The following is a 60,948-nucleotide window of genomic DNA, read 5'->3' as shown; positions in this document are numbered from 1 at the left end:
CAGAGACGAGTAACACAAACTGAGATACAACTCTGGGACCACAGTTTAAGTGTAAAACTGTTTCCTGCATGTTACCTGAAATCGAGGCTACATTCATCCTCTCATTTTCTGATGGGTGTAAAGCAGGGATTATACTTTCCATGTCCGTCAGTCCGCTGGCCTCTGCTTGGGTCCCAGTGATGTTAATCTTTGTTATCAGACCTTTAGCCCGAGGATCTGTGCAGACACCAGCGTGCCTTCCAGTTTATTTGTTTTACCATGAGGAATCGTCTCCATAGAAAGCAGCAGACACACGTGGTTGATTGATGACCTGATGCTGCAGAGGTGAGAAGGAGCACCTCCCGATCTAAGACCTTTGTTCTCAGTAGGAAAAAGATGGAGTCCTAACTCCAGATTAAGAATGTGGAAGAGTTTAAGTATCTTCTTATTCGAGAGGGAGGGAAGGAGGGAGACTGACAGACTGCATTAGTGAGAGTGCTCGGGAAGGGAAGGTGAAGCAGTCAACCTGCATTTCACTGCTCACCTTTGAACATCACTTTGAGTGACTAAAAGAACGTGGCACAAATCAGCTTCCACTAAAGGACTTCCTGTTAGAGATAGGGTGAGGAGCTCGGTCATTAAGGGGCTCAGACCAGAGTCAGACCAGAACCAGGATGCGCAGATTACACCTCTTAGATGACTTGGAAGAGCTGGAGGAGGTGGCTGGGAGAGGGCGGTCTGGAGGTCTTTACTCCAGCAGAAATGGAGGATGGATGGATGGATGGATGGATGGATGGATGGATGGATGGATGGATGGATGGATGGACCAACATCAGAGTCTAGGCCCTCTTCCAGTTTGGCCCTGAGGGCAGTCAGACCTGATCCAGGCTCAACTCCAACGGGTGCTTCTTTGAAAGTTTTTCAGCTTTGAAATCTGTCGATTACTTTACAGTCATGTCGGGCTGAAAAGACTTATTCACAACCAGCGCCGTCCCATCCAGCCTCTTTGTGTCTCTTTCTTCTTCATCCTTGCTAGAAGCAGAGTTCAGCGCTCAGCTCCGTGGAAAGCTGGGGGCGCGTTTGATTCATTAGAAGGAGTAAAGACGGGCGGATCTCTCTGAGGTCTCTGCAGAAGAAAAAAAATCCTGCAGAGCTGAGTTAAATCAAGCACGCCTGAAGAGAGATCACATTATTCAGAGAAAGACTTCTGTACCGCCTCAGGTGTCGAGCAGCACAGCAGGACGGAGGCTGTGTGTGTGTGTGTGTGTGTGTGTGTGTGTGTGTGTGTGTGTGTGTGTGTGTGTGTGCTGTGGGCTATGCAGCACTGTGAAGGTCGGACAGTTGTCTAATGACTGTCTAGCGAGTGTGTGTGTGTCAGACAAAGAGAGGAGAGCCAAAAGTCTCTCGAGGGTTATTTTAAATTATATATATTACATTTAAGGCGGAAACAGGTGTAAGGTGGCAGTGGAGAGACAGAGAGAAAGGGCGAGCCACACTAAGAAAGACTGGGGTGCTGTGTGAGAGAGAGAGATGGAAGCTGAATGACAGATAAGTCGGTGAAAACATAAAAGAGGAAAACAGAGACGTTACATAATGGTTTTTACCAGCCGTCTGTCTGCGCCGCCGTCTGCACCGCCGCCTGCTGGTCACAACGGTGAACTGCAGCGTCTGTGAACAATCACTCAGAGTCGTCATTATGTAAGTACGCTGAAAAATTACAGAGGGAGAGAGAGAGACGCTCTGTTGGTGCAACATCCATGAAATCAAATGCAAACAGGAGGAAGAGGAAAACGGACTTTTGAGCTGCACAGACTTTCGTTTTGTTCCAAAGAGTCAAATCACAGTTTAAAAGAACTAAACTCAGGCTTGATTTTAAAGTGCTAAGCAGAAAGTAACACAGTAAACTAATACCACACGAACACGTCAAGCCAGCTAGTTTAACAGGTACTTGAACTGAATCAAATCCAAAACTATAAAATATTTTCAGTTCCATCGTCTTTGATGGGACAGTTTGTTGTTTTCTTATTTAAGGACAATTTAAGTCCAAATTCCATTTAATCTCGTTTTTCAGAAATTTGCTGTGATTTAGTTGGAGGTAAAAGTCATACATTTATGATTTTAAAAAAAGGTTTTATTTGAAAATGTATCAAATGTTTTCCTTGTTTTTGATTTGTTCTTAGTGATTTCTCATGACAGTCAGTTGTGCTACTTGCAGTACCTGGATGAGCCACCAGGGGCCCATATTTATAATTCATTTATTACATATGTTTTCTATGTTGATAAAAATGTTATCACTGCAGTTACAAATAATAGGACTATAAAGATGAGGTTCAGTTAAATATGTGAACGTGCTAAAGCATCACAGAGGTCTTTTACTGTGATTTCCTTCCAGAGTTTCTTCTAAAAATTAAAACACAGCACTTACATGTAAACGTCAGACACACAGTCTATTTCCAAACTCTCCTGCTATGATGAGTCATCCATGGAGCAGAGACTCAGAGAGAGTTTCAGTCTGAAGGCAGCAGAACAGACTGAGCTCTGAACCTGATAACGATCCCAAATGCCCTCGCTACGATCAGCTGATCCGAGCAGACAGACAGAGGGGAGGGTAAACCATTACAGGGTTTGGGGATTTTGGGGGGTGTGGAGATATGAGTCATGTTCAGCTTTGATCCCACCTGACAGAAAGCCGTCAGGTCGTTCGTCTACATTCAGATATCTCAAGACCAAAGCTGCAGGTTCTCTCCTGCTCTGACATCTAAAGGGGAACATGTGCAGACTGTGATTAAACACAACGCTCTTCAAACCTTCTCTTCTTCTGTCTGACAGCAGTTCTTGGATTTATTAACTTTTTATCTGGTTTTTATTTATTTATCATTCCCTGGCAGTTCTTGTGTTTTTAAACCGGTGACGAGATTGTGGCTGCTGAGCGTCCTGATCTGGACCCAATCAGCTGTCTCCGCCGCAGAATCCACCAAACTGGATCAAAGGATCTTTAAAGAAGGTGAACAGCTCATGGACACATTTTATGAAACCTTTCTGGGCATTTCCTCTCCACCTTCACCTGTTTTCACTGACCAGATGTTCATGATCCACTGCTGATTTTTGTTAATACAGCTCCTCCCCCTGAAACTTGATGTCTTATTTGTTTCAAACAGCATAAAAAAAAATCAAACAATAAAAATAAAAAACAAAATAGATCAAACTGTCAAACATGTCATGTAACATTTACATGTCAGGACGTTGTCTTCTTCTCTTTCCCCCAGGCTGATCGCAGATGGCTGCCCCTCGCTTCTGCTGGATAGTTCTTCCTGTTAAAGGGGAGTTTTTCCTTCCCACTGTCACCCACAACATAAAGCACATTGATGCAGCTGTTGTTGGGATTTGGTGCTATATGAAAAAAACTGAATCCTTCATGTTTGAAAAGTGAAGTAAACATGGAAGTGATTTAAACCTGCACACAGCCCACTCTGGTCTAATGTGGGGTCAGAATAGTGGAAATATTCAAAGAAGTCTCTTTGGGCTTAAACTATGAGAAATAAAGTTACAGAAATCTTTCACTTCATTCCTTTGGTATGAATGACCACTGCGTCTTATTCTTTATCTGGAAATTATTCTTATTTCATTAAAGTGCAGCAGCAGGTCACCGTGGGTTCAAAGATGGTACGATGCCCCCCTGCCAGCACCCGGGCCCGCAGCCCGACCGAGGTCCGCTCTGTCTGTGACTCGTGGAAAAGATGGCTGCCAGGAGGAACTTTGGAATGAGCTTTGCTGTCTCGTTACTGTTTGCCTTTTACTGCTGACCAGCGTTGAAAACCCTCCAAAAACAGGAGTTTTATGACTGAGGCGTCATAAAACTGTGCCGCTGAGGCTTAAACAACAACACAGTTAAAAAGCAGCCCAAACACAGACTGAAGGAACCCTGAAAGCAGCTGATAAAAAGACACAGCCAGTAAACCTGTGCAGAGCTGCAGAGTGCTGACACACATGCCCAAAACATGAACAGATCCAGCCCAGAGCAGCACTGGGCAGCAGCACTGCAGGCGCAGGGAGGAGACGACAGATGAGGAATGAAACGTGTCCAGAAAGCCCTGCGAGTGAACCCCCGCCGCGCTCACTGACCAGCAGCCAGAGCCAGAAACAGACAGCGAGGCAGGGAGGGAGGGGCTGGGTGTCTGGAGCCCAGCTCGGAGAGCGGTCTGGGCTTCACCAAGATTTGCTGATTCACGCTGAGAGCGACGAGGCAGATGTAAAGCAGTCAGCAGGCACAGAGGGGAAAGAGAGCTGCAAGGCAAATTAAAACCCACACGACAAAATAAGATCAGGTCCACGACTGCAGGGTCTGTGCGCCCACTATCATTCATCTGCACGCGCTGATTCGTGAGGAATGCCAGTTGTTGGGGCTGTTGTCCAGGATAAACCCTGTGTGACCTCTGCCGTTCTCACTGATGCTTCAGACTAAGATCGCTCCTTTCTCCAGCTCTTACGATCAGAGATGAACAAACAGGATGCAAATGTCACAGTAAAGGTAGAATATCGCTCAGCAGAACTGGAGCTCAGACTTCGTTAGCACAATTAAGCTGAGCAGCCGTGTTATCCCTCTGACACGCCTGCCTCTAGTGGACATTAGAGGAACTGCACGTTGCTGCTCAGGCTTGTATCTTCACAGCTTCAGTTTCACATCCAAAGCCACACGAGGGTCATCTCCAAAACTTTATCTGCTTACTTAATGAAGAAAACACAGAGAAGGAGCCAACAAATCCAGCTTTCTGTGAACGGACCAATTAAATCTGGTCCCCTGATATAAACACAAGCTGCATATTAAAGCTATATTTCCTAACCCTTCCTCCAGTTTAAATACCAGAGCCCTTATTATTTTATAGCATTTTGTTGTCCTCTATAATATTCAGACTTTACACAGACAGTGAGCACTTTTTTGTATTTTTCCTTTAATGAGCTATTTTATTTGATCATATTATATTTTATTTTTATTAAACTCCTCTTTTTTGTGTTTTAGGCTGTGTTTACTGTTCTGGATGTTACCACTCAAATGTGATTGAAAACAGTTTTAAAAAGCTCAGCTTCCATCTTTACTAAATTCTCTCAGAGACTCTAATCCAGGCTTTTCTAAGTCAGACTTTGTTTTTGTCTCTGTCTTATAAAATCTCTGTAGAAACTCTGCACAGGTTTAAATGATTTCTTTGATCTTTGAGAAGTTGCTCTTTGATTGTCAGTGTCTCCTTTTCATTTCTTAACGATCCCTCAGATTTGAGGAGGAGACTTCAAACAGAGGAAACTCATTGATCTGCTGTTGATTACTGATTGATCTTCCTTCACTGTCCTGTTCATGCAGGGATCTTATTAGTCTGTATGTAAGATGAGATTGAAGTGATGAGGCCAATAAAACGGTGCTTTCTACCTGTGATTAAAACTGTAAAATGTTCTGTACTGTATATACAAATGTGACAGCTCCTCTAAACCTCTGATGGAAACTTTTATCAAACTAATGTCTGTGAACAGTTTGAGGCGCTGAACCTTATTTTTATGGTTGTGTTCAGTGTTGGATCCCTGGAGGGTTTCACGCTGGACTTAAGATGATCAAACCAGAAAAAAGTGAGAAAAGCTCATCGAGCTTTTGATGCTTTGATGTCTCCAGTTTGTGATATCTCCACATGATGAAAGCAGCGATGCACAAACACGCTGGTTTCACTCCAGAGCTTTCACTGAGCTTTCATCCTCTCGGAACCACGTGACCTTTTTTATTTCTTATTAAACTTTTCTTTAAAAAAAAAAAAAAAAAAAAAAACTTTATTGGTAACACGTGCAGGAGGCCCATCTGCCTGTTAGCTAATTTGTATATCTAACTAAACCTGGACTGCGGCGACATCTGGTGGTCACAAGCACACACTGCAAGAAATAAATGCATAAAAAAATAAAGAATGAAATAAATATAAAATTCATTAAATAAATATTTTAAATTAAATAAAATTAAAATAAATCGTTCCATTCATTTCTGTCGCTTATTAAATACAACAAAAATATCCATCTATTGTCAAGAATGTTCATTTAAGTACATAAAAAAATGATCTAAATCTAATCCAATGGTTGCTTGTGTGGGAAGATAAATAAAATAAAGAATACACATAAATAAACGAATTTTATTAGAAAGTTTAATAAAAATAAAATGGAGAAGAAAAACCTTTAAAGTTTTTTTTCCGTATTATTCGCTCTGCCTGCTTTCACCGTCTTCATAAATGATGATCCTCTCTCCTGTATGTTAAAATGTTTGTCAAAATACAGATAATTTACGGTAAAAGACTCGTTTTAAATTTACTTACTAAACATTATTTAAATCATATTCAAAGCTAAAGAATAAAGAGGAGTAATGTCAAACGGAAATAAAGAGATTTAAAGAGCGTTAAATATAAACCGTTGTGAGATGAAAAGTTCTAACAAAATCTCGTATTTATTAACAACTATTCTCTTCTTACACCTTTTCAAGTGTATAGAAATGTCATTGTGTACACTATGATCTTCGTGTGGTTTTTACATAATGTGCTTTTTTTAACATTTAATCTATGAGGGTTTGGTTCGCTCCACTCTTGGCTGTTGTCTCTGAGGGGTTTAAAAACGGGGGTTAATTAAGATCCAAAGTCTTTTCAGCTTTTCAGAGTGAAACAAAAGTTCAACTTTTAATCAAAAACTTCTTTGATTTAACAGCTAAAACTGCGCCATCACTGTGATGAAGGAGCTCTTTGAAGTTACAGGTAACACCCATTACAGGAGCTGTTGTCAGTCATCATCCACTTCAAACCATCAAAGGGTCAGGGGTCAAATCAAAGTCCAGATTTCTTCTCATGTCTGAATTCAGGAGCTGATTAACATGTTAAAGAGCCGCAGGTGTTTAAAAGTGGACGCTGGAGCTCTCGGGCCACAGACAGAAACCATGGACCGAGGCCGAGTGTCGGACTTCAGCATCGAGCGCATCCTTTCCCCGCAGCTCGGCCCGAGGCCGCCGCTGCAGGACTTTCCACCGGACAGGTATCACCGGGGGGTCACCGGCAATGTCAGAGCTCCCTCGCCGGTCCAGGTCCCGTTACAGGCGATGGGCTGCCAGCAGTGCAGAGAGATGAGCTCCGGAGAGGAGCGATTCCCGCTGTACAGACCCGCTGTTCATCAGCACTTCTACTCAAACCCCGGAGTTTACGCGCACTTCAGCCAAAACTGTGCAGGTAAGGAGAGACTCTCAGAGTTCAAGTTTTATTTGTTCACCAAAACTTTGAGACACTTTTAAAAAAAATGGGAAACTTGTATTATTTTTCGGATTAAGTCACAGTCAGGATGTGTGTGCTTGCTGTGATATTCATGCTTCTGTTTCGTCTGATTTTTGTCTCTTTTTCTGGTCCTTCCCCCCCAGATATGCAGCCTCTGGCGGCTTACAGTGGATACCCGCAGCCCGCGGCGGTGCACCCGCAGTCGCTTCAGAAGTTCCGGATGAGGACGGTGTTCACGGACAGTCAGATCAAGCAGCTCGAGGCGCTGTTCGAGATCACAGACTACCCCGCAGTGGAGACTCGTGCCGAGCTGGCGAGGCGCACCGGGCTGAGCGAGGAGACCGTCAGGGTGAGTCCGACATGATGATTCGGGGTGTGAGGCTGTCAGGAGGCCGTGAGGAAGGAACAAGTGACCGTCCGTGCGTAAAATCCTTCCACGTTACACAAAAGGCTCCCAAGTTCCATTTTACTTTGACTCAAGTAACTAAAAATAATAATAGTATTTTATTACATGTATACATTAAACACAAAGGCCTTTTTTTTTTTTTATCTTTACGCACAGAGCAGCCAGGGAATGAACAACATAAGAATTCAATATTTAGAAAAACGTAATTAAACCCGAGTTTATGTTATTATTTAACAATGTTAAGATTCTGCACATTGAAATGGAAAAAAATAATAAAAATCTCTTAAGACATGCGCAGTAGAGCCATTATTCCCCTTAGAGAGTGAGCTGTAAATGGTACATGTAATGACAGTCGACTCAACGATGGGAAAAACTGAAATATTCCTGAAATTTGACGTAATTGTTTTGACTAAATTTGACTCGTGCTGTAGCCAAAGTTTCATGTTTTGTAGAACTGACTCATTAAATAAGAGGAGAAAAAAATAGTTGCCTGGAAAAGTTCAAAGACTTTTAAATGTTTAGTATCAGTGAAGGTGGACCACACCTCAGGGATCCAGCACCTTTGAATCTCTTCAACGTTCCCAGTACTAATATTACACTGGTTACTAGTTTTCAGTATTGGGCCTTTTGAAACATTAGGTAGCGTCATGCCTTCCAAGATACTGTAGTGTTTGAGTACTTTAGACCTTCCAGGGTAGTACTCAGTATTTCTAGTATATGAAGACCTGTGAAGGATAAGTACTTCACTAAGATTGCAGTTTGTAGTTCAAGATTACAGTTTTGGTACTGAACTGTAATCTTGAGGATAAATGTTTTTGTAAGCTGTACTGTCCTCTCAGACCGATATGCGCACGCATATTAGAATCACGAGACTAACTCTGTCTCCTTCGTTTCCAGGTGTGGTTTAAGAACCGCAGAGCTCGGAGGAAGCGCCAGTGAAGCTCGCTCTTCTTCTCCGAGAACATCTTCACCTCCCAGACTGCCCGCCTGCTGTTCACCTGAAGCCGAAGTCCCTCAAACCTGCATTCTTCTTAATGGCCAGTAGGAACATGACACTTATTTATGACACTGCCCCCTGGTGGCAGTACACTGCTTGATGAAAAACCACGAAAAGACTTTACGCTGCACATTTCTGAGCCTTCTCTCAACATCACGATGAACCTCAGGAAGAATGAATGATGAAATGTTTCGTTCAGACTGTTTGGCCTAAAATTTAATTCATAAAATTCTTTTCTTTTTTTTTGAGTATTCAAAAATAAGTGTGCACCTTTGAAGCAGAGTTTGTAACTTGGAGAGGTGTTTGAAAATAAATGGAGTTATGATTAAAATCCAGTTCTGTGTGTTTGCGCCTTTATTCACAGAATCAATAACATGATTTATAATGTTCTTTGTATTGATGCACATTCAGGAACATGACGGGTAGTGTTACTGCACGTACTTTTCACTCACTGCAGACTGGACTGGGGTTTGGGTTTCTGGGTTTCACTGCTAATCATTTTTAAAGTCTTCAGATTTCTGGAGTAAAATGAGCTGTTACATTTTTCAGATGAGTGTGAAAATTATTTTTTGTATCAGATTATTATCAGATTGTTTTGTTGGAGACTAAAAGAGGCTGGCCAAGCAACCACAGCACAAGGGGCCGGGTTCACACAGGACAGGCCGGCAGATTGGGACAAAGAAATGTTGCTGTAGTAAATGTAGTAAACTCTTTTTATTAAATCTTTTCTTAAATTGTAAGAAGTAAATGTGTAAAATTACAGAAATCTATCATTTCTTTGGTGTATTATAAACGGCCATGGGCGAGGTTTCTGTCAGAGAACAAACAAACCACATTTAAAATACAATTAAATGTCCAAAATCAGTTTCCTCCTTCACATTTTCCAAAGCCAGGGCCTCATGTTTGATACCCCAGGTCTACAGACACACCTGTGTGAGCCATGGAGGAGCTCACGGTGAGAAAGAAGCACAAAGAATCCCCATCAAACAAGAAGACATGCATAAAATCAACATGTAATTATGCTGTAAGTATGAATTTATTTATATTTATTGTCAGATCTAAAATCAAAAAATATGTATAGAAATAATTTATTTTCACTCTGTAGATTTTGTGGGTGTGCTCTAATAATCAGCCACAAGGTGTCAGTATGAATCCTTTTATAGTCAGATGAGTCAAATAAAAAGGATAATAATATATTTATCAGTTTTATTAAATGGTAAATGGCCTGTATTTGTATAGCGCTTTACTTTACAGGTGAAACAGTAACTACTTTATTAGTTAATGTTTCACCTGATTTAATCTGAATGCAGTAAAAATTCCAGCAGACAGAAGGGTTAGAAAAACATCAAATCTTTATTATATTCATAGAGTTGTTATTATTAGAAGCATTTCCATGCTGATGAGAAGATACATACACTGAAAACCCCGAATGAGAAAATACTGAGAGAGAGCATGCAGTGAGGATCTGTTAGGAAGAAGACGTCCGATGCTCGTTCTCCTGTTTCTGCTTCAGCGTCCGTCGGCTTTAAACACACTTTGAAAACAGGAGTGACTCACACACATGGACTAAAGTAAAACACACGCACACTTTACAAAACCAGAGAACAAAAAGTACACTTAGTGAAGTTATCAAAATATAGGCTATATACTGTATAATCTTAAGACTCTGAATGTTAAAACGAGCAGTGCCGAGTTCGTTTCTGTGATTTCGACATTACATCCTCAGACACCTGTCACTTCTTTAAAGGACAGAACCACCGACTCTCTCAGCCCGTTAACTACAAATCACAGTTTGCATTCCTGCTGATCCAAACGTGACTGATTTCCTTCCTTTGGGCAGCCGTTGGTGTCAGTGCTGCTCTGAAAATCTGCTTACTGAGAAGTTACGTTGCAAACGAGGGCTGAGCTGCTAAAACTGTTCAACGGCTCCCGGCTTCACGTCAGTACGGAGGAAATACATCACAGAGGCGACTGACAATAAACTTCTGACTCAGCTTCATCTTCAGTTGTGGAAGATGAGAGACGATCGCCACGTTTGTGCTCATACAACATAAAAACGACGCTTCTCCAGAACCAACCGTGATCACGGATGCACTGATCGGATATTTGGGTTGGATATCAGTCTGGCACTGAACACTGGCTTCAACAAGTCGATCTATGGTCGATTCATTCAGCTATATGTAGTTTACACCGCCCATCAGCAGCGGCCCGTCAGCTGTGGTGTAGCATGGAGCCACAGGCTTTTCACACCTCCAGCGCAAACAGCTTTTATTTGTAGATGATACAATACGTGCATGTGAGGTGCACTCAGACCGAGAGGACCAAAGGAAACTCTAAAGTCACAGACGTGACGCACAAATCAATTCAACCAATGATATTTTTTCTGCCAGACATTTGAAACACAAACGGATTTCCTGGATATCTGTTGTGTGTAGTTATTTGTGAGTCTTTAATAAGATAATATTGTCATAATCTTGTTTTTGCTCGGTTTGTTCGTTTCATTCCAAACAGGGAAGCTGCAGAGTGCCCTCTGGTGGACAAACGTCGAAACTCATAACATGGCTGGAGGAGTTTGTCCACGTCTCTTCTTTGCTTTTTAAATTTTCACTTATTGTAACTGTAACCAATACCAACATATTAGCAAATAGCTAATATTGGCTAATAAATCAGTCGGGCCTAATATATTTGATTTTACAGAGTAATTAATGCAACGTTTAGGTCGATGCTGAGGTTGCATTAAGAAAGAATCAACTTCAGGCTCCAGCTTCCAGTAAAGATCACCGCTTCCTCATTTCAGACTGTTCCTGGGTCAGTCCTCGATATCAGCAGACACCCAAAGCCACGGTATCACACTGGAACTGAAAAGTTTGATCAGTGCATCCCTGATCACGATATTCAAGATACAAATATTCAACTTCATCTCATGAAGTGTGGAGAAACGAAGCCAACGTGGGCGATGAAGGCATCAAACAGGATTTTCATTTGAAACCAAAAAGTAAATGTGGAAACATTTCTAGAGTTAATTGGAACCAAAGAACATTTTTAGTCACCTTCTGGTTTAGATTAGGAGAAGATGATGGCTATGATGTGAGACGGAGTTTCAGTGGCTGAATCTTGACGAGGATGACAAACATTCCTGCTGCCTTAAAGTTAGGAAACCAATCTTAAATCCAATCAACAAAAATGACAAAGTGAGAGTTTGTAGTTAAAGAGCTATATCAGGCAAAAAGAGCGGAAACGGCCGTAGGTACAGAAAATCAAAGTGAAAATATGTCATGATAAAAACGTCTGTAACGCTTCCTTTAGCGTGAGATTAATAACTGGTGACGCTCAGTGGCCAAACCAGAGAAAGCTCCACATCTACACAGTACGCTACGTTCAAACCGACATATCGACTGTACTGTTACTGTACGTTTACTGTACAAAGACAAACTTCCACCATCACTGCGGTCCACTAATGCTCGCCCGACTGGGTGGAGCTTCAGCATCGAACGCCGTGCTACAACAGCTGACTCGTAGCAATGAATTTCCGGTGTGAAACTATAAACAGATGCAAATACAACACGTGGACTGACTTCGGTTCGTCTGGCTTGTTTGGGCTGTGGCTGTGATATTTATTTGTGAAGGTAAAGCAGTAAGTCATCTGCACATCGCTCTAACGTCTAGTCCCATTTTTCAAAAAGCTGCTTCTCAGGACAGTTTTGGACAGTTCCAACAACTCGATGGATGCAGGACTGACAGTTTGTGTTCATCTCACCCATCAACAGGAGCAGATGTCTTTGAGGAAATTTTCAGGACATCCTTAAAGCAGCTTAAATGAACTACAGTCCTGCCAGGACACCAGTTTGTGTCCGTGGCGAACATGACATGACTCAACCTGCCGCTCGTCTGGCTGACACGGCGCTGGTTAAGTCATTTAGAGGCGAGGCTCAGGTCAAGTTCAAGCAGGAATGAAAGGTTTGTGACCACATGGACTAAATCCTGCAGCTGACTGAGTTAAACTGAGCGCCCGGTGAGTGGAAAAGCAAAAGCACTGCAGTTCTCATTAGTATAATGTTGAAGCTGATTCCACGGGCACAAACAGGACATTATCCACAGCAGTGTGCACGAGCAACCACAGGTGTTTCCTGTTGCCGAGGCTGCAGAGCAGACGGAGAGAAAAACCGACAAGCCCCGCCTGAAAGGCTCCTACCGATCTCTTCAGAGGACCAAAGATTCTCTAAAATGACCGTCAACCAGTGTTTTGCAGGAAGGTGTTTGGTCACATTTCATAATTCTGATAATTTAAAGTTTTACATCTCTGGAAACAAGTTGCCAAATCTCCCCGGTCTTATTCATGAGATCTGAATGCTCCGTCCAAAAATCAGACAACAGAAGGATCTGACCTCACCAAATACGCTCCACAGTCTTAAGGTGGCGCCTGGGTCACTTTCCACTTGAGTGACTTCTCTGACTCGACTTGGATCAAAACTGACGATGGATTTCATCCCTTCGCTTGTCTGGTTATTCTCTGGGCTCGCCCCGGCAGCCTCGGCCATCAGAGCGCGAGTGTGTTCATCTGTCTGTATCGAGTGCTCACAGAGTGTAACGAGACAGTAACACAGGAAACATTTCCACACAGAGATAGGTACACTGTTTACATATTGCTGTTTCTCAGTTATGCAGAGAGATTTACCATTAAGCACACATTTAGGTTAACTTGTGTTTTTCTTTTCGCGGATGCTCACATTCACAAAAGATACCAAAGTCTTATTTAAATGGAGAGAGAGAGGAGCGAGAGAGGAGGGTCAGAGAAAGATCAACGTTTGGACTCTGGAGCTCATTTAGGGGTTAAACTTCTAAGTAAAGGTCATTAAAAACCTCAAAATGGAGGCGCTGATGAAGGGACACTGATTATTACAAAGACATATTCAACCCTGAATGGACTGGACATCACATTTAGCTGGAACTGAAGCTTGTGTTCAGAGGCAACATAAAGACATGAAGTCTCATGAAATGGGGCTGGAAACGTCAACGGTTTGGGTCAGTTAGCAGTTTATGGTTAACAGATTACAACTGGAGCCTGTTATTAGTTTTTAAAGTCCAAGAACGAGCGTGAGTATTTGGCAGTACGCTGATTAGTAGTGACTATAATCAAAGGTACTTTTTGTAAAGAATTCTTGGTCAAAAGCGGATTAAATCCTTTAAAAAATAAACCAGCTTACGGCTTTATGTCAAAGACATTTATGCATTGTGTTGCAGATACAAATTGATGTAATACCTCTGTCGACCACAAGGTGGATCCAAACTGCTCACGAGAAATTCCAAAATTAGCTCAACATTTGTACAAATGTCGTGTTTCTAATCAGACTTATTTTATTTGGTTGGAATGCAAAAATCGTTTTGTGCATGTAGATGACTGTAGTGCTGGCTGGGGTGAAAAACTACACTGGAGCTCAGATGAAACGCTGCCACCTTGTGGTGAAAATGTTCATTGCATTTCCTGCCAGACGTTTACAAAAAGTACCTTTAAAGACTAACGGCTGACAAACAGCAGGATAAACATCAAATCCAGCTGTTCTTTGTGGTCAGGATCACTGGAAAATGTAAATTAAAGATAAACCTTCTTCTTGTTATTAAATGTTAGCATCCACACTCCTCCACATACAGTGAGTCAACCCGGAGGCCAAGAACCACTTACTTATCTCACACAGCAGCAGTGGAAATAAAGTCTCCTACAAACAATAATTGGCTGTGTTCAAGTAAAAACCAGCAGCCGGTTAACCCTGTTTTCACTTCTGAGTTTCAAACAGTTTGGAGTCGGGATGTTTTCTAGGATTTTCCCTCCATGCACTCAGGATTTTCTCAACTCAAGCGGAGGTGGCAGAGGTTCTTGGTCTCAGACGAGCAGACAAACTTTATTCTGCACAAACTGTTTGAGCTCTCGTGCGCTGCTTGTGTTCTGGCATTTACGCAGAGAGCGTCTGAGGATTTAACAAACACATCTGCCAAACCACAAAGCACAGGCTGAAATTTCTGCATCATTGTCCACGTTTGGGCTAGCTTGTGCTGAGCTTGGCATTAATGAGAAAATCTGTTTAAGACCCCAAACTAGTAGCAGCAAAAACAAAAACATGTAGCAGCACAAACGAACGTTTTGTGGTTGTTGTTAGGCCCCAAATGACAGCACAACACGGACAAATACCGAGCTGGGACGATGAGGTGATAAGACGTGAAAGGTTGGGTTTTTTGGAGGAATCAGATTCTCGGTTTCTTCAAAGGAATGCAGAACGTTTTGATCAGATACAAGGCACTATAGATTTTGCTATAGAACGGCTAAATTAGGAGGTTCTGAGCTGAGATTAAGAGAGGAGGGGGCGGGGTCACCACGAGAAGTTTGACTGACGACGGCAAAAGTCGGTGAAAGCAGGAGTAGAAGACGGAGAGTAAGTAGAGCAGAGAGACTGATCTGGTGGTGGAGTAGAAGAGAGAAGAGGAAGGACGTAGTTAGGACTGCATCTCAGCGCGCAGCATCCACGGAAACCAACAACAGAAGAGCAGCCTGCAGGAGACGAGGAGGAGGAGGAAAGAAGAAGAGCAGGAGAGTTCAGTAAGTCTAAGCAAACCTGGACGAGATTGTCAGGTTGGAATGTGCACACACAGATTTGACCCTGTGTGAGGTTACCGTGATTTTCCCAGTAACAGAACTGGACGTTTTGTTCAGGGTAACTAAACCAGCATTTACTGGACACACTGCTGGTATATCCTGCCTGCTTTGCTGGACTCATTTGGACTTTTGATAAAAATGTGAAAAAACTTTGCTTTTAAAAGCTCAAATTAAACAGTTTCCAATATTTCCTCTTGTTAAAAAGTTCAAGAAAACCGAACAGCAAACCAGCGCAGGACTGCTTTTAACCTTAATGTGACGGAGCAGGGCTGACCTGGATATGGAGCTCTCAGACGTGAGGTCTTTAGGCGAACGCATCGTGTTGAAGTTACGCTTCGGCTGTGACACTGCAGCACACAAGCAAACAACGGTTTGTTAGAACAAGGAGACAGTCTTCAAAGACAACTATGAAATACGGTTTTCAGGGGTAAATAATAATAATAACAACAATAATATTAATAATAATATTAAACATTATGGTCGTCACTTACTGGTGATCTGGTGGACCTTCTTCACCGTGGAGCTGTCGTTCTGTGAGCCGTCCTTAGGGCCTCCGATTCTGACAACAACAGTGTTTATTGGTGACTTTTAAGACGTCGCTCAGAGGATTAAAACGTTTTAAGAAGGCTTAACGTCACATTGTCCTGGTTACTTTGAAGCTTCACATCCCGCCAAGCTTCCACAGCTTTTAATTTTTTTTCATATATTTAATCTTTTTCATTTCCAACATTGGAAGAGTTTCTGAGCTAATTCATCCTGAAGCTGATTATCTCCCATTCTCAGGTTCATTTATTACACACACAAAAACATCACGGTACCTTCGACATAAGCTCACCTCTGGACACGAGAGGGCGGAGCAAACACTCCATATTTGGGCAGGCAGCTGAAGTAGCGGACCCCAAACACCGAGCCATCGTGTTTCCCTGTGGGCTGGTCCAGCTCGATACCGAACCAGTAACCTGCAGGGACACAGATCCGGTCACAGCTGCTCTGCCTCTGCTTTCAAAGCTTTCTTTAAGCTGATAAGCATTTCTGCAGGATTAGTGCAAAGGACTGGAGAAGGACAGACAACAAAGTCCTAAAAGAAGCACGTGTGCACAGTTCAGAGAACCAGCTGAGGATCAGCAGACGCACCTGGAGCAAAGTCTGTCTTGCCAAAGTAACGGACGATGCCATGCTTCTGTCCGGCCACCAGAACCTGATCTCCGACTTCCACATTCATTCCCTCTGGATCCAGACTGGCTACTGAAGCCTTCTTCTTCTGGGCTGAGAATGCAGAACACAACTGATGAAAAACACAGATAAACTTCATCTAATGAAGCTATTAGCACAGATTGTTGCTCGGTTACCTTTCTCTCTCTCTTTCTCCTTCTTCTCTTTCTCCTTCTTGGTCTTTCCTGCGAGGCGGGAGGCCAGATCCATGCGGGGTGTTCTTGGGGTGGAGGTGACTGATGAAGGCGTCTGGTCCACAGATTTGGAAATCTTTGAAACTGGAGCGAAAATCCCTGCAGAGCAGAAGAAGATCAACGCAGTGAGAAACAGCAACAACTCCTGTTTTCATGCTGAAAAGATGATGAGCGTGCTCCTCCAGACGTCTCACTTGTTCACCAAAAACCTCCACAAGAACAGTCGGTCAGTGAGTTTGAACAACAAGTCGATGATGGTGGTGAAATCAAAGAGCTCAGACCAGGACTTCCAGCAAGGACAGCCCACTGAAGAGGACTTTAAACAGGAAATGAGGTAAGGACTCTTCCTTGAACGTCTTCGTGTTTGCCTCCTGTATTTCTTAGTGATGCTTTTGATGAACAGAGATATGATGTCATGTTCTCTGATGTATTCACTGATTCGCTGGTTGTTCTAAAGCTTGGAGGTCTTGAAGAGCCACAGTCAATTCCTGCAGATTCAGGAATTATTACTAAACTTGAATTAGGTTTGCCTGATTCCCCTTGGAGGTTTTCTGGGAACATCCAATGGGGAGCAGATCAGAACCCGGAAGAACTGGAAAAATGCTGGGAAAAGTCACCTAGAATACACTACGTAACACAGTGACTTGATTTCAGATAACGGGAACAAAATGAATGGATAATTTTTTAGGACTGTAGATCTTTGTTTCGCCTGTAGAAACCACAAATCTCTCACCTAACTTCGGAGGGCAGATGAAGTAGCGGACGCCACCCACGCTGCCATCGTTCTTCCCCTCTGGCTCGTCTAGCTCCACGCCGACCCACTGCCCGCTGGCGAACTCTGTAGTACCACAAAACCTCAGAGTGCCAGTCTGAGAGACAGAGAAACAAAAAGAGAGGGCGGAGTCAGAGGTGACCTCTCACTCTCTCGGAGCATGACTGTAAAAGAGATTTTGTCTGGTTAGGTTGCATGGAGGCAGATAGTCTGAGTGTCTGCTGCTGTGTTTTATGAAAGGGACGAATGTGACATCAACGCTACAGATGGAGTGACAGTGATTTAATAGGAAGACAGCATGTTATCAGCGTGGTGAGTCACTTCAGTTAGTCTACAATCCAGCCACTCCAACCAACCTGTCTGCGTTTTGCAGCCGGGCTGTCGTCTCTGCTCTGGTCTCTGTGGGGCTACACAGTGAAAACACACTGTTCAGAGCTCAAGAAGCACAGTGTGAAGGACAAACTGGCACCACACACACACACACACACACTGCTGTTTATATGTTGTTAAACAGAAACTGCTGATCAGATTCACCTCTTAACATCCACTGGCAACCCCCCCAAAGGCTACAGGGTCCTATTTTAAACGCCCAAATGTGAAAGCTGTTGATAAAAAACTGCAATTCAAACAAGACTTTATTTGAAATGTAACATCTTCTAGTTTCTGAAAATCTGCCTACGTAACATTTGGCCAAAAAGAACATCGTGACGCTCAATCATTCAGGTAAGTAAATCTGCTGAATCTGTTCATCGGGATTCAGAGTTTTCAGTGGGAGAAACGTTTCGTCACTAATCCAAGTAAAGCCATTGTTCCTTCAGTGCTGCTGGTTTCAGTCACTGTGCAAATGTCCTGTTTATAAGGTTGGAAACCTGCAGCCAGCCGAGACTGAAGAAGTCACTTGGACGAGTGACAAAACGTTTCTCCCACTGAAAACGTCCAAATGAACAGAATCCTGCAGAAACTGCTCCATAATCCACCTACGGCGCAAACTCCAAACCACTGTCACCTTCCACATAAGATCTCAACCAAGATCAATCCAGGTATGAAACCCTGAGTGAACATTACTCCAAAAACCAAACAAAACTGGTTTCCAGTTTCCAGGCAGGAAGGAAACTGGAATGAGAGTTTTGACACCAAAGTACAACTTCTGGCTTTCAATAAGAAAAAAGAAAAACGCTGCATTCAAGCATAAGAACTTCATAAAAATCAGTGAAACGTGGTGGTCATATCAAGGTTTGGGCCTGTTTCTCTGCAGCTGGTTTAGGATGGCTTATAATCACCAATGAAACAATGAAGTCTGAATCATAAATAGCAGAAAGTACCAGGAGACTCTGTCTGTGAAATGACAACACGTTCTCAGTCCCGAGGCGTAATATTTTACGTTAGGTGACAAATCATCAACATGTTACGCTTCCCAGCACCCAACACGTTCCTAAATGATGAGATCGGAAAAAGGAGAAAACATGAGAACCGTTTGGAATCAATCCACACGTTTGTTCATTTTCCTCAAATCGCTTTGAAAAAAAAACACTATTTAACGTCATTAAAGTGCTGGTTAGGGATAAGGTTAGGGTTAGGGCTGGAATACATCCTCATTCTACTGGATTTCACCCATAACCCGGCGGGTACCATAAAAACGCCGAAGGTCGCCTTTCGCATTCCTCAGGAATGCCGCGGGACGTGACAAATCATCAGGATCTTACGCCTCGGGAGTGAGAACGGGCTGGAAACGAACTGTGCAGCAACACAAGAACCGTCATCGCATCTTACAAAAAACACTCAAAGAAGAGGGAAGAACAGCCAAGTCAGAGTCCTGACCCAGGAGTGGGATCAAATCCCTCAACAGCTGCCTGAAAAGGTTGTTTGTAGTTTTTGATACACGAGGTGGCCCACAGCAAATATCCAAAGCAAATGTCCACATACCTGTAACCCTCAGAGATCTGGAATATTAAAAAGTACAAGTCTAACATTTTAATGTAATGTCCTGTACTTGCATCTCTCTGAGTCTCCCTAACCTCCATCCACCAGGCTGCCACAGAACATCTTAGGGGTAGTTTGCATGTGAGCGACACGCTAAACAAGCACCGTCTCAGAAACTAGAAGATGCCACCTTCCAAATCTAGTCTCTTACATGAATTCGGTCTTTTGTTGCAAGTCTGCATATGAGCAGAAATATCATGTAAGTGAGTAGACGTGAACCAAACTGTAACTCTACCTCTAACCCTAAGGAGGTCGCTGTCGACCTGGTGGATGCTCAGAGGTTTAGGACCGTGATGTTTTAGGTCATGTTTATGCAGAAATACAGAAGATTTGTTGTTTCAGTGTCCGTCAATCCATTTATCCGAGTTTAATCTCAGTGTGTCTGACCTTCATGTCGTCCAGCACCACGCGGTCTCCCAGCTTCAGCCCCAGAGCGGCCAGCATCAGGTTTCCTGGGATGTTGTCGTAGTTGGGCAGCGTGGCTCTGGGAAGATTGCAGCTCAGTGGAACGGCGTCCAGCAGCAGCTGCTTCAGCTCTTTGGCCACCATTGCCGCCTCCGCCTTGTCGAGGCTCATGTCCATTGGGTCGGGAACCACCTCTGCTGGAACCTGACCCTTATCATTCTGCAGAAACAAGTCAGGAAGTCAGGTTTTAGACGATAAATCACCATTAAGGGTCTCTGGATTTCAACTTTAAAGGGACAGCAACACCAAATCAAATGTTCCTGTCAAAAAAAACAAACTCTGGGAGCTGAAGCAGTCTAATTATCCTTATCCAGGAACGGCCTCCACCTGCAGCTCACACCTTCACAGATTGGATCAGCCAATCAGAGGAAAGTTCAGCAGAAGCTAAAAAAGCTTGTTACAGAATTAAAAAGAACTGAGGGTCTACACCAAGGACTGGGACAAGGTAAAGAAGGATTACTCTCAACTGAAAATTATGCAAAGCTATGCTAACAGAACAAACCATGGAGCTGGAGATGAGTTCTTACCCGGACGGTGGGGTTGGCTCCGTGCTCCAGCAGACATTTGACTGCACCCAGGCAGAGGTTGGAGGCGGCGATGTGGAGAGCCGTACCGTAGTGGAAATCGCTGCATGTGGAGTTCAGGACTGCGGAGAACACGGAAGGAGACTCTAACCTTCACTCCTGTTACCTTCGGAACGATCACTAAAATACTGCTTGGTGTAGAAATTACCTCTGGGTTTGGCTGCTTTGAGCAGGACTCGGATCAGCTCCGGGACGTCGAAGTACGCGGCATAGTGCAGGGCGTTCATGTTGGTCCAGCGGCTCCTCAGACTCACGTCGGCGCCCAGCGAGATCAGCTGAGTGGTGAGACGCAGCGCTGCCGCCGGGTCGCCTGCACACACAATGAGGACGAAACTAAGATGCTGAAAACCAGCCGAGGAGCTGAATCCACCACACGCACAGACGCCGGCCGCCCCAGAACAGGTCCACGCAGATGCCCTGTACAGTAACTTGGGACCACGTGAAGAGCTCGAGTCGGCATTATTCCCAGTCGTTACATCAGGACGGACTAGAGGAATGTCGGACCTGAGAGAAGGATCGCTCCTCTGTTCTTCTTCCTGAAGTAAAATCTGTCTTCTGAATCGAGGGTGGAAGGATTTGTGACTTTGGACTTGGTTTAGTGTGTCGTTGGGTTTTTTTCATTTCATGTGATTTGTGATTATTAGAATTCAACCTTCTGAGGTCCAAGTTTTCACAGGTAATAACACAAACTCTGCACAGAAAGTTTATGGGAAAAATATGTAAATAGTTTTATTATTTTCCTGCGGGTAGAGTCAGAGTCATCAGCTGTAATGATGAGTTAGACCCAAATTAGAAAAATAGAAGGTTTGTGATATTCTGGGCTGACATCAGTGTTTAGAGTCACTTGTCAGATATTTATTCTGGGATGATTAACAGAGACGCACTGACTCCAGTTTTCTTGAAAAATTCAAATTTTTTCCAAATGTGACCTGCTGATTCAGATCATGTTTCTAAGAACCTGACAGCTTACACAAGCAAAAAACAGCTTTTCTTCATAATTAAATAATCTTTTTAAACATAAACTGAGGTGAGTTACAAGACTTTCTCTCACTTAAACTACTGAACTAATGAAAGTGCTCTGCCCCTGGAAAGAGGCACAAATAATGACGTGAAATGAGCTGCTGCAGCCGGACACCCGAACAAAAGCAGGTGCGACTGATTTATACAGAGATACACCTGTCAGGTACGGCACTTCACCAGTTAGCACGCCATCAACTTTTTTTCTGCTTTTCGCTCGTCTGTGTAGTTTTGCTTATAACTGCCTTGATCCTTTGCTCATACCGGTCTGGATAACTCTGCCTTTGTTAACTTGTTTAAAAGTCGGCTGGCTGAGGATGAATTACGAGTCGGCGTGCCGTCTCCTCGAGCTTTGTCTACTGTCTGCTATCCTATTTTCTCTGTGTTATCCTGACGCCTTTGCGCTTCTTACCTATGATCGTCAAACTCTTCTGAATCTCCAGCCATTGACTCACCAAACGCCTGGTTTCAAGTGGCAATCAGGGAACTTTTTCTCAACTCCGACGGATATCTCTGATCATTTACGCCGCTTTCCAGCTACCCTTCCACCTAGGAAACGTCATAGGAGACGGGGTAAACGGAGCGGTATTCGTGTTCGCCTCAAGGCTTACTTAAACTCACTTGATGCGACCAGCTACCACGTATTTGTAAATACTCTATCTTCTTCTCATGCTCTCGGGGGCCGCTTCTGCTATAGACTGCCCTGCCATCGCTGGATAAGTCCCGTTGGACGCTATGCTCACCCAGACTCCCCGGCAGAGTGCTCACCTGTTCGGAGCTGGGTGCGGCTTTCCAGAGGTGGTGTGAACTACAGCAATCTTCGCCTGCTGAGATCTGTTCCAACTAGCAACAACCCGACTACACTTCGGATGGCTTTGCTAAATGTTAGATCGCTGGCAAACAAGACTTTTATTTTAAACGACTTTTTCGTTTCAACTGGGCTGGATTTTCTTTATCTGATGGAAACCTGGCTTCGTCCTGAGGAATCTTCTGCTTTTTCAGAACTTCTTCCCCCAGATTGTGCCTTTGCTAGCTCCCCTAGGATCTCTGGCAGAGGTGGAGGATTGGCTTCGATTTTTAAACACAAATTTCGATGCCGGGAACTTCCACCCGTCTCTTTCACCAGCTTCGAGGTGCAGCTACTGGAACTGAACTGTGCTCCCCCAATTCTTTGTGCTGTGGTGTATCGACCTCCGAAATCTGTTAAGGATTTTATTTTTCAGTTTGCTGAACTACTAGGGAGCCTGTTTTTACGCTACGACCGTGTTTTAATTGTTGGTGATTTTAATATACATGTCTGTTGTGAGGCAAGCACACTAACAAAGGATTTCCTTGCCCTTATTGACACTTTTAATCTTACGCAATGGGTAAGTGAACCGACACATTTAACAGGTCATTCGCTTGACCTAGTTTTGTCCTACGGTCTGGATATTTGTATAACGGATATCAAGGACTCTGGGATCTCTGATCATTCTGTGGTTGTGTTTAATGTTATGTTACGACATATGGAGCTTAACTGCGAGGGTCCCTTACGCCAGATGTGCTCGATTAATTCTGAAACCATTACTAACTTCTCTACTCTTTTCGCCAACTCTGCGCTCCCCGACTCCGTCTGTCTTGTGGATTTATCGGCTGACGAGCTTACCAACCTTTTTAATTCCACATGTTCCTCTATTCTGGACACCGTGGCTCCACATAAGACTAAACGTAGTAAGTCGTCATGCCAACCCTGGCTGAATGAAACTACCCGTGCTCTCAGGCGCGAATGCCGTTTTGCTGAGAGGAAGTGTAAAAAGGATAAACTCGTAGTGTCAGCGGAAATCCTCCATAATTGTTTGTCAAAATATCAGAAGACTGTCAAAGCTGCTAAATCTGCCTACTTATCAGGTCTTATTTTGACCAATTGTCACAAGCCCCAAGCGCTTTTTAAGATTTTTAACTCTGTGATTAATCCTCGTGCTACCGCACACATGGAGGCTTCTCCGGCTCTTTGTGAAAGTTTTTTAAGGTATTTTATTGAAAAAATCACCACTTTAAGGGCCCCCTTTTTATCTGTAGTTCCACATCAAGTTCCAGCTTCTAAATGCTCTGCTGCCTTTCAGCAGTTTGAGCCTGTGACTCTTTCTGATGTAAAGGAAATAATTGACCACTTAACAATCTCCAATTCCCCACATGATATTCTCCCTGCCCGTATTTTTAAGGAAGCGTTGAATACTATTGGGCCTTGTATTTTATTAATTTTGAATGCATCATTGTCTTTGGGCTGCGTACCTTCTGCCTTCAAGCATGCTGTTGTTCAACCCGTTATTAAGAAGACTAATCTTGACCCCAGTGTTCTTTCAAATTATAGACCGATTTCTAAGCTTCCCTTTATGTCAAAGATCCTGGAAAAAGTGGTCTGTAAACAACTTCAGACCTTCTTAGATTCCAATGGTATTTCTGAAAATATTCCAGTCGGGCTTCAAGCCTCGACATAGTACTGAGACAGCTTTGCTAAGAGTTTTAATGATCTCCTTTTAACCACTGACTCAGGTTGCTCTGTGGTTCTAGTCTTACTGGATCTGACTTCTGCGTTTGACACAGTAGATCATTTTATTATCAAGGTTAGAGCATGTAGTTGGCCTTAAGGGCACAGCCTTATCATGGTTTAAATCTTATCTTTCAGAGAGGTCATTCTCTATCACAGTGGGGCAATACTCCTCCTCCTCTGCTCGTTTTCTCTGTGGTGTGCCCCAGGGGTCTGTTTTGGGCCCTATGTTATTCTCTCTGTACATGTTGCCCTTGGGATCTATTTTCCAAAGATATAATATTTCTTTCCATTGTTATGCCGATGACATTCAAATTTATTTCCCTTTGGGTTTGAATATCAGAGATCCATTGCATACATTGTTTAACTGTCTTCATGATGTGAGAACCTGGCTATCTCAAAACTCTCTAACCTTGAATGACAGTAAAACAGAAGTTATTGTCTTTGACAGCCACATTCCATTGAACCAGTTAACTGTTACCCTTGGCCCACATGCTAGCTACCTCTCCCACGTTGTAAGAGACCTTGGGGTACTCTTGGATAGCTCCTTCAAATTAGAGAAACAAGTATCTACTGTGGTTAAATCTAGCTTCTATCAGCTACGTCAAATTTCTAAAGCTAAGCCTTTCCTGTCCCCCAAGGACCTTGGAAAGCTTATTCATGCATTCATTACCTCTAGACTGGACTATTGTAACTCCCTCTATTTAGGCCTCCCTCACTCCTCTCTTCACCGGTTGCAATTAGTACAGAACTCTGCTGCACGCCTTTTATCAGGTGCCAGAATGCATCATGATCATATGACTCCAGTTTTAGCCAAGTTACACTGGCTTCCTGTGAAATTTCGCATTGATTTTAAAATTCTTTTACTCACTTATAAAATCTTAAATAACACTGTCCCTAGCTATTTAACAGAGCTTCTTCATTTGTATAATCCTATAAAAGCACTAAGATCTTCTAACCAGATGCTTTTAATGCAACCTAAGTCTAGGTTGAAAACCAGAGGCGACCTTTGCTATTGCAGCTCCTAGACTGTGGAACAGCCTCCCTATTGCCATTCGCTCTGCTGAGACTGTTCAGTCTTTTAAATCTCGTTTAAAGACCCATCTTTTCACTCTGGCTTTGACGTAAGATAGTTTGATTATCATTTGGTTGGTTTCTATGTTTGTCTTGTCTTGTGTTGTATTTGTCTTATTTTATTTATTTATTTTCATAATTTGTGAAGCACTTTGATCAAAACTGTTCTTTTTAAATGTGCTATATAAATAAATTTTGATTTGATTTGATTTGAGTCTCGTGAGGTTTATTGTAACAAAGGTTTTGTATCTTCATCACTCACAGTGAAGACACAAAACAGCCTCACACTAACGACATGTGTGTGAGTCTGCAACTGACTATTTGAACACACCACTGTGTGTATGCTGCACATATATGAAACAGGCTAAATAAGTCAGGAACGCTGAAACTGTCTGATTCTGGTCTCTGGTCGGTCAATCGGTGCACCTCTAGACTGATATATCAGTGCATCCCTAATAAGTATCAAATAAAGTAACTTACCAACTCCGTGAGCTCCGGCCTTACAGCTGTAGTGCAGCAGCGTCATGTCAGTCAAACCGTCGCGGTCGTTCACATGGCAACCACGCTTCAGGAGCTGAGACGCAGGAAAGACAGTTACAGGTAACGTGAGGAGTTTCTGAGCAGAGATTTCACACCAAAACTTTACAAACTGATATCTGCACGTGCAGGTTTCTGGATCTTTCCACTTCTGTTTAGAGCGCTTGTTCTCTGGGTTTTTTAATCATGTCAGAGCATGTTCTGGTTATCGGACAGCGATTAATAATATCAGGCTTTCAGTTGTCTGGATTTTTAGGCGTCACTATCCTGTAAGTTAAGTCAGGAGGGACCGATAGCGGAGACTTCGTGGCTGACGACTACGTTTACACTGTTGTATTTAACATCAGTATATCACTGCGACATGTGATATTATGGTTGTGTAATACACTTTAAAGTGGGAACACCCTGAGTTCACATCCTGGCCGTGCTGGCTGCCAGCCTTCCAACTCATTGGCTGATTTCTTCTCCCCGATCGTCGCTGTGCCGCTCTCTCCTTGTTTTTCTTTCCTCCAGGCTGAGTTGGCTTCACGCTGAGTCACGGTGAAGCCTCGCTGACTTTCCATCGCTCCCTCTCCCTCTGCACCACTTCCTCTGCCTCCCGTTTCCATGCAGCCATTTTAACTGGGTCATTATCACCACCTCTCTGTGTGCACCGCCGCTGTCAGTGTGACCATTAAAGAAAGTCCAAATACCGTGTTTGGTTGAAGCAGAAACCCCGGAGGTCGCAATAGATAATCCCCCCTTCATAAACCCTTCCTCTTCTTATGGGACAGATTTTTTAAATAATTGTTTAGGTTAAGATGAGCGGATGGGCCTGATGCACATGGATGCTGCTGCTTTAGGTTTGCTTTGGAGCATTTTCAGTGATCTGACAAACAGCATGTCTAGCTGTGGGGCCCACGCATCCCATCTTCTCTAGGATGTTATTTGCATGTTGCTTAGCAACAATTACATGTTATCTGTGCCTTGGTCACCATGGTTGCTAAAAACTTGGCACAGCGGCTTCTTCTCACTTTTGACTCTAAAAATAAAGTAACGGCAGAAACAACTTTTGAGACGCTGGTGATGTAATCAAAGTGCACATATAGGCGTCTGATGCAGAAAGCCTGGGAAGCTTTATCACATGGAAGAGACACCATGTTGTTATCTGGTATCCAGTCAGAATCAATCAATAATCAATAATCTTCCAAGCCTGTATTTTTTAATTGCATGGATCATAATTTGTGCTTTGAACATAAGTTTTCAGCATTCAGGCTTTAAGGACCTGACAGGAGCTGCCCGCTGCTCGGAGAGACTTCACTCTGTGTGTGTGTGTGTGTGTGTGTGTGTGTGTGTGAGTGAGTGAGTGTCCAGAGGGTTGAATCTGGGTCAATGTGACAATGAGTCAGTGTTGGCTTTAAGCCAGTGACACACAGAGGACTGCAGCGGGCTGCACAGACTGAGAGAGAAGCTGCAGCACTGCTGTGGTTTCAAAAACTGAGACATGAGTCAAAGCGGCATGCTCCAACATTTAAGCCTTAACAAAATCCAAATGGATACGTTATTAAAAAACTAATTATGAAGTTATGAAGGGGAAATTATGTATAGAGTGCAGCAAGTTTTTATGCGTCAGACTGTAAACGTGTTTATTTCTGCTGTAAAGTTTTAACAGGAGAGTCTGTGGGGGCGGACTCACTGCCGGAGCCTCTAGTGGACGTTAGAGGAACTGCAGGTTTTCTAGTGTTGGCTTCATTATTCTTTTTTTTTTTTTTTTTTTATGTTCTCACCTCATTCCCGATGATGTCAATCTTGTGCTGCACCTGGGGTACCCACTGCCGCACGATGGCGAACAGCTCAGGGACCGTGGTTTGGGGGTTCATGAGGATCTCCAAGCAGGCCGGGTCATTTGGGTCGAAGAAGGTGAACGCTGGAGACACAGGAAGAAATCAAAGATGAGCTTAAAGAGACAAAGAAAGGTAAACGGAAAGGAGCGAGGAAAGCAGGCAGGAGATCGTTCCAGGCGGTGACACCAAGAAGAATCTGTCCCCGTCATCAAATCAGAAAATAACCTGCGAGTGCTGCAGTTTCTCTTCCTGCAGGCTCTGCAGCTCTGACGAGGGTTTTATTTCACTGCCATCAGCCTGACAATCTGCCCCACTGCGACTCACTGTCAGCAGCTACGGAGTGACTCCGGGAAAGCCTTTCCACTTCCTGCTAATGACACTGAAGAACTCAGCTGCATATTCATCTTGAGGCACAGCAGGGGGCACTCATGAGCTAGTCCTCAATAGCCCCTTTTCCATTAGTACCTACTTGGATCGACTCAGCACGATTCGCTACAATTTTCAGGGTTTTCCATTAGGCTATGGTACCTGCTCACTCGGGGTTCCTAGTGATCTGAGCAGGTACTAAAATGTGACGTCAGGTTGTAATGGAAAATCAGTGGATACGAGTAGGTACTAATGGAGAAGGGTCTTATGAATGGGGCTGAAATAAAACACCACCAATGTCTAACTTTATCTATAAAATGCATTCTGCTAATGCAAGCTGATTGGTCACTTAAGGACGTCCTCCCTCAATGGCGCTTCAATAAATGCTTGGATGAAATGATAATTAATGCAATGATAAAGATGATGGTTATGTAAAATAATCCCTGTAATTCCACAGCGCCCATTCCCAAAAGATAACCAGACGTTAGAAGTTAAACAAGAAGAAGCAGCTGGTTGTGGTGGTTGAAGGTGATGCAGCTACACAGTCTCTGCTGCTGTTCGCTTCACGCCCCAAATCAAAATGGCAGATGCCATTAAGCGGCTTGTGGTGCTGTAACATCAGTAATACTCAGAAACAACAGAAACCTGTAAAAAACATCTAAAAATTAAAGTGAAGCTGTTGTCCAGGCCAAACATTTACCTCACATTTATATTTTTGATCTACAGCTTACAGAGCGCTATTCTTTCTGGACAGGCACGAGAGCGCCTCCTAGGGAGCAGGAAGTGTACAGAGTAGGAGTTAATGCTGAAAAAGCAAAAGTCAGCTCCTCTGTAGGAAAATCTAAAGCAATAAAGTTTTTTTTATAAATATGATCTGTTTGTCTAGAATCTAGTTTAAATCAATTATTTTAAACAGCTGTTCAATCTTCTTCATTGAGCATTAGCTTGAGAGCGCCCTCTGCCGTGCTGCTCGGTGAACTGCAGTAATTTCCTTACTGAACAGTGATTGGCTGTTCAGGAGCTCTGAGCATGTCTGATGAAGACCAGCAAGCCCCTCATCAATACAACAGGCCGTGATCAGCTAATCAGTCAACTGTGACTCCAGCAGAGTCTCCACATTAACAGCGTGACTGGGAGCATTTAAGGTGTCTGAATTTAAGGTGGTATGACGTACCGTAGTCTTTGGGCAGCGGTGCCTGGGCGGACGGGTGCACCATGGCTCGGCGGCGTGGCTCGTGAACCGGACTCTGGTACTCGGACACAGACACGGGCTCTGGCTCCAGTTCGGCCGGAGCCTCCTCCTCTTCCTCGCGCTCCTCTCTCTCTTCCCGCTCCTCCTCCTGCTGCTCTTCCTCGTCATCTTCCTCCACTTCTGTCCTCTCCTCCTGCTCCCTCTCTTCCTCTAGCTCATACTCCTCCTCTTCCTCTTCTTCCTCCTCCACTTCTTCTTCCTCCTCCTCTTCTTCAGTCAGTGCCTCCTCCTCCTCTCTCTGGACCCTCCCCTCCTCCTGCTCCTCCCGGTCGTGCCTCTCCTTCTCCTGCACCTCCAGGTTCTCCTCTTTTGTCATGATGAGGGATTCTGCAGCAGGGCCTGTCAGAGAGGACACAGTAACAGATTTTCTATTATTTTGTCCTTTAAACAACATTTTGCTCACATTTTATTCAGGAATTCTCAGCGTTTGTGCTCCTCAAACACTCACTGAGAATACAGGCAGAGATTCAAACAGGCAGCTGGATGTTGGAGCCACAAACCAAACAAGGAGAGCACAAACTGTCAGTGAGTAGTAAATACAAACAACTAATGACATCCCTGACTCAGGGAGCCTTACGTCCTCGGTCAGGACACCATCCAGTCTGACTGACCTTCATGAAGAACCAGGTTTCACAGCCTCGCTTAGTCATTTGTTTCCTTGATGTTTTACTCCATCTGCTGGGCCTTCACACTTTCTGACTGACTGTACAAGTCTGGACATTTTCAGCGTGAATTAAGTTTTCTTTTGCTTTGTTCTTCCACAATTGTATAAAAATCAGAGAAGACAGGTGTGCGCTAACAGCCATGGCTGGTGTAGCCTCACCCCGTCTTTGTAACTTACACAGAGTTTTCTTTAAAAGGAGTTGCTTCCTTTGCTTTCCTGCAGACCGAGGTTCTGTTTCTTTAAATGATTGTCATATTGTCTCGTGTGACCTGAAAGACTTACAGCTGCAATGATTACCCTCTTGTTTGGTTTAATATTCGCATTAAGTGAAACAGAATCAACCACAAGAAGTCAAAACAGCGACACGGTGAGACTGCTGCAGATAATAAGCATGATATGAACCAGAACACAGGATATCACAAAACTGACCTGGTCATAAGAAGCACGACATCAGAGGAACCAAAGAGCCACAAAACACTGGACACAGATCAAAGCAGGAAATCCAAACTTCACCCAGAAACAAATGAAACAGAAAACCTGAACAGGACATTCACTTAGACGCTCCTCGTCTGTTACGTCACACAAAAACTCATTTTCTTTGCTCCAAAAAGACAGAAAATCTTTACATTTAAGGTATGTTGGAGTGAATCTAAGGTAAGATTACTGTTTCAGACTAAATCTGCTTCGTGTAACGCTTCAAATGTTCTGTGCACAAACACTCTGTTTACCAAGGTTCACTGCAAAATTCAACATTCAAAATAAAGCTTTATTGGCAGCATATAAAGACAATGACCTGTCTGCATCTTAATATCATACCTGAATCCAAACAGTTATAATTATATTACTGTACTATAATTAAAAGAAGCTGTATGATTTCTGGGTCTCTGTTACATGAAACTAAGATTACTCAGATAAACCTACTGCTAATACTGGGCTCGAGCTTAGTTATTACTTGGTATTTACTTAATTATTACATTTTGTAATTAAATAATTATTCCACTAGCACCACATTATGTTTCTGAGCTGTACTGTGACGAGCTTCAAACAGCTTCACTTTAGGTTTCTGCTGCACAATGACTTTAAATAAACAGATTCAATCATTGAATCAGTTTGTTGCCAGTAACACAACATTTCAGCGGTTTGTCGTGCTGGACTCGGACCGCTCCCGGCCTGAACCACCGCACGGCTCCACCATGAGGGCGTGGCCGGGATGCAGCTGAGACCGGCTGAGGTTTGTTTTTCCTTCAGCACCTCACCGTCGTCCTTGTTGTCTCTGTTTCCATTCAGCATCACAACACCAGTGCTAAGTATAACTCCAGAGAGAGAGTGTGTGTGTGAGAGAGAGAGGAAAAAGCTGAAAGCAGGCTAATTGACCCACTGCACTGATAATAGCAGTGGCTTAGAGGGCTAACACTAACCCTTCCTGCCCATCATTAGCTGTTGACTGGATTAAATCCACTTTAGCAAATGGACACGATGCTGAAATGCATCCGACTGCATCCATCCATCACTGAGTCAGCATCATGCAGAGTGTGCTGCGCTTAGGTTTAGGCTGTTTTCATACGCTAAAGGCAGCGTTTTCTTTATTTCTTCACGTTATTTATCAAATGTCTGTGTCTGTGCGAAGCAGCCTGCAGTCTATGGATGCCATGGATCTCATGTATCTGCAGAATCTTCCAGAACAGACCTGAACGTGTCACTGTGGGCTGTTTACAGGTGAAAATGACCTGAAAAGCATCAGTGGGATAAACACTTCCCTCTGTGCGCCATTTAGTGGGTTTAATTTCTCTGATTAAGCTCATTATCAGTGCTTTATGTAATCTGAGATCCCAGTGGGACACAACGACAACAGGACTCAGCTGAGGCCACGATCGAGGTTATGCAACACGACCCTATGAGTCAGCGTGGACACACACACACACACACACACACACACACAGGTGAAGTGCATAAGCATCCCGATGAATCTCCTAAAAAGAAGCTCAGCTGCTGCTCTCTGTTGTGTTAACAAGTTTCCTGTTTTCAGATGTCTCGCTTCTCAGGTCAAATGATCCGACTGATTTAGGATCAGTGAAGGCGACACGCGCACGTACATGTTACATTTATTCACTTTATGTTTATGCCACATGTATTAAACAACGAGTTAACTAAGTTTCCTTGTGCCTCAAACATCCCAGCTTTCCAAAGTAGCAAAACATATTCCCATAATGCAATTTTATCATCAATATACTCCAGGGATTGTTTTTTTATGTGACCCCAAAAAAAGCTCATTTTAGGGAATAACTAACACCCCCCCACCACCACCACCACCACCACCACCAACTGCCCAATAATAAAATTCAAACTTTCCAGTAAATTTCTAAAATCTGAAAGTATTTTCACTTTTTAAAAAAAATGTCTTCTCGTGGAAACAAATTTTCCTCTTTTCCCTTAATTTGCCTGCAATATTCCTACATCTCCACAATGTCTAAGAATACTCCTACTTTCTAAAACGAAAATTTCCCCCAATTTTTCTCATAATCAAAAATATTTTCATTTCCCCAAATCGGCCGACTCAGTTTACACACTGGAGCAACATCGATCTCTTACTGGGAATACTGGGAAACCTCTGTTACCACCAACAAACAGCTCCGTTTACAGATTACGTGACAAACTGCGCACTTTCCACACAGCTTCCAAAATATTCCAAAAATGTCCCACTATTTAAAATATCCATACTTTCCAAAATAGTATGGATATTTCCCCCAGAAAATCGCCTCATGCATATTCAAAGTTGTCCTTGTTTTCTCAGATCGGCCCACTCAGTTCGCACACTGGAGAAGGATCTCTTACTGGGAATACTGGGAACGCTCCGCTCTACCCAGCAAAGAGCTCATTTTAAAGATGGACCGACACGCAGACGTGAGCGCTTATAACGCGACTGCTGCGCGATATTTCGGTTTTTGGTGGTTAGAAGCTGTCGGGGACGCCATGTGATGTGAGAGGCGGAGGAAGGGAGGAAGGAAAGGAGGAGGGGAGAGGAAGGAGGCCATGGCAGCTTCAGCATCCTCCTCCTCCTCCATCCAGCCTCCATTTTACATCAAACCAAACATGAAGACAAAATCGCTGCAAACCGAGTCAGAACATGCCCGAACCCACGATCTCCCCCCACGCAGCGTGTTTCTGACGCTGAGAGATTAAAATGTCGGGATTCGGGCTCGGTGCGCGTTTGTGGCGATGTGCGCAGTGAAGGCCAGGATGGGAAAAACGCCCCTGTGACACACAATGAAAACACGCAGAGCCCACGGCTCACATCGGCAGGCTGCTTAAAGCCCACTGGAGTCACTTTAAAGAGATTTGAAGCGCTGAGAGCTGCTGCTGTTTTCTCCATCCTTCCTCCTCAGCATCGTCATCCTCACTAAAAGCACCTGCTCTGCCTCCATCGTCTCATCGCCTCCAAACCCCGTAAATGAAGCTCAGCTCGGACTCAAATCTGCGCTTTGACGTGTTTTGCTTACCTGAGAACAAGCCGCTGGTTGATGAGTGGGTGACGAGCTTCTCTCCTGTCTGATGGCAGCTCCGCAGCACTCACCTCTGTGACGCTGCGCTCCTTCCGCCGCTGTATATAGTCCTCTCTCTCTCTCCGCCCAGACGGTTTCCGTCTGCGTCGCTCCACCGCCCCTCTCACTCACCTCACCGCCGCTCAGGCACAAAAACAATTTAAAAGTCGATGAAATGTCTGAGGACACGTTATACTATTTTTTAAAAGTGGTAAACGTGTATGATTACAAGACACATAAAAAAGCACTAGACCCAATGACTATAATACCGCCCCAATATCTGAAGTATGACTCATTTAAAAATCTTTGTGCTTTTCAAAAGCTGTCACTATGAAACAGTGGTATAAAGTGAGCTAAAGAACAAAAATATACCTTCAAAAATAAGCAGATAAATATCTGTATCAGTGACAGCTATCTGCTTGCATACCTAGTACTTGCTTTGGTCCTATTTCTATTATCTTCCTCCTACTCTCTATGTTACTTGTTAAGCACCTTGGCATACCCTTGGTTTTTAAGTGTGCTTTATAAATAAAGTTTATTATTATTAGCTAAGAGCACAAGATCTTTTGCTCTAACAAAACAAAGGGTTGTAAATTTGTGTTCTTATAAAGTATGTAAACATAGGAAATGGACCCAGTGACTGTAATAAGAGCTGCTTTGGGTCCCAGATGTCCCAAAAAGGGTTTCACTTCCCAAACAGTCATTAATGGGTTTTTTAATCCCACTTTCTAAAGTGTTGAAAATATCCCCCCTCTGCTGTTTTTAAAACCTATTGAACCCTTAGTGACGCAGCTTTGTAAACCACTAATTACCAAGTGGGTTCAGGATATTTTAAAATCAAGAGATATAGTTCTAAAAAAACATACATGTACAGTCACCAGTAACTTTATAATGTACATCTCAGCTGTTACTCTCTAAGTGTCCATTTCTAATCCCGTCCATTCTGGTTACTCACACTGGAAATCTTCATTACTGCCATGTTCACCTCTGCTTCCTGTCATTCTGTCAGTGCCATCATCTCCAAACCACACGTCACAGCAGGTCTCACTAACAATTATTTTTATTTTAAAGGGACAATGCATATTAATTTACATGAGCACCTGTATTCATTATGTAAATATGCCATATTTAGCTGCACACCTGTCTCCCTCTCATTGGCACACATGTATTCTCTCTAACTGCTATTGGCCTTCATTCGTCTTCTCTTCAGTGCATACCTCCACCTCTCCAGCAGCTCCCTACTCTCAGTACCAATCAAAATATCATCTGCAAATATCAGAGACTCATGCCTCACCTCTTCTGTCAACTTGTCCATCACCACTGCAAACACGAAGGGGCTCAGATCGCTGATGTTTCCCAGCCACCTCTCCTTCAACACCATTCAACTTAGAAAAACCATTCAAACACCATTAGATTCCTCTTCTTTTGGACATGACTGCTTCTATTTTTCTCATTTTTAACATTAATATTTTTAAATTATTCAACTTTATTCAACAAAAATTTACCATGTATTTCAATGCGGAGACCCTTCAAATTCTCCTTCAACTCACTCCTTTTTCAACTCTAACTTCTTTATCATACGTTGACATAGAGCCACCATTCAAACTTTAAATTGAAGCCAAGATATTGAACTTTTCAGCTTGTATTTATCTTTTCAATATCTATTATACTTTTTCTTCAGCCTCAGTTTAAGTTTCATGCTTTTTTTTCACCCATTTCAGAGTTTATAATGAGTGTGTATGGGACGAAATGTTGGAGGTTAGAGTGAGACAGCTCAACAGCTAGAGTGGGAGGAGGGGGGGAATTTATCTTAAAATCTTCTTAAAATCTTCTCTTCTCAGTGTAGACTCTCTTTCATCCAATTTTATTATTATCAGAATGGATTTTATGGTTCTTTCAAAATGTCACCAATGCAAAGCCTCCTCTATCAAACTGTTCCATTGTTCCAATGTTAAACTGGCTCCCAAAGTTGGAGTTTTCTAGTTTGAGCTTCATGTTTTGAGTTTCTAGTTTAGTTTTCTTGTATTACATGTTGAGTTTTCTCCAGCAATAAAGCTGCTGTTTTGAGTTTATTCCTTCGTGTACGAGTGCTGTGTTTGGATCCTTCATCCTGCCCAGTAGCGGTTTTTGATACGGGCGACACGGGCGGTTGCCTGGGGCGGCATCGGCAAAAAAATAAAAAATAAAAAAATGCTCGTACTCATGCTGCCCCGACATCAGCCAGCGCATATTGGGGATGGCATAGGCACCGATCGGTTTTCTATCGCCCATTTGCTGGGAGTAAGGGCGCCCTTGGTTTGCGAGGTGCGCCTGCTGCTTGCTGCACAGGGAGGAGAGGGCGGGGCGGCGGGGGATTCTCTGGCTGGCTGGAGCAGCATCTAATAACCAACTCGCAAAATAAAACAAAATAAAAACAAAACAACAAACACGAAAACACCGGACATTATGATACAGACTTATAATTTGCACCGATGTTTTTTTTTCAAATTTATCACGGGAAAAGTGAGCGCGAGAGCCCTCGAAGCGCCTGCATGCTGCTGAAGTCAAGAGTAAACTTTATTGTCATCTCTGCTACATACAGTCCAGTATATAGAGAGACGAGACGACGAGGCTCCAGTTACAGAAGGGCAAGTAACAAACAATAAATATGAGAAGAGTAAGAAAATAATTAGGACTGGGGGTAAAGGGATCGATAACAACATCGATGGGCAGCACGGTGGCACGGTGGTTAGCACTGTTGCCGCACAGCAAGAAGGTCCTGAGTTCAATTCCAACATCAGGCCGGGGTCTTTCTGTGTGGAGTTTGCATGTTCTCCCCGTGTTTGCGTGGGTTCTCTCCGGGTACTCCGGCTTCCTCCTGCCGCCCAAAGACATGCAACTTGTGGGGATAGGTTAATTGGATAATCCAAATTGCCACTAGGTGTAAATGTGCGAGTGAATGTGAGTGCGAATGGTTGTCTGTCCCTGTGTGTTGGCCCTGCGACAGACTGGCGACCTGTCCAGGGTGTACCCTCGCCCTATGACAGCTGGGATAGGCTCCAGCGCCCCCCGCGACCCTGAAAAGGATAAGCGGAAGCGAATGGATGGATGGATGATTTAAAGTCTCACACACAACCTGTCGAAAGGGGAGGGGCCTGCTGCTTCCAAATAGAGCACATTTCATTCATAATGCCCATTATGTATTCATGATTTGAACCCTGGGTTGTGCGAAATCCCAGAAATACACCTTAGACAAAGTGAATCTGTGAACTAAGGTGTAGGTCTGTTAGGTTATGTTGTGGTGGGGGACTTGTGTTCATACTGGAGTGCAAAATTAAAACAAATGGAAGATGGACAAGAAAAGTTCAAAACCATCAGGTGCTCAGTTTAGAAAAAGAAGAGGAGGAGAAACGAGCAAAAGATGCAGGTAAGCAGATGTGTGATTGGATAATGGCAGGTCATCCTGAAACAATCAGAATCAGAATACTTTATTAATCCCTAAGGAAATAATGTGGGTTACAGTTGGCCCAAGAAGAAATGGTAAAAATAGTAACAGTAACAGACTAAACTCCAAACAATACATTAAGTTACAGATGTTAATATTAATTAGTCAGTGTCAATTGTTGATTTGTCCTGTTCTCATTGTATGACGAATTATGATGGCTGTTTGGTAGCCGTTTGCATACAATGCATACTCTCTCTCTCTTCATATGTGTGTGTTTGCTTCTCTGGTGAAATTCAATATGGTTCCGACATTTCCGACAACAGTTTTATGTTAATGTATAATCCTTAATATGTTTTATGTGTGTGTGTGTGTGTGTGTGTGTGTGTGTGTGGGGGGCGTCAGAGGGAGTGTTCGCCCGGGGTGCCAAACAGGCTAGGACCGCCACTGATCCTGCCTCTCGACCATCTCACACTTCTGTTTAATCAGTTTTCTGTATGACGTTTATTCAGCTGTGTGAAAACTATAAATTTAATCTCAGCCAAACCGATTTACTCAGGAACAAATAAAACACTGAAAAAAGCCAAACAATAACATTTGTAAGTTATCTAAGTGACTTATATATCATGTTTAACCTGAGTAGCAAAAGACCGCGGGGATCTGAAAACGATGTGCCGGGAGTTCACTGTTCTCGTTGGCTCTAGTGACCTTTGACCTCCCGGCTACTTTGAAACTTCTTCTGTGTGAATGTCAGCTTTCAACAGTTCTGCAGTTTTGTTTTCAGGTGAAAAATTCTGCATTATTCACCTCATTCAACATTTTTAACTTACATTCAGCAATTATTTCATTTCAGCTCAAAACATTCAGCTATCAGCATCCACTCTGCAGTTTCTTCAGAAAATGCATTTTCTAGTTTGACCTAAAGTTTCTCCGGTATCCTCTCACTCTCCAAGATTGTGTTAAACAAGCTGGTTAAAAAAGTTGATTACCATCATCGTTCCATACCTCCACATCTGGACCGACTGGACCCTGCTGTAGCTGCCCTCACTTTCTCCTTACTTCTGCATTTCCTGAAGAGCAGTCTCCTATTTCTTTCAGATTGCACCTCCATCATAAGATACATTCCACCTGTGTGCACCATGTTCTTTCCTTTTCTTGAAGTATGGGTTCACTACAGTCATTTCTATTCTTGTTTTGCAAAATTTGCCACTGTTTGGTCTTCAGCATTTATCTTATTAACACCATACTTCCCCAACACATCAAAATCACCTCTGTTCCCTTCACCTACATGTTTACTGAAGCTCCAGATTCTTAAACTTGGAGCTTCTTTCCTCTAGTCTAATAGTCACTATTCTTCTTACATTTTCCAGCTTTCAGTTTAAAGTTCTCAAATTTGATCAGTTGTTTGATCTTAAAATAACCAACAGCATTACAGCATTATTTTTTCAGCTACTGTCTTATGCAACTCCTCTGAGCTCCATACGAGCAATACCAATGACTACTTTAAGACATGCAGTTCAGTGCTTCTTCTCTCACACTTGCCTGTGGTTTAGATGGTTTAAAGCCTGAGCACTGTCCATTGCAGTCCTCCAACCATCCTCTCTGAGATTAATTTAAGATCTATGTTACGAACAGAAGCCAAAACTGGAGTAATATGTGACTTCCTGTTAGTGCTAGTTATGTCACGTGTGACCCACTGTTTCTGTGTTTGGTTTAAGTTGTTTTATTTGAATGATTGATTCCTGCTTGTATTATATTTATAGTTCCTGGTTTCTTGTTTTCCATTCTGTTTCTGTGCCTCCCCTGTGTTCCTGCTGTTCCTGCTGTTGTGTCTACATTGAAGGTTTGTTCTGTATTCTTGTTCTCCTTATTTGTCTCCATGTGTTGTATGCTTGTCTTGGTTCTCTGTCACTACGTCCTCCCTGTGTTCCACATGCAGTCACTCTTGTCTCTGTATTCGTTCACCTCCTGTCTCCTCAGTCAGTCATGTCTCCTTGTCTGTCTTCTGTGTTTTTTCCTGCGTTCAGTGTATTGAGTTTTGCTTCCCCTTCGTCTCATTATGCCAGATTAGTCCCAGCTATGTTTCCCTCCTGTTTCCCATTTCCTTGTTAGTCCCTTGTGTATTTAAGCCCTGTGTTTTCCCCTTACAGTGCTGTGTTTTCTTCCGTGCTCCTGGTGATGTTCTTGTTCTCTGTTTTCTGGTTTTGTTTTCTAGTTTCTTAGTTTTCTAGTTTGAGCTTCATGTTTTGAGTTTCTAGTTTAGTTTTCTTGTATTACATGTTTGAGTTTTCTCCAGTAATAAAGCTGCCGTTTTGAGTTTATTCCTTCGTGTACAAATGCTGTGTTTGGATCCTTCATCCTGCCTCTCGACCATCTCACACTTCTGTTTAATCAGTTTTCTGTATGACGTTTATTCAGCTGTGTGAAAACTATAAATTTAATCTCAGCCAAACCGATTTACTCAGGAACAAATAAAACACTGAAAAAAGCCAAACAATAACATTTTTACGTTATCTAAGTGACTTATATATCATGTTTAACCTGAGTAGCGAAAGACCGCGGGGATCTGAAAACGATGTGCTGGGAGTTCACTGTTCTCGTTGGCTCTAGTGACCTTTGACCTCCCGGCTAGCTAGCGAGCTGGTGGATAACAGACGTCTCTGAAAACGTCGGCGAACTTTTGCAAATATGTGATGTCTTGATAAACCGAGCAGATATTTGAAGTTTACACAGCTACATTCTCGCCTGAAAAGCTGTCAGAAGTTTATTTTGTGACCCAGAAACAGTAATAAGAGTAATATTTCAAACTCTTTAGCCGTGCTCCTCCGCCATTGCCACATTTGAAAAGTATTATTATTATTATACAAATATTACAAATAAAAATGTAAATAATAAAGTAATATTAAAAGAGTAATAGAGTAATATTAAAACTAAGAAGCTGCCGCCATTGTTGGAAACTTGAATTGGCTGGCCCGCGTTATGAATTCTGGGATATGGTGGGCCATGAAGGACCCACCCGACCCATCCTTCAAGTTCGGGGAAATGAAGGACGCATTTGTCGGCCGCATTTGAAGCAGCCTTCGTCGCGTCGCTGTGACGTAATTGGACTTCAAAAGCAGCCTTCGAAGGATGCAGCCCCTGAATTGAGACACAGCCTAGATCTCTGATTCAGGATGGAGAATCTGGGGGAGAGATGCATCTGTTGAACAGTTATCTTAGCTCTTGTGGTGTATGGTGCAATGTAGTAAAGTGGATCATACTGACTCACTAAAACCTTGTAGCCTGTGCACAGTCACTTGAGGATGAACAACAGGGCAGAACTTATAGCAAAGTCTGTGTGATGAGCAGTGTCAGTAGCGTCCTAGTGCAGCTTCTTTATCATCAGACTTGAATGTGTGATCCAGAGTTCAGCGCTGTCAGATAGAAACCTCAGCAGCACTGCCAGGAGGGCTGCCCCAGAGTAGAAGGTGGTCATTGAGGCTCTGTACCTGGAACAGGTGTTCATAGCTCCAAGCTCGAATTTGACAACATGGACGTCCCTTTTTACTCTCTGAATCTCTGCTGTGTAGGTGAGGACCTGCATTGATGACTTCAGCAACGGAAGTACTGCCTCAGGTGCAGACAGCATAGGCATATTAGGAGCCCAGGTACTGCAGGGGCTGGCAGGAGGACTTTTTAACAAGTAACAGTAGTAATTTGGTTTTTGTCAAAGCCACAGAGAGCCACTGGAGTCGGATTAAAGAGCCACATGATCCAGATAAAGATTCAGTGTCAGGTCTGACGGTGCCCCGGCCGGCGACCTGTGTGTATGTGTGTGTTTGTTCTCTCTCTCTCGCTCTGTTTCTCTCTCCGGCTCCGCTGCGATTGTTACGCGGTTGCGTAGCAACGGGAGATCTCCGACCCGGAAGTGCTGCCACTCTGAGCTGTCCCACCTGCGACTGATTCCTCGCCAGCTGCTGCCAATCATCCACCGTATTGGCTATTTAATGGTGTGGCTGAGTGACAGACAGCGCTGGAGTATTGCACCAAGCCTGGTAGTGACTCGAGCTCAGCGAGTGTAAAACAAGTGTTTGATAGCGGAGGGAGGCTAATCGCGTCTGTTTGCCTTTTCCCAGGAAACGAACGAGACGGAGAGACGGAAGGAGAGACGTCACTAATTCACGAGAGTTGTGTGGACACACGAGGGGAGCACTGAAGGGACTTTGCACTGTGGATAACTGTGGATTGGCTTCACTGTAAATAAAGACACTGTTCAACTTTAACGAGAGGTCCGCGTCTGGGTTAACTAACTCACCACCCTTAACATTCAGAACCACAGATTTGTGCCCCAGGATGTAGTGTGAAGATTAAAGATGTGCTTCAGTCACTCTGTGTCATGCACAGCACAGTGTTGTGGGAATTGCAGAGCATACTGGTATATACAGTTCTTCTGTTAAAAAGCATTTAGATTTAATCATGACCAGAACAAAAGATTACAAAAAGAGGACAAACTGTTTATTTTCCAAGTTACTGATCATAGCATCATTTTGATCAGCAGATATATGAAATACAATACTAACAGAACACATTATTGTATCATCGTAAATATAACTATGTAATGTAAAATAATATAACGATGTGCTATATAAGTTCCTGCAATATTCATAAACAAGGCAAGTATATGTTTATGCTTTGAAAAACCAAGTCGTCATGCAAGATAAATAAACTGTGAACAAAGATATGCTGGAGTCCAAGAAAAACACTTTAGAAGTGAATATGAGCAGAATAGGTCTTTAATGCCTGGGCTAACTTAATAATGAGCAGTTATTGCTGAAGAAATCATTATTCATGTAGAGATTGACTATGGCTGCTTCCACTTACTTACAAATGACTAATACAGCACGTAAATGTACTCTAAAGGACAATTCCAGTCTTAACTATTAGGGTCAGAGGCTTAGTGATCAAGCACGTTTTTCAAAACATTTCTGCATCAAAGTCTGACCTGTCTCAAAATATGTGGTCAGGTGATCACAGTGTGGAAACAAAGGTTGTGCTGTGTGGCATTTAAGCCAGAGTAGTTGTTTACATTTGGTGACTCCTATTCCTGCAGGTCACACAAAGCTGCTGAGCACTTGTACATTTCAAGTGTAAACCAGAACCAAAGTGCAGGGTAGAGAGGCTCAGTGAACCTGCAGAAAAAGCTGTGGAGGTGGATCCGAGTGTCAGAGGAGACATCAAAGAAGGACAGAATGCCAGCTGGCCAGTTCAAAAGAACTCCGACTTTTTGAAAACCAGCGGGGCGCCGAGAAAGTCGTACTTCTGTCATTTTGTAATTGTGCCACGCTGAGTAATGATTATCTTTGCAAAGCAGTATCCAGGATCTGTCATTTCCTCCATGCCAGCAGGATTCATCTGGACCTTTGTCAGGTCCAGCTTTGTAAGTTACACCTATGGAAACAGTTCCCTTCCACTTTACCTCCCAGTAACTTAAACCAGTGAGACCCTGTGTACATAGCACCTGCTCCCACTTATAATAAATCTCTGGACTGCTAGGAAATAATTCCCACCGTGACTGTAAAATTGGTCGTTTTGACCCAAGTACTGCCTTTTTGTCTGCAGAGAGAGCAAGGTTCCTGTGAGCTGTATCAGGGTCCAGTGTGAGACTGCAGGCAACTGTTGGAAGACAAATATACACTGTGACATGTTTCATCACTGCAGTGTTTCTCTCTTTCAACTTACAGGTTTTACACATTTGTCCTGATGCATGCTCAGTCATCAGGGTAAGTAAATCATGTTCATCTGGAGAAAAGTCAAGGAGCTGACCTCACAGCCCATTGGTGCTGGTTTCAGTCATTATGCAAATGTACTGTTTATAAGGTTGAAACCTGCAGTCAGCTGAGACTGAAGAAGTCAGCTGATGATGATGTAATGTTTCTCCCACTGAAAACGTTACGTCCAGATGAACAGAATCAACTTTGTTGATGTCTGCTGTCCTGCGTGCTTATGCAAATAATTGTAGTAATTCTGGGTTCAATTGACAGTCTGCACTACAGACATACACTTCTAACCGCAAGATTGTTCTTAAGACAACAATCATAGCTTTTACATGTTACTGACATGTCCACAATTCCAAGAAGTTAGCCCAAAGCTACAACAATATGACAAAGGTAGGTTTTTTTAGACTGAAGATATAGGGTCATTCCATCTCAAATCAGCCTGTTTTTAGAACATTTTCTCATTGACCATTATTAATTTGGATACATTTTTATGGTCCAATGTTTGAATATTATACAGCGCTTTGAAAGTTTAGCTTTATGAATAAAACACTTGAAGTTATTTTGTTTTGAAAAATGTTCTGTCTACACACTTTCAGGCCCCTTTTATTTGCACATTGAAATCTACAGCAGTGTTTGAACATGAATATCAAAAACTTTGTGTGCAGCAGGATGCTGACTATTCAATTAACTTACCACAGGTGCCAATAATAACATGTTCATGTAGGTTACATTAATGCAAAATAGCACACACTGTTATTGACACATTTTCAGGAATAAAATATAGTATTGAGCTTCCCAGTTAAAAAAGGCAATGAATTACTTACACTTCTTCACACTTAGCTTTAGCCTCTCTGCTCCTGAGTAGTCCATCCTGAAACGAAGAGTAAAAAAATGTCAGACCTCAATGCTTTAAATTTATCATTTCCAAAATTAAAATTAATTTAAAAAAAAGCAATCTAATAGTCAGTTTTATATGTATTGTACGTATGTCTCATGTAGCTTATGCATTCCATAGTTCAATTTGTTAGTGAAAAGTGCTTTTTGCATTTTTCCTAATGCAACATTTAATTATAAGGTTAAGTAAGAGTGAGGCATATAAGTCTGCTCAGTGGTCTACTCCCTGGGATGAATGAGATTTGTCTCAAGTTCCTTAACATTCTGGATGTTGTGGGACTGTCTTAGTTGTCTTTCTGCTATTTTTATCCATCATTTAAAAGAGGAAGAGCTGATACTCCTGCTGGGATGCCTTCTACATTAGGTGGTTTTGGCATGTCCCACTGAGAGACAGACCCAGGACCCAAGGTAGACCCAGGACACACTAGATAGATTATGTCTCTCAGCTGGCTCGAGTACACGTTGGTGTCTCACAGAAGAGCTGGAGGAGGTGTAATGGGACAGGGAGGCCTAAGAATTACTTCTAAGTGTCACAGTCCTGGGTCAGTGACCCAGTGTTTTGAGTTTTGCATTATTATTGAACTTTGATTTTGTCAGTATTTATTATTTCTAGTATTTTGGTTTCTATGTTAGCGTTCTTAGTATCCTGGTTTTTGTCTCTGTGATGTCTCAGGTCAGTGTGTCTAGTTTGGCTTCCCCTGTTCTTGTTGTGTTTGATTACTCCCAGCTGTTCTCTCCTCCTGTGCCCCATCCCCTCATTATCCCTCAGTGTATTTTAGCCCTGTGTTTCTCTCAGTCAGTGTCACGTCGTCCCCTCATGCTGTGTGGTTTTCCCTCTGTACGCCTCGTCTCTAGCCTCCAGGTTTCTTAGAGTTTAGTATTAGTTTCTAGTTTAGTTTAGTTTAGTTTTTGCAAGTTTATTGTTTTTGGAGTTTTTTCTGCTACTGCAATAAAAGCAGTCTCTTTGAGTTTACTCCTCCGTCTGAGTGTCCTGCATTTTGGGTCCTACATCCTGCCTGCCACAGCCGATTCATGACACTAAGACTGCTATTCGCACAACTACTCATTCATGAAGCCGATCATGGATGGATGAAGTAAACATAATCTGAGAAAAATGCACAATAAAGCATAATGAGACATATTGACAAATATTTTGTATTTCAAAAAATACAGTGTTCTTGTTTTCAGTCATGTAAGAATCACATTAATATCACAACTTTGAATACTGCACTGAAGATGATCAGTATCCACTTTGATCTGGTTAATGGGTGATATATAATATAATGGGTGTATAATAATAAGATTACTTATACACTCATTATATTATAATGGGTTAGTTCACAAACATGATGCTTAGACATCTGTACATGACAAAAAGGCTCTTTATACCTGAGAGTCTCAAGGCTGCATTGGGGATCGTTCAGTTTAGCAGAAAGCAGTTTTGCTCCCAAGTCACCAGGATGATTGTAGCTCAGGTCCAGCTCCTTCAGGCTGAAGGGGTTGGATGTGAGGGCTGAAGCTAAAGAAGTACATCCTTTCTCACCTATCCAGCAGCTTGACAGACTACAAAAACAAAAAACAGTAGGCAGAGAATAAATTGTATGTCAAAAAGGCCAGAAAGCCTAAAAGCCCTTAAGAAAAAGTAAAAAAAAACAAAAAACCCAACAATCAGATGGCCCCTTATGAGCAAGCAAGCTCAGAGACATGCTGTTTATAGACAGTAGTATATGCAGTTTTGATGTCTTCTCCTATATCATCGCTTATGTGGCGATATTGTCTGAGTGGTGATTCTTACTGTTCAGGAGAATACTGCAGCACCTCAAAGCGCGTGTAAATACAACTAACTGTGAAACGAGATTGCAGCAGTGGGTGAAGAGACCATTACACCGGGAGGATACAGGGTCACCACTTATTGCTTAAATGACAGACAGTGAAAGTGGACAGTATATCCTTGGTTTCTTAACACAAAGCTCATTGTTGCAGCCAGGGACAGCAGAAAAGTGTACCCTTAGACTGATTTTGTTTTAGTGTCCTTATTTTTCTCTGAGTTATTGGTTCTGTTACTAATTAGCTAACATAAACTAATGTAAGCCGACACCAACCAACCCGCTAAACTTGTTCTAAAAACTTAAAGGACTTATTTCTTAAATCCAGCTTACAGACAGTGTTACATTTGTGTCAGTTTATGGCCGCAGAGCTCTATTATGTAAATTAGCCTTCATAAATGTTGTGTGTCAAAGATGAAGGCTCTGCCTACTTTTAAATACCCTGGGAACCACATGTAAGCCCGGAGTCTGAAAGCAGCATTTTGGATCAGCTGAAGACTTTTTCAGGGAGTTTTTAGGAAATCCTGATAATAATGAATTACATTAGTTCAGTCCGGAAGTAATAAATATATGCAGCAAGGATGTAAAACTATTAACAAGATAATCAACTTCGGTGTGAGTTGAATTTATGTATACATAAATGACATTGGCACATGACAACGACAATAACTAGACTTGTAGTCAAGACCGCCTAAACCAAGACCAAGACAAAGTCGAGACGAGACCAAGACAGCGACAAAAAAGTCTTTAAACTGCAGCCAGATGCTGCTTCGTTTACGGGTGTCAGGCATATTTATGTGTTTTTGCTTTCGCACAGCCCTCCTCACCGCTGTCTACTGTCTCACTCACTTACTGAGAGGACAGACGGACGCTCCACTTGACTGTCGCGTCCATCACCCTCTCTGTTTTTCACATAATGATATTATCCAATATCCTCGCATGTGATTGGCCACAATATGGAGGGATTGGAGCATAGCTGAGCCACTGTGTGAGAGCTGAGCAGCGAAAGGAAATTAAGTGAGGAGCCGGCTCTCGCTCAATGGGAGTCGACTCTTCTGATTCACTACAAAGCACTCTCTAAGCACGGCTCTTAGAGCTGATGCTTTTGCGCGTGACACATTATCAAACGTTACGTTGTGTGTCATGGATACTGTTGACTCCAAATCTCCCGACCACTATGTCGATCTGAGACAGCAAGACCGAGACAAATGGTAAATGGTAAATGGCCTGTATTTATATAGCGCTTTTTCTAGTCCCTAAGGACCCCAAAGCGCTTTACATATCCAGTCATCCACCCATTCACACACTGGTGATGGCAAGCTACGTTGTAGCCACAGCCACCCTGGGGCGCACTGACAGAGGCGAGGCTGCCGGACACTGGCGCCACCGGGCTCTCTGACCACCACCAGTAGGCAACGGGTGAAGTGTCTTGCCCAAGGACACAACGACCGAGACTGTCCGAGCCGGGGCTCGAACCTGCAACCTTCCGATTACAAGGCGAACTCCCAACTCTTAAGCCACGATCGACAAGACCAAGACCACGTAACAGTGGTCTCGAGACATCCAACTCTAACAATAACAATAGTTATAGTGTTTTCAGAAAGACAGCTACTGTAATGAAATGTATTCCCCACTGCTGTGAAATCCATTTTTGTAAACGTCATTAAGAAATGACAGCTAGCTGTCTACTAATCAGGTTGTGAAGAGCTAAGCAACTCACTGTTTAAGATAAGTATGCCAGTGCATAGAAGACAGCTAATTTGTCTGATTTAAGGATTCCTTACCTGAGAGATTTCATTTGACAATCAGGACTTTGTAGTTCAGCTGAAAGCCTCATCACTCCTGAATCCAACAGTTTATTGTCACTTAAATTAACCACTTTCAGATGACAGGACTTGGAGCTGAGAAGTGAACCCAGAAATTCACAGCTTTTCTCTGTCAGCCCACAGAACCTCAGGCTGGGAAATAAAGTACTTTCATTACTGATTAAGGCATACAAAAAGAAATTGGGGATGAAAAAAAAGTGTAATGTTACTGTTAGAACTCTGACCTGAGAGTTTCCAGTCTACAGAATCGACTCTGTAGACCAACACAGAGCTGCTTGACTCCTGAATCCCACAGACTATTGTTGCTCATATCCAGTTCTCTCAGGCTGGAAGGCTGATTGCTGAAAACTGAAGCCAGAAAACCACAACTTTCCGATGATAGATCACAGAAAGACAACCTGAAAGTGTAAAAATGAAGCAATGAAAAATTGGATTTAATAAAAATATTTTGGTTAGTTTAAATTAAGCAGTGCAATCTTAGTTTTCTAGGACCAATCACTTACAGCACCTCCAATACATAATGCTGTATTTCTTTATAGCCTCTTTTCTTTTGCCAAACATATTGAATAGAAAATTAAAGTACTGATTGGAATTGAAAGATTGTGGCTGCATTGTTGGAGTACAGGGATGATTTTAGGTGAAAACTCAGGTCTGAATAATGACTATGTTTACATTGCTAAAACAAAAAAACCCCCAATAAAATGCTAGTGGCTTGATAAATAGACCGAATCAAAGATGGGTATAGCTATAACCATAGCTGTGGTTCCACTGGTTAGAGAGCTGATTTTGAGTTGAACTTTTTTGTTGTCATTATTTTGATGTTTTGAAACTACATGACACACAGCTTGGACCTGAGAAACCAAGGGACAATTCAAAGTCATACAGTAGCAACTCATGAATTTCAAAGTCACTCATAATCACCAAATCTTTTCCTATTTTAGCATTTAATTTTGTCTTTAATGGGACCATAGTTCCAGAATCAGGATACTTTATTGGTCCCAGATTATCATACTGTACTTTATTTTCTCTGTAGATAATGTGCAAATATTAAGGATATCCCACTGTTGCAGTGTATACTGTGTATCAGATGGAGGAGTTGTACAGGGAGGCAGAGGCAGGAATGATCTCCTGTGTTGTTCAGTGGTGCAATTCAATTCAATTCAATTTTATTTATATAGCGCCAAATCACAACAAAAGTCACCTCAAGGCGCTTCATAGGTACAGAGAAAAACCCAACAATCATATGACCCCCTATGAGCAAGCACTTTGGCGACAGTGGGAAGGAAAAACTCCTTTAACAGGAAGAAACCTCCGGCAGAACCAGGCTCAGGGAGGGCGGGGCCATCTGCTGCGACCGGTTGGGGTGAAAGAAGGACGACAGGATAAAGACATGCTGTGGAAGAGAGACCGAGGCCGTTTCTCAATTCTCAAACGCTGGCGATGCGTACTCGCGTTCTCGGTGAGTACGTATCACGCCGAACGCGAGCACGGACTCGCGATTTGTCTAATTGGAACACTTGCGTGCGTGATGATGTCACAGGTCCGGAGTTTTACTGCCGTCTCCTCCTAATTTAACTGTGAGTAACATGTTATGAAGCTTAACTGTAATCACAGCCAAACCGGTTTACTCAGGAACAAATAAAACACGGAAATAAACCAAACATTAACATTTAGAAGTGATCTAAGTGACTTATATATCATTTTTAACCTCAGTAGTGAAACCTCTATTAATAAAAATAGTGTACATGTACATACGTGTACATACCTTAATAAAACAAGCAGGTGAGATGTTAGAACGCTTTTATTTCTATTCTAGTGGACACTCAATACTATAGACAGCTGCTGGGGTTTCTTTAACCTGAGTAGTGAGAAGTCCGCGCGAGGGGGCGGGGTTGAAAACGATGTGCCGGAGTCCGCTGTTGAGTTTTGGACGAAATGCATTCTGGGATATTTAGCTGTCCCAAGTCCACACCGATGCATGCTCGATAAAGCGGGCGGAGCGAGAACACATCCGGGACTTTTTCGCGTTCTCGGCTTGATGCGTACTTTGAATTGGAACAGTACTTGGTCTCCGACTGATGACGTATCACGAGTATTGATAAACGCCCACTGATTAATAACAGATATGATTCATTGCATTGTGGGTAATCTCAGTCTCTCATTGAGCGTGCTCCTGTGACTGGCCAGCATATCACAGAGTGGGTGGGAAGTATTGTCCAGCATAGTCCTTATCTTGGACAACATTTGCCTCTCAGACACGACCCTAAGTCCATACCCTCAACATTACTGACCTTGTGGATCAGTTTATTGAGTCTATTGGGATCTGCGACCCTCAACCTGCTGCCCCAGCATGCAACAGCATAGAGGATGGCACTGGCCACAACAGACTCTGTCAAGTGAAGGCTGTGTGCAGGCAGGAAAAGGACCCAAAGTGCAGACTCCGGAGACAAATGTGAACTCAAAAAACAGCTTTAATGCTGAACTCAAAGTAACAAACTTCAAAATACAAAGAATAAACACAGGCAGACAGAACACAGCATGAATGAGGGTAGCTCACGACACGGACACAGAAACACAGGGCTTAAATACACAGAGGGAGCAATCGGGATGAGAGACAGGAGGGAAACACAGTTGGGACAAATCAGGCCTAACGAGACAAAGGAAGCAAAACCAGACGCATTAACATGAGACATGGACTTTCAAAATAAAACAGGAAACAGACTGAACTTACAGGCACAGACTCACAAGCAAGCACTGCAACAGAGACGTGGGAACAGGGCAGACACAGACATTGACTGGACACAGAATAGAGGGAGTAAGGAAACCAAAACTACATAATCACACACCAAGAAGAACTGGGGAAAAAAATAGAAATGCAAAACAGAAACCAAAACCTTCACAAAAATAAACTAAGAAGAGAACACAAATAAAGGGTACAAAACAGAAACCACTGGGTCAACGACCCTGGAACCCTAACAGACTCAGATGTTGAAAGACCTCAGAGACAACTCTGGCCCTTCCTGTAGGGTGTGGTGGTGTTTTTAACCCAGTCCAGTTTATTGTGTGTGTGTGTGTGTGTGTGTGTGTGTGTGTGTGTGTACTCTGAGGTATTTATAGCCCTCCACAATGTCCACATCCAACCCCTGGACTGAAACAGGGGTCAAGGGTTTTCTAAAGTTCAAGTTTATTTATATAGTACTTTTAAAACAACATCTGTTGACTGTACTGTACAATAAAAATAGTCAAAGCAGAAGACATAAAATAGGATGAAGTTAGAAGGGAACAGAATCATAGAATGATAAGATAATAAAAACAAGAGTAACAAAGTCATATTGATTTAAAAGGCAGAGAATAAAAATGGGTCTTTAGATGGGTTTAAAAAGTATCCAGTGTTGGGGAGGTCCTGATATGCAGAGGCAAAGTGTTCCACAATTTAGGAGCAGCCACCGCAAATGCCCGGTCTTCTCTGTGTTTTAATCTGGACCTTGGGACAACTAGTAGCATTTGGTCCGCAGACCTCAAAGATCTTGCAGGAGTATACCAAGTTAGAAGATCAGAAAGATATGCAGGAGCTAGTCCATGCAGCTTCCTAAAAACAAGTGTTAAAATCTTAAAATCAATTTGAAAACTGACTGGCAGCCAGTGTAATGAAGCAAGTACGGGAGATATGTGATCTCGCTTGCGCGTGCCAGTTAGGAGCCATACTGCAGCTTTTTGGACCAGCTGCAGTCGGCCAATAGATGACGAGGTAACACCAGAGTAGAGGCTATTACAGAAATCGAGGTGAGATGAGATGAAGGCATGGATCGCTTTCTCAAAATCTCTGAAACAGAAATGGCTTAACTTTTGCAAGGAGGCAGAGATGAAAGAAGCTGGTCTTGATTACATTATTTATCTTTTTATCAAAGGTTAAATTGCTATCAAAGATCACGCCTAAATTTCTTGCAAATGATTTTCTGTAGTTTTCTAAGAGGCCAAGGTCATAATGGTCACAAGGACCAAAGACAATGACCTCAGTTTTCTGTTCACTTAAATTGAGAAAGTTTAAAGCCAACCCTGCCTTAACATCTTCCATACAATCAAACAGTCCCTTCAGAGGATTCACAGATTTGCATTTCAGCAGAAGATAAATCTGAAAGTCATCTGCATAACAGTGATGACTTTCAACTAGATATTTTTTAAAACTTGAGCCCATGGGAACATGTAAATTGAAAAAGGGAGTGGGCCAAGAATAGAGCCCTGGGGGACCCCACAAAAAAGCGTGGTGCTTGGTTGGTTTAGGTTTTGATAAGAGCAAGCAAAGCGATCAGTCCACAGTCAATACTTTGGTCTTTGCCATGTTGAGCTGCAGATGATTGTGCTCACACCACGTGACAAAGGAGTTGACCACAGCCCGGTACTCTGTCTCATCACCGTCACTGATGCATCCAACCACCGCAGAGTCAACAGAAAACCTCTGAAGATGGAGGTCTCTGTGCAGTGGCTGAAGTCTGTGGTGTAGAGTGAAGAGGAAGGGGGAGAGGACAGTCCCCTGTGGTGCTCCTGTGTTGCTGATCCTCTAGTCAGACACACAATGTTGAAGATACACATACATTACCTGTCAGGTAATCAACAATCCAGGGCATGAGAGAGGATCCACCTGCATCCTTGCCTCGACATTCACCTTTCTTGTGGCGTTCGTGTGAAATACTAATTACATCACAGGACGCTCAGCTGCCTTGCTATAACAACCCCACGCACATTAGGTGGTATTCGATTAAAATAGATAACGAGTCATTTAATGAGTCACTTTAAAAAAGCTATGTGTTTTTAAAGTAATGTTATGCTTTTTAAAATGGCATACCACAAATAATATTAATAATATCAAATAATATTTACAACACCAGTGTCCCTCACGCTTCTCTTGCTGTATTAGATTGATGTACAAAATAATATTATTATTAATAATGTTTTTAAAATATATATTTTAATAATAATAACAATAAATTGAAAGTGACATTATTACTGTTTCTCTCTGATGACATTGCAGTTGACACTGCCCGTGATAAATCGTAGTCACTTCAGTATTTTTTACTCAGATTATGTAATTTTAAGTTTTTGCTTTTTTGTTAAGCAAAGCCAGGAAAGGTGCATTCCCATCTCATCACAATGTAGTCACAGTCTGAACCATATACTATTCTCACATCTGCTTACTAGGTTCATATTATGTGGAGCACTAACACCAGCCTTTTCTGTCAAGCTATTGGGAATCTACAGAACCACTGCAGATGATTGTAATTTTGTTTATTCTTATAGTGACTCAGAGGCTGAGAGGGTTAGGAGGCTAACCCTAACCCAAATTGTTGGGGTTTTCAATTTATTATTGTAGTATCTTGTCTGTCTGTGAAGGTTCTCAGTCATCCAGGTCATTGTAGTCTGAGGTGCTTGGAAAGAAAAGCGTCTGGACTTCTTTAAGTTGCTTGAAGACGTTTCACCTCTCATCCGAGAAGCTTCTTCAGTTCTAGGGTCAAATGGTGGTGAGTCCCAGATTGAAACCCCGTGGGAATAACCCCCCAAAGAGGGACAAGAGGGACCCCCTCATCCCGCTAAATGAAAAGGAATCAAGGAAACTAGAGGACTATAGGAACCATCTTCGTTTTAACCTAAGATGCAGACAAACCAGAGTTGTTCCTAAGAGTTTGCGCCTTGGATCCACTGTCAGGGGATACAGAGCAGATTTGATTCTACGGAGAGCACAAAATGAGCTGCTAAGTGAAAGGATAAGACAGGTCCATTTCATTAAAGATGCCCTCCAGAGCAAGATTAGCCAGACTCCGCAGGAACTGAAAACCCTTCTACCCTCTCCTATCTCAGAAGAGGTTTACAAGTTTGTGGACAGGGCTCAGCGGGCCCAACACTCTCAAGGAAAAGAAAGACAACGCAGGAAATTCCACACCTTGCTTTCAAAAACACTAACTCCTCAGTCTGAACCTACACAACTCAGAGAAGAACACACACCTGAGGACAGTCAGGAAAAGTAGTGGAATCCTTCACTGCGCACATTGACGCCGTGGATAAAAACATCAAGTTCACCAGGGAAGGCACAAAGGATAACTGTTTGCCTTTCCTGGACTGCGCTGTGCACATTGAAGAGAATGGGAACTTCAACATTGAAGTTTACCGGACGCCCACACACACGGACCAGTACCTCCTCTTTGACTCCCATCACCCTCTGGAACACAAACTTGGAGTAATTAGGACCCTACACCACCGGGCAGAACATGTTCCCTCTAAGCCTGAAGGGAAAAAGAAGGAACACACACATGTAAAGGAAGCACTCAAAACATGCGGTTATCCTAACTGGGCGTTCATAAAGTCAGCAAAGAGGCACAGAAAAGAAGATCAGACACCAGCGAGGGAGGATAAGAAAGACAGACGCAACAACGTTGTCATCCCCTATGTAGCCGGTGTATCAGAGAAACTCAGGAGAGTTTTCTCCAAGCACAACATCCCAGTGTACTTCAGACCCAGCAACACACTCAGACAATAACCCGTTCATCCCAAGGACAGAACTCCTAAACAGAAACTTAACAATGTGGCATATGCTGTACAGTGTAGTGAGGAATGCCCAGACCTCTACATTGGAGAGACCAAACAGCCACTTCACAAACACATGGCACAACATAGAAGAGCCACCTCCACGGGACAAGACTCAGCAGTCCATCTGCATCTTAAGGATAAAGGTCACTCTTTTGAGGATGCCAATGTTCACATTTAGGACAGAGAGGACAGATGGTTTGAAAGAGGAGTGAAAGAGGCCATCTATGTCCACTGTGAGCGACCATCTTTGAACAGAGGTGGTGGTTTACGACACCAACTGTCTGCCATCTATAATCCAGTTCTGAGATCCTTCCCAGACGCCTTAATGCCCACTCACACCCTGGACCATCTGACCTCAGGAAATCACATGATAGGGTGGGGCTAGGTTTCACAATGAGCTCACCCGAAACCCTGGCTGATTGTGACCCACACCCGTTTTCACACCTGGGACTCAAATCTGGGACCCTCCACCATTTGACCCTAGAACTGAAGAAGCTTCTTGGATGAGAGGTGAAACGTCTTCAAGCAACTTAAAGAAGTCCAGACGCTTTTCTTTCCAAGCTCCTTAGACTGTAGTATCTTGTCTTTACGATATAAAGTGCCTTGATGCAATTGTTGTTGTAATTTGACACTATATAAATACATTTAATTGAATTTTTTTCATATTATTTTATGTTACCTTTATTTAATTTTTTTGTTTGTTCCCCTTCTTTGTCCTCACTATTTGTTCTCTCACAAATACTCACTGCTGGATTTAATAGAATTACAGACATTATATACAATACACAGTCACTTCAATATTTAAATATTACCGTTGTCTGTAATGTTCTATGTATGTCATGTCTGTTTATGTGTGTTGTCCTAAGATATTAGAGACAGAGAGAGAGAGCATATTCAAGAGTCTTGATGAGCACTGAAACTCCCTCAATGTAAAATACATGTTACCTGAGAATCTGGAGTTTACACTGTGGACTGGACAGGCCAACAGAAAGCAGCTTCACCCCTGAATCCCGCAGCAGATTATAATTCAGGGACAGAGTTTGCAGACTGGAGGACTGGGTGCTGAGGACTGATGAGAGTATCTGGCAGGATACATTTGTGAGGTAGTTTTTTTCCAACCTAGATGTTAAAAGAAACATTTGTTTTAATTTCAGATGTTTCTATAAGTCTTCAGAGTACTTGCAGCAGCTATTCAACAACCAAAACCCCAAAACAAAACAATGTAATTCTAAGATATACCACTGATCACAAAACCTGTATATATCCAGACGGCATTTTGCTCTTCATATCTTAAAAGTAGAGATAGTGTCTGTCTCCTGAATCCAAACTGGAAGCTGGTTCCACAGAAGAGGGGCCTGAAAACTGAAGGCTCTGCCTCCCATTCTACTTTTAAATACTCTAGGAACAACAAGTAGGCCTGCAGTGCAAGAGCGAAGTGCTCTAATAGGGTGATATGGTACTTCTGAATTTGGGATTACGCTGTGCAAGGAACATTACGTTGGACTATCACCACTTCTACGGCTTTCCAGAGGACATAATAACAACTCAGGAACGCATGAAAGATGGCGCTGGGGGTCATGGCATGCCGTTTCTCGGTTCTAAAATGTTTATGTATTGTGTTCATAGTGGTGTCCCTGCTAGCTTTAAAAACCCACTCTCTGTTGGTGTATGAGTGACAGACGCTTCTTAACATCCGTGACTGACTGCTGATGCTCCCCTGCGTTAGTCAGTGATTTGAAAGACTCCTGCCACCAATGGTATCGGTACAGGAGGAACTGCATCAACGTGATCCACCTTGGAATCCTTCGAAACAGAAGCGCTGGAGACGTGGATGTATATGCTGCACGCGCTCCGGGAAGTGTGTGCAGGTCAGTACTTGGATGACCCGCCGGTCCTTGCAGCGATCCTGACTGTTTAGAATTTTTTTCTGCCCTCAAACAGCGCTGCCTTTTTCCTGTTTACCTGACGCCATCAGAGCACGCTAACCTGATGCAGCTTTATTGGTCGCCATGCCGACGGGATACCAGGGGAGGTGGAGCAAATATAAACAACTTGCAATTACAGCATATCCAACCCACCACCATGGATGGGCAGAGACTTAAATTAGCTGTCTTAAATGCAAGATCTTTATCAAATAAAACATATGTTCTTTCGGACTTTTTAACCATAGTTTTAACCGTAACCAACAAAATCGAGAAACTGAGATTACAGACTGCAGTCAACAAGTCTGTATGGGACAGCAGCATTACACTGCTCACAGAGACTTGGCTGCAGCCATCAATTCCAGATTCGGCTATTGAGTTAGCATGCCGCACGGTCCACCGTCACGACAGGAACAGCCACCCCAGTAAGAACAAAGGACAGCTGGTGCAAAAACACAAAGACTGTAGACAGCCACTGTTCCCCGGATTTGGGAAAACACACTGGACAAAAGCCTACAGCAACATCCAAAAAGGCTACAGAGCAACCCCTCTGCCACATTTAGGTTTGTCAGACCACATGTCCATGCTGCTGATCCCTGCATCCACGTTAGGAGGAGAGCCCCTCCAGCCACAAAAACTGTGAAAACCATCACAAGCATCACATCAGCTGCAGGACTGTTTTGAAAACACAGACTGGACTGTGTTTGAACACCAGGACCTCAAAGAGCACACAACATATTAACTTCTGTGTCGACAGTGTCACTGTGGACAAACGTCTCCGGGTGTATTCCAACCAGAAACCTTGGATGACTAAAGAGGTCCAGGTCCTGCTGAAGCAACGTGACGCCGCTTTCAGATCCGGTGATGGTATGCAGTACGGTGCAGCCAGATCTGAGTTGAAAAGAGGCATCAGAGAGGCCAAGGCAGCGTACAAGAGGAGGATTGTAGACCACTTCAGCAACAACAACTCACGACAGGTATGGAAGGGAGTTCAGCGCTTAACCAACTACAAGCCTGACAATATCACGTTGACTGAGTGCAACGCGGCGCTTGCAGACCACTTCTTTGCGTGCTTTGAAGTAAAGCGACCAGAAGCAGCAGCATCCCAAGCCTCATCGTGCAGGAATATGAGGTGAGGCGCACACTGAGGGCAGTGAACCCCAGGAATGACGCCGGTCAAAATGGGGTGAACGGAAGGGTTCTAAAAGAACGTCTAACTGGCTGGTGTCTTCACTAAGATCTTCAACACTTCACTGTCCCAGTCCTGCATCCTGCTGTGCCTAAAGTCAGCCACAATTGTCCCACTGCCTAAGCGGACGAACATTAGCAGACTCAATGACTACCGATATAATGAAGTGTTTCGAGAAACTAGTCTGACATCACATCATGTCCTGCCTGCCACCCACACTCGACCTGCTCCAGTTTCCATACAGAGCTAACAGATCAACTGAAGATGCCATTGTTACAACACTCCACACCACCACCTCTCACCTGGAACAACAGGGGCATTACGCCAGGCTGGTCTTTGTTGACTTTAGCTGTGCTTTCAATACAATACTCCCGGACAGACCGATAATAAAACTGCTGGATATCGAACTTCCTTCAACTACCTGCTGCTGGATCAGAGACTTCCTGTCAGACCGTGTACAGAGAGTTAGGGTGGGGCCACATCTTTCCTCAGCCTTAACACCAACTCTCCACAAGACTGTGTACTGAGTCCCCTACTGCACACTCTGTACACACATGACTGTGTCAGTACCCACCCAGACAACGCAACAACGCAGTGATTAAGTTTGCAGATGATACCACTGTGGTGGGGCTCATCTTTGGGGAAGACGAGACTGCATACAGAGCTTTATATGTGTGCGCACGCACGCGCACACACACACACACACACACACACACGATGAGCAATGTAAAATTTATCTAACCTCAGAATTTGGAGTTTACTCTGTGGACTGGACAAGCCATCAGAAAGCAGCTTCACTGCTGAATCCTGCAGCTTGTTATAATTCAGGGACAGAGTTCTCAGACTGGACTGGGTGCTGAGGACTGATGAGAGATCCTGACAGCATGCATTTGTGAGGCTGTTTTGGTCCAACCTAGATGTTAAAGGAAACACATTTGTTTTTATTTCAGACACTGAAATTGAAATAAAAGTCTTCCTTTCAATAAAATCAACAAACACCTGAGAGTTTTCAGTTGACAGTTTGGATTCTGCAGTCCAGCACAGAGTGAGATCACTCCTGAGTCTTGGAGGTTGTTGTTACTAAGGTCTAGTTCAATCAAATTACACAATGGGGAGTTAAAAATGTTTGCCAGAAATAAGCAGCTTCTGTCTGTCAGTTTACAGTCACTTAGTCTGGAGGGGCAAAAAAAACCAAAAAAAAAACAGAAAGTTACAAATATTACAAATGGATGTAATTTGTTTTTTTCTTTCATGCTTCTATATATTGTTATTTATAAAAATCAACCTACAGAGCTGTGCTGGAGGTTTTGACCACTGGCAGCAGCCTCAGAAGAGCCTCTTCTGAAGCAGAGTATTTCTTTAGGTCAAACACATTGAAATTTTCTTCAGATGACAGTAGGATGAAGATCAATGCTGACCAGTGAGCAGGTGATAGTTCATTTGTGGAGAGTCTTCCTGATCTCAGTGATTTTTGAATTTCCTCCACTAGAGAACTGTCATTCAGTTCATTCAGACAGTAAAACAGATTGATGCTTCTCTGTGAAGAGACTTTTGTTATCATCTTTTTGATGTATTGGATTGTTTTCTGTTTAGGTTTTGAGCAACTGTCTTGCTGCCTTGGCAAACCTTGCAGGAGACTCTGGTTGGTTTCCAGTGAAAGACCCAAGAGGAAACGGAGGAAGAGATCTAGGTGTCCATTTGGGCTCTGCAAGGCTTTGTCCACAGCACTCTGGTAAAACTTTGTAGCTGCGTTGTCCTTAAATAACAGTTCAGACAACTTGGATTTAGATTGTGCATCAGAAAGCAGATTGACTCCAGACTTGATGAAGGTCAGATGGACATGAAGAGCAGCCAGAAACTCCTGAACGCTCAGATGGACGAAGCAGAACAACTTGTCCTGGTAGAGTCCTCTCTCCTCTTTGAATATCTGTGTGAACACTCCTGAGTACACTGAGGCTGCTCTGATATCGATGCCACACTCTGTCAGGTCTGATTCATAGAAGATCAGGTTTCCTTTCTGCAGCTGATCATAAGCCAGTTTTCCCAAAGACTCAGTCATCTTCCTCCAGTATTGATACGTCTCAGCTCCTCCATCATACTTGACCTTCTTCACTTTGGCCTGAACTACCAGGAAGTGGATGTACATCTCAGTCAGGGTCTTGGGCAGCTGTCCTCCCTCTCTGGTTTTCAGCACATCTTCCAGAACTGTAGCAGTGATCCAACAGAAGACTGGGATGTGGCACATGATGTGGAGGCTTCGTGATGTCTGGATATTGCTGAGGACAATGCTAGCCTGTCGCTCATCTCTGAATCTCTTCCTGAAGTACTCCTCCTTTTGTGGATCAGTGAACCCTCTGACCTCTGTCACCATGTGAACATACTCAGGAGGGATCTGATTGGCTGCTGCAGGTCGTGTGGTTATCCAGAGGCGAGCGGAGGGAAGCAGTTTACCACTGATGAGGTTTGTCAGCAGCACATCCAGTGAAGTCGACTTTCTGACATTAGTCAGGGTTTTATTTTTTTCGAAGTCCAGAGGAAGGCGGCACTCATCCAGACCATCAAAGATGAACACAACTTGGGGCTTGTCATAGTTATAGGTTGTTCCTTTTGTTTCAGAAAAGAAGTGATGAAGAAGTTTCATCAAGCTGAACTTTTTCTCTTTCAGCACATTCAGCTCTCTAAAAGTAAATGGAAATATAAACTGAATGTCCTGATTGGCTTTGTCTTCAGCCCAGTCAAGAGTGTATTTCTGTGTTAAGACTGTTTTCCCAATGCCTGCTACTCCGTTCGTCAGCACTGTTCTGATTGGCCCATCTCTTTCAGATGAAGTTTTAAAGATATCTTCACATTTGATTGTCATTTCTGTTGTGGCTGTTTTCCTAAATACTGCTTCAATCTGTCTGATCTCATGTTCATCATTGATGTTTCCAGTCTCTCCCTCTGTGATGTAGAGCTCTGTGTAGATCTCATTGAGGAGTGTTGGATTTCCAGCTTTAGCAACTCCCTCAAACAAAACCTGGAATTTCTTCTTCAGATTACATTTGAGTTTCTGCTTGCAGTTCATTGTGTTAGTTTCTGAATTAAAAAACAAAACAAAAACAAAACATAAAACACAACAGTAATAAAACAGAGTGGAGTTTGCAGTAACAATGGCAAAAGTGATACAACTTCATTTTCAAAAGAGTTTAGACAGTGGGTAAAATCCAAATAAAAACAGAATCCAGTGATTTTAAATGCATATTTCAGTATACATGTGTAATGGAGTTTTAATGGCTTCAGTTTTCAGACCTGTGTTACTTATGTCATTATTATTTATATTTGTTCCATGATATGATCACATGGCATGTATAACCTTTACATCTGTGAATGCACCATAAACACTTAAAGATTTATATGAATGCTACTATCTAACCCATGTCTGTTTCATTGCTTAACTCAGCAAGACAATACCCAGCCACATTGTGAATGCATTCCAACAGCATGTATTCATGAAAGAGTCTTGGTATTAAACTACTTGATGTAAACATATACAATGAGAGAAATAATCATCTGAAACCTCGGCTGCAGCTTTCCAGCTGCCAGCCACACGTACACAACAACCTCCTAAGTCAGGACCCAGTTCATTCATAGTAAAAAACCCACTTTCTCAGTTTTTCACTATGTCCCATTGTGTCCAGTTCATAGGTTAAGTCTACATCTCTGCATTAGCTGTTCCTCTGTCAGTTACTTCCTGTTTTACTTTGATAAACTCTCGTCTTGTGTTTTCCCTCCCTTGTCTTATTCCTGATTTTTTCCCAGTGCACCTTCCCAGTAGTCACAGAACCATGTGTATTTATGGTATTTATTTGCCCATTGTCCTCTGTTTTCTGTGCTCCCTGGATCTGTGTGTTTCCATAGAGTCTAGTTTAGTGGTCCAGGCCCACTAAACTAGACTGTTTTTTGTATGTATTTATGTATGTAAAGACTTCAGTATTCAACCTGTTTTGAGTTCATTTCCATTTTTTCATGAGTCCTGCATTCAGGTTCACTTCCTGCCCACCACACAGCGATCCATGACAGTATTATCAATCGCCGTGGCATCATTAGATGTTAGAGCCTTTATTATTTTAATTATGATCATTTGTTTCTCAGTATTGTAGAGATGTCTTACTGCTCTGGAGGGACTCAGCTAGTTTGTTGTGATTCAGTCTCCTCAGGAACTGCAGTGTGATCTTAAGAAAAGCTGTT

At 42.9% G+C, this 60,948-nt stretch overlaps 3 protein-coding genes across 7 annotated transcripts in view; 1 reads left to right on the top strand and 2 right to left on the bottom strand.

Moving 5' to 3' along the window:
• Window positions 1-6,925: 6,925 nt before the first annotated feature.
• Window positions 6,926-8,598, top strand: dharma. The gene is made up of 3 exons (XM_039598005.1): window positions 6,926-7,211; window positions 7,397-7,602; window positions 8,557-8,598. The coding sequence occupies exons 1-3, from the start codon at window positions 6,926-6,928 to the stop codon at window positions 8,596-8,598; spliced, it is 534 nt and encodes a 177-aa protein (XP_039453939.1).
• Window positions 8,599-10,005: 1,407 nt separating this feature from the next.
• clip3 (CAP-GLY domain containing linker protein 3) lies at window positions 10,006-29,272 on the bottom strand. The gene is made up of 14 exons (XM_031743622.2): window positions 29,028-29,272; window positions 27,431-27,570; window positions 25,608-25,701; window positions 20,658-20,819; window positions 20,453-20,571; window positions 19,848-20,084; window positions 17,837-17,887; window positions 17,442-17,577; window positions 16,652-16,807; window positions 16,437-16,568; window positions 16,138-16,261; window positions 15,794-15,861; window positions 15,577-15,649; window positions 10,006-15,197 (listed from the first exon to the last, which is right to left on the bottom strand). The coding sequence occupies exons 1-14, from the start codon at window positions 29,068-29,070 to the stop codon at window positions 15,143-15,145; spliced, it is 1,590 nt and encodes a 529-aa protein (XP_031599482.1). The 5' UTR covers window positions 29,071-29,272; the 3' UTR covers window positions 10,006-15,142.
• An 11,938-nt stretch (window positions 29,273-41,210) lies between these two features.
• The window catches only part of LOC116323309 (NACHT, LRR and PYD domains-containing protein 12-like), a 41,548-nt gene continuing 21,810 nt past the window's right edge, over window positions 41,211-60,948 (bottom strand). For all 5 annotated transcript variants that reach the window (XM_039622213.1, XM_039622211.1, XM_039622209.1 and 2 more), the window contains 10 exons: window positions 60,872-60,948; window positions 58,011-59,796; window positions 57,721-57,894; window positions 57,464-57,634; window positions 54,556-54,729; window positions 47,256-47,429; window positions 46,990-47,163; window positions 44,769-44,942; window positions 43,310-43,356; window positions 41,211-42,381 (listed from right to left, as the gene is read on the bottom strand). The exon at window positions 60,872-60,948 is cut by the window's right edge and continues 152 nt beyond it. In XM_039622213.1, coding sequence (XP_039478147.1) covers window positions 41,807-42,381; window positions 43,310-43,356; window positions 44,769-44,942; window positions 46,990-47,163; window positions 47,256-47,429; window positions 54,556-54,729; window positions 57,464-57,634; window positions 57,721-57,894; window positions 58,011-59,796; window positions 60,872-60,948 — 3,526 coding nt within the window. In that variant the 3' untranslated portion in view covers window positions 41,211-41,806. The remainder of the gene's footprint in view (window positions 42,382-43,309; window positions 43,357-44,768; window positions 44,943-46,989; window positions 47,164-47,255; window positions 47,430-54,555; window positions 54,730-57,463; window positions 57,635-57,720; window positions 57,895-58,010; window positions 59,797-60,871) is intronic.

This window comes from Oreochromis aureus, linkage group 14, assembly GCF_013358895.1.
Source record: "Oreochromis aureus strain Israel breed Guangdong linkage group 14, ZZ_aureus, whole genome shotgun sequence".
Lineage (NCBI taxonomy): Eukaryota > Metazoa > Chordata > Actinopteri > Cichliformes > Cichlidae > Oreochromis > Oreochromis aureus.
Note: the sequence above shows the minus strand (reverse complement) of the source record. Positions and strands in the feature narration are given on the sequence as shown.

What these genes read in the sequence shown, in the direction of transcription:
- dharma (XM_039598005.1), top strand. Translation starts at nt 6,926, where the DNA reads ATGGACCGAGGCCGAGTGTCGGACTTCAGCATCGAGCGCATCCTTTCC. An exon ending in CTTCAGCCAAAACTGTGCAG is followed by an intron (nt 7,212 to 7,396) that starts GTAAGGAGAGAC and finishes CTTCCCCCCCAG; the next exon opens with ATATGCAGCCTCTGGCGGCT. An exon ending in TGAGCGAGGAGACCGTCAGG is followed by an intron (nt 7,603 to 8,556) that starts GTGAGTCCGACA and finishes CTTCGTTTCCAG; the next exon opens with GTGTGGTTTAAGAACCGCAG.
- clip3 (XM_031743622.2), bottom strand. Translation starts at nt 29,070, where the DNA reads ATGGTGCACCCGTCCGCCCAGGCACCGCTGCCCAAAGACTACG. An exon ending in CAAAGCAGCCAAACCCAGAG is followed by an intron (nt 20,572 to 20,657) that starts GTAATTTCTACA and finishes TGTTCTCCGCAG; the next exon opens with TCCTGAACTCCACATGCAGC. An exon ending in CATCTGCCCTCCGAAGTTAG is followed by an intron (nt 16,808 to 17,441) that starts GTGAGAGATTTG and finishes TCTGCTCTGCAG; the next exon opens with GGATTTTCGCTCCAGTTTCA.